At 41.2% G+C, this 57,360-nt stretch overlaps 1 protein-coding gene across 3 annotated transcripts; it reads right to left on the reverse strand.

Moving 5' to 3' along the window:
• Nucleotides 1-8,450: 8,450 nt before the first annotated feature.
• Nucleotides 8,451-46,794, reverse strand: poc1bl (POC1 centriolar protein homolog B (Chlamydomonas), like). Of its 3 annotated transcripts, none has more exons than XM_078422995.1 (11): nt 46,509-46,794; nt 32,244-32,677; nt 29,010-29,179; nt 27,148-27,337; nt 26,742-26,927; nt 25,721-25,838; nt 21,292-21,468; nt 20,724-20,855; nt 16,886-16,996; nt 11,196-11,348; nt 8,451-9,315 (listed from the first exon to the last, which is right to left on the reverse strand). In XM_078422995.1, exons 2-11 carry the CDS (start codon nt 32,618-32,620, stop codon nt 9,187-9,189), a joined length of 1,743 nt encoding a protein of 580 aa, XP_078279121.1. In that variant the 5' UTR covers nt 32,621-32,677; nt 46,509-46,794; the 3' UTR covers nt 8,451-9,186. The 3 variants fall into 3 exon arrangements, with proteins under 3 accessions (XP_078279121.1, XP_078279113.1, XP_078279129.1); XM_078422987.1 differs by having other exon boundaries at nt 46,349-46,794; XM_078423003.1 differs by lacking the exon at nt 8,451-9,315 and having other exon boundaries at nt 11,209-11,385; nt 46,349-46,794.
• Between the last annotated feature and the right edge of the window lie 10,566 nt (nt 46,795-57,360).

Below are 57,360 nucleotides of genomic sequence, written 5' to 3' on the forward strand. Positions count from 1 at the left end.
GAGTAGGCCATTCAGCCCTTCGAGCCAGCACCGCCATTCAATGCGATCATGGCTGATCACTCTCAATCAGTACCCCGTTCCTGCCTTCTCCCCATACCCCCTCACTCCGCTATCCTTAAGAGCTCTATCCAGCTCTCTCTTGAAAGCATCCAACGAACTGGCCTCCACTGCCTTCTGAGGCAGAGAATTCCACACCTTCACCACTCTCTGACTGAAAAAGTTCTTCCTCATCTCCGTTCTAAATGGCCTACCCCTTATTCTTAAACTGTGGCACCTTGTTCTGGACTCCCCCAACATTGGGAACATGTTTCCTGCCTCTAATGTGTCCAATCCCCTAATTATCTTATATGTTTCAATAAGATCCCCCCTCATCCTTCTAAATTCCAGTGTATACAAGCCTACTTGCTCCAGCCTTTCAACATATGACAGTCCCGCCATTCCGGGAATTAACCTCTAGGCACAGGTGAGATCCCAGAGGACTAGAGATTAGCCAATGATGTTCCTTAGTTTAAGAAGGGTAGTATTGAGAATCCAAGAAATAAGCCAGTAAGCCTCACGTCAGTGGTAGGGAAGCGATTGTAGAGGATTCCTCAGGATAGGATTTCCTTCCATTTGGAAGAGAATGGGCTAAATAGGGACAATCACTGTGGCTTTCTACATGGCAGGTCATGTTTTACCAACATGAACCAGTATTTTGAGGTGATGAAGGTGATCTGGGGCTATGGCGGTGGATGTTGTTTTCATGGATTTTAGCAAGGCATTTAATAAAGTCCCCCATGGTAGGCTGATCCAAAAGATTAAGATGCATGGGTTTAACGGTGACTTTGTTCTCTGGATCAGAATTGGTTTACAGATAAAGTCAGAAGGTTGTGGTGGAAATGTATTATTTAGGTTGGAGATTTGTAACCAACTGACTTCTGCAAACAGTGGAGTTCTGCAGGGATCTGTGCTGGGCCACTGTTTGTGATACATATAAATAACGGACTTAAACGGAGATAGGTTGGTTTGTAAATTTGCAGATGACACCAGGATTGCTGGAGATGTGGACTGTGAGGTAGGATGTCAAAGTATTCAGTGGGATATAGATCATCCACAGAAATAGGCAGGGAAATGGCAGATGGAGTTTATTCCAAGGAAGTGTAAGATGTTGCACTTCGGGAAATCAAATGTAAAGAGAAAGTATACAGTTAATGGAAAACTCTGAACAGCATTATTATACAGGGGTATCTTGGGGTCCAAATACATAGCTCCCTGAGAGTGGTAAAGAAGGTCTATGATATGTAACGCCTTCCTGGGTCAGATAAGAGCTATGAAGTTATGTTGTAACTTTATAGGACTTTGCCGAGGCCACATTTAGAGTATTGTATGCAGTACAGGTCACCCCATTACAAGATGTGTAGGCTTTGGAGAGGGTGCAGAAGAGCTTTACCAGAATGCTGAAAAAGGGTCCTGACCCAAAACAGATCCTATCTATATTCTCTTCTATCCTTAGCCTTTTGTCTTTTCATCTCTCACCTTTGTCCAACATTTGCCAATCGAAACCACCTCAGCTGTGTCTATCACTTGACAACTTTGTCCTGACCCTCTTCTCTTCCAGCTTTCTCCCCACATCCCCACCACAATCAGTCTGAAGAAGAGTCCCGACCAGAAAGGTCACCTATCCATGTTCTCCAAAGATGCTGCCTGACCCGCTGAGTAAAGTCAGCACTTTGTGACTAATTATGGGTGTCTAGATTCTCTGAACCTTTCAGACCATCCATGTGAATTACTTTGACCCAGCAAAGAAGTTTGAATATTCAGAGATGACTTGTTGCAGAGTGCTCCCACTGTAAATATGGAATTCAATGTAGCCATATGTCAGACCGAGAATATTAAAGTAAGTAATAATGAGACTGTAGAACCTGATATTACCTTTGTTCTTCAGAGTATAAAAACTATATGTAGTTTGAATTTGGGGGGGATTTTACTCATGGCATTCTCTGCTTTTGGAAGAGAATGCCTGCTTCATATGAAGAATAAAGACCAGCTTCAGTCCCCATGTAGCTAAACCACAGTCGCAACAGATCCCATGTACATTAATGTGCTGGATCAGGTTATTTTGTAAATTATCCTATTTGTATCTTTTGGATATTGATTTTCCGGCAAGTGATTTTTTTAAAAACTATCAACTCTGCTAAAAGCCTTCATAACTCTCATGACTGCAAAACTAAATATTTTTAAGATTAGAAGTTGTGTATTTTTTTTTGATATAGGGAGTAATAACATCACTTTTGAAAGGCTGGTGTAAGGTGGGAGGGAGGGGTTGGGCAAGAGTTTCTGATGAATTGATTAGTAGGACCGGCTGCACAATCCCTGAAGTTTTGCACTACAATTGACTCGCATCGTGTTGTTCTTGGGGATGACCACTAGGTGATGTTGCTACCATTCAGACACATCTTCAGTTGTGTACCTCAACGTCACTGGGTGTTTTGGCCTTTTATCACAAGACACCCTCAGTCGAGGCAGGTAGGGTGATCAGACATGGGTGTGTGTGTCTTATGGTTAGCCTCTAGATGGTCACGTGGCAGCCCAGACAGCATCTGTTCTTTTCAGCCACAGCCAGTAACTGCTCCGTTCGGTGGCATTGGCAAGTTCTTTGGTTACTTTCCTTTGGGCCTGCCCTCTGACTCCTACTTCCCTCAGGAGCCTTGCGGTGGAACTGGCTGCAAAGCCCCTGCAACCTATCTCCACTGGGCACACCCTTACACTCCAACCTCGCTCCTCTGCCTCTGCTGCGAGGTTGGAATATCTCAGCTTTTTCCTTTCATATGCCTCGTCCACAGCCTCCTCCCAGGGGACCGTCAGCTCAGTGATGAAAACATGCCAACAGGAGTTGGACCAGAGGACGAGAAACCATTTACAGTACCTGTTGTCATGAAGAGAAGTATGATCTTTTTCACTTCTCCATCAAATGTATCACAAGAATTTGCAATCAGTTATGGACATAACTCATAGCCTTAGATATGAGATTATGGGTTAGGGATTTCTATGTTCGTGATGACCTTCAAACTATATATTGGACAGAAGTAAGTAAATGGAATGGCCAGCAAATTCTTCAGTTCCTTTGGTAGAAATAAGGTGCAGTCAGATCAATGTTTATACGCTAAATGCACGGTGAGATTACAGGTAAGCTTTATACAAGCATTAAGACCACACAAGATACAAAAATAGTAAGTACGAAACACAAATGAAAACAGATAGAGAAAACAAGCAGTTGGTGATTCTCTTTAAAATATGTTCAGAGTTTGATGAAGAAATTGAATGAAATAAACAAGTTCTTCATTAGGCCATTCAATGTAAAAGCTGTCATGAATTCTAACTCATCCAGAGTCCAGATCCCCTGCCAGAACGAAATAATTTTGAAGTTTGTAATTGTTAAACCATTTTAAGTGGTTCCATAGGCCAATGCTATCAATCATCCATGATTAAAGTCTCAGTAAGTAGGGAACATTGCACAAAATGTTGAAAGTGATTTATCATCGGATATCAAAATCCTAAGCACCTGGTGGGATTTTGACAAGGCACAATTCAATTTCCACCCAGAACTAGCTCCCTGGTGCCTAGCTCATTTTTATGAACAACCCATCTCCTATCCTCTATTTTGAAATCTTATGAGAGAAGGTATCTGTCATTTCAATGTACTATTTTAAACCAAGATAGGAATCTTGCTATGTCATTCCTTTCATTGCCCTTTAAACAAACTACAGTCTGTATGTCAAAAGACCTGCAAGATATATGAAATATGCTGCACAATCTGATTTCTATTGCTCACAAGATACCTAGATAACATAAGCCATGCACTTTAGTTAAGGATATATCTAAACCACATCCATCTCCATTTAGCATTCAATTGTTTTGTACATGTTTCTATGAGTTTTACTTCCTCCACACCTATTAATCCCACATATTTGCCATTGTGTGTGAAGGGGAGTTATACAGCAAATAAACTGGCCCTTCAACCCATCATATGCATGTCTGCCATTAAGTATAATCGCATATACTTGGTCCACATTATGCCTTGACGATTCAAATGCTCATCCAAGTACTTCATTAATATTTTGAGAGTACTTGCCTCCACCACCTTCTCAGGTGGTACATTTCAGATTGAAACCATTCGATGCTAGAATTCTTCACATCCCTTCTAAACTTTTTATGCATTACCTTAAACCCATGCCTTCTGGTCTCAGACATCTATGTCATAAGGAATAATCTTTTACTTTCTACCCCAACTTTGCCTCTCATAACTTTGTACCCTTCTATCAGATTCCCCACTCAGTCTCTTACGCCCTAAGCAAAACAAATCCAGTAGTATTTCCAGTTATATACTATAATGTTACCCTCAAGATTGAGAAATGCTCAGCAGCAGGAATAGACCATCTGCCCATTTGAACATGCCTCACCATTCAAAATGAGCATGGATGAGCCTCCATCTGAATACCAGTCCTGCCTTCTCCTTAAAACCCTTGATGCATATTTTAACTAGAAATCAATCCTCTCCTTTCTTAAGTATTGCTAGCAACTTGGCCTCTGTGATTTCCTGATGCAGAATTCCAGATACACCAACCTCTGAGTGAAGAAATATAACTTAATCTCAGTCTAAAAGCTTTACCCCATATCCTGTGATGTTGCTACAGTTCTCAATCTCCTAGTCAGAAAAATACATCCTCCTGTCAGAATTTTGAAAGTTTCAATGGGATTTCTATTCATCTAAACTTTAAATAGGTCTTGCCAACCAAGGGACCAGAGTAAATCTTCATGCATTCTTTTGATTACAAACACTTTCATAAGGCTGAACTACACACGATACTGCAGTTATAGTCTCACAGAGTCCCTGTATAATCCTTTTGCTATTAAGGCCAGCATTTTTGATTTCTTGCACCTTGGCAGCAATGCCACAGCAGGTAGAACTGTTGAACTGTTTCTTTAATTTCTCGAAGTATATTTCATTGTAAACTGAACTCGAGGAGCAAAATCTGGACAAGATTGTAGAAGATTTATCCCGCACGACATTTCTGTAATATTTATTCACCATTCTGCTTCTTCAGTTCTAAACTGGATTGGGTTGATTTTTTCCACAAACTTCTGCATCAAATATGTGACTGAATGAATCCCAAATAAAGACAGTCCTGCCACGAGAAGCCAGTTTTGTCAGAGCCACCTTCATTCTTCATTCCTCAATCGGGATTTTGCAATGTAGCAGCTGCAATCTGATTTAACTCTGCCTCACAAAGCCAGTCACTGCTTCAGATCAGGCTGGCTCTCCTGCTGCATGATGTGCGTCACAATTCCAGGCCCGGCAACATAGTCTTGGTTTCTGGTCTTGAAAATTTCACTAATCTTGATGTTATACTCCCCCCCAATGAATCAATGCAAGACTTGTTCCCATAACAATTACAAATCTGTAATTCTTACAGTTTTAAGACTCGTGTTGAATTTAAACAATCACCTTCACTCTCCTCTCCTCACACCTCCAGCAACTCGGTATCAATTCTGACTCTGCATATTCCCCATGTGACCACACAGAAAAGGGGGGGGGGGAGGAGAGGGTGCTGCACGAATGCAGGAGAGGTTTGGGCCCAACGGGTCCACTTGGCCTAGAAACATTTAAAAGACAATTGGACAGGTATGTAGATAAGAAAGATTGAGTGATACGGGGCAGGTGCAGGAAAGTGGGCCTCGCTTGGTCAGCATGGATGTGTTGGACTGAATGGCCTTTTTAAATGCTGTTCATGGTTGATCTATCACAGGCCTCACTGGTCTGTACCAGGTCACCCGATGTTTTCAAAATTTATCACATTGGTGCACGATGGAACAATCAGGATGGAGCTGATCAGCATGTAACTGGCATAGAATAAATCACCTCGCCCCTCAGATAATTTCCTTAAAGTGGTTTTGTCTTCTCCTCACAATCCAACCCAGTGTCATGTTGTCCAACTTAAAAATATTACATAAGGCTCCCTCATCCAAATCTTTGATAGGGAATGGCCAGGGGTATGTGGGTCCTTGATAATACAATTATCTAACCTCCTTTCGATCCTGATGACCAACCAGCAAAAATAATTTATCCCAAGCTATCTGTCAGTGATTTTGACACCTTAAAATTAAAATCCCACTGGTTCTTTGAAATTCCAAGGAATATAAGTGTTTCTGGCATCTCCTCTTGGGGTTTAACACTTGAAATTCAGGAGCCATTCTGGTATACACTGATGTACCAAAACATTATGACCCCCTGCCTAATATGCTGTTGGTCCTCCGTGTGCCGCCAAAACAGCACCAGCCTGCTGAGGCATGGACTCTACAAGACCCGTTTCAGAGATGCTCTGACCCAGTTGTCTGCCATACCAATTTGATCCTTGTCAAAGTCGCTCATGTCTTTACTCCTGCCCATTTCTCCTGCATCCAACACATCAACCTCAAGAACTGACTGTTCACTTGCTGCCTAATATATCCCACCCCTTGACCGGTGTTGTTGTAACAAGATAATCAATGTTATTCACTTCACCTGTCAGTGGTCATAATGTTTTGGCTCATCGGTGTATCTGTGCTACTCTTCTTTCATGGCCAATGTATCTTTCCCAAGATATGATGACCAGAACTGTCCACAATACCGTGAGTGCTATCTAACAGGATGTTCACATATCTGAACTAAAACTTCTATTCGTTTGCAGCCCAGTCATTTTGATATAAAATAATATTAAAATGCTCCAAGTATATAAATCACCAAGTCTCTGAACTTTCACTGCCTCATGTTGATTACAGCTCAATAATCATCCAATTCAATCATATTTAAGTTGAAAGTGGCTCACCTCACATTCACCCATGAATATGTTGATCAGTTATCAGGTCATCGGCACATGTACTTACAAATTATTTTTTGTTATCCAGGCAACTTTTTTCCCTCAAAACAAAAACAAGTAAATGAAAAGCTGTCCAACTGTGTTGGCATATAAGCAATTTTTTGCAAATAGCCAGATACAAAATAGATCAAGCAGAAATTTGATAATATGCCCTATGACTTGCATACTTCAGGCACAATATACTCAGAGTGCTCTTTGCACATGGCTGAAAATTCTACCCTACCAATTTTTTATTCCAAACAAAATTCATGAATGAGTTTGCTTTTACAAGAGTCCAATAACTTCATGGTCACTATTAAACATTAAAAAAATAATAAGGTGAGAAGCCAGAGCAAAGTAGGAGCACTTAAAAGATAAGCGGTGTCAGTCTTTTTCCCCTTCAGTGTGAAAAGAGTGGGAGGGATTAAAAGGAGTCTGATTAGCACAGTCATCTGAATGCAGTAAATAGGTGCAAGGTGAGGGGGAGAAAGAGTTAATAGGAACCTTGGGGATGACTTTTTCACACAGAAGGTAGTGGGTGTATATAACGAGCTGCCGGAGGAGGTTGTTGAGGCAGGTACTATCGCAATGTTTAAGAAATATTTGGACAGGTACATGGTTAGGACAGGTTTAGAGGGATATGGGCCCAATGCAGGACATGCTGGTTGGTGTAGGCATGTTGGACCTTAGGACCTGCTTCCACACTGTATGACTATGACTTTAGAACTCTAATTCAAATTCACAAATTGTGATGTTCCTAGTATGTGAAAACTTGAACTTATGTCTCCTTACCATTAACCCAGGTCTCTGGGCTGCTAATGCAATAAAAGTACTATAAAGCTAACATATGCAATGTGTTGGACCATTGGCATGCCCGATTTTGAGACATTCTGGATCGAATTCTGGATCGAATTCTGGATTCAGGTTCGATCCTGACTACGGGTGCTGCACTGTAAGGAGTTTGTACGTTCTCCCCGTGACCTGCGTGGGTTTTCTCCGAGATCTTCGGTTTCCTCCCACACTCCAAAGACGTACAGGTATGTAGGTTAATTGGCTGGGTAAATGTAAAAATTGTCCCTAGTGGGTGTAGGATAGTGTTAATGTACGGGGATCACTGGGCGGCACGGACATGGAGGGCCGAAAAGGCCTGTTTCCGGCTGTATATATATGATATGATATATGAAACACTCTCCAGTCAATGGATAAAAAATAAAAAGCAGGAACATAAACTTTCCTCTTTCTTTTGCATGATCTTAACGGCAGCTGTTGTTCTTCAACAACCATCTAAAAATGATAAAGTTTCCATTGTGTTGAGAGAGAGAGAGAGAAGGGGAGATGGATGGGGAGGGGGATGCAGGACAGTCTAAGAAGGTGGCAGAGTGATGATGTTTGAAATGACTGCAAGCATGAATCCGACACACTAGTCACCATATGACAACAATTTAATTATTATCTATGTCCAACTGACATTAACCAACAGATAAAAATAACAGATTTGTCTTGATTCACATCCATATCATGAAGGTTAGTGGATCAAAAAATGTATATCTTGATAATATTTAGAAAATGTACAGTTTTATGCAAGATCATTTAGTGAAAGTATTTTGGATTTCTTTATAAAAACATCAGTAGCTCTTTGATTATTTGAATTGATAGCAACACAGCAAGGATTAGTTTTCTTTTAAAACAATGATAATTTATTCTTAGAATTTCAATACAGTAGTTCATTTCATGGGTTTTTAGTTTGCATTGGACATTGTCTCCCTTTGCTCCTGCATTGTAAGTGGCTATCAAATCATAACCATTTTTAACCTTATCATAGTTTGTATGCTAAACCACATTTTTAAATTCAGTAGAAATTCAACCTAAAATTTCTCTTCACATTCTGAAACAGTGAATTATTTCATTAGTTCTTGATTGTAGCCTGCAATCTTTTTCCCTTTTCAAAGTAAGGCAAATCATGCCAGATTTCACAAATTACATAGCAATATAAACTCATTCAAGTCAACAAAACAGTTTGATTAGTGGTGAGAGAAGAGGAAAAAAAATCAAAACTCATACATTGAAGCCAAGACTCAGGCATAAAAAACAAATAGCACGCAGAATGACTAGCATTCATAATTAAACAATGTCTTCATCCACCCAAACCTGCCCCACCATCATCTCTTTCACACACATCATAAGGCACAATGGTGATACAATTTGCATTTAACTTGTGTGCATTAAATATTAACTGTAGCACTAATCTCACTTCGACAGAAAAAGCCAAAGTATCGTGAGAGTTTTCTGTGTAAAATTGCTTTTAACTCTTCTATTCAAAATGCCAGATTTGATTATTGTCTTGTGAATTGCAAAGTCTCATTTCAACATCCATCCGTCCTTCGGCCGTATGGTAAATACTTATACACTTGTTAGACTTGGGTTGGTAGATTGTTCCATCCTGTGAATAAATAAGACAACTTTATTGTCACATACAAGCAGTAACAATGCAATCACAGATTCAGCACGATCGATCAAAGAATTAAGAGGCGGTTCAAATATTTATTTCTCCTCACCTTGTGACATATTGGAACATGAAATGCTTTATTACAAAAAAATTATAAAAGTATTAGCTAATTCCATTTCATGGGATACTATGTGAAAATGTAAAAGCGGGGAGTGATAAAATGGAAAGTTTATAAGTACAAATAGATTCCTTTGGCACCACAATTTCTGATTCGAATGCTCAAAATTATTCATAAAGTCTTCAGAAACTTTTTAAATTATTTTTTCATTAAATGGGTCAAAATATCAAACACCATTGCACTGCAAAAGCCTCCAATGTAAAATTTGCCTTTCACCATGCTTGCATGGTTGTATAAACCATTTTTATAAATCACCATTTTATAAATATATTACACATTACGGGTAGAATGTTTAGTATTGGTTATATTTGCTGATATAAATACTGAGCAGCCATGCATTCTTCTGACTTCCAAATTCCCCAAGTTCAAACATAGCACAAAGTAAAGCTGATTTACTGTGCCTTGATAATGACAGATGGACAGTTTGTAAATGAATAATAGAAAAGGTTTGGGGATCCAAATACAGGCCATCTCCAGTTTATTAACTTCTGACTTATGGACACTCCGACATATCCCACACAATATTTTTAAATTTATAAGTCAGACTTTCATATATAGGTTCACTTTAATATTAGTTTACTCTTTCTCTTCATTCTTCGTAATTATTATTTATCAGTCTTTGTGTGCTTTTGATGCCATTCATTACAATACTATGGTTCCCATAGTGAGTGATTTGTGTATTTTCCAACTTACAGAAAAATTTGATTTATGGACATCTGTCAGAAAGGAACCCATTTATTACTGGAGAGAACCTGTATCAAGAAGCTTTATATTTTCCACTTTTGGTTTAAAACCAGAATCATTTTCCCACTTCAGGAACAACACAAATTAAAACTCCTTTCCTGTATCACATTCACGTTAGTAACTTTGGACAAGGGCAAGATTTCTCCATACACTTAACTTATTTTCCTGGTTTCCAAAGCAATATTCCTCCATCCACGTTTATTAATAACAACCATACATTTTCTTTATTGATACTTTTAATGTGCATGCAGGTGTATGTAATGATTAAGTGCATATGTCTCCTCGATCACCACAAAACCAAATTAAAATATTTTCACCCAACCTTGAAGTTCAAAGAATTTTACTTTGCAACACGCTAAAACCTTATCCATTCTCCTACATCTTTCATGAATCGTCATTTTGTTCCAATAATCCAATACGCCAGCAGTTCCCCCACTAAGTTAGTTTTAAAGATAAGAATCTTGAAGTTTAGAAGGCTGAATGTAATCAAGATCTCCATTAATCTTCAAGTTTGCTGACTGATGGGCCACTCCTCGTCTGACTCACAAAACAGAGTTATTTCACTATTTGCATTGTAAGGCAAAGTAATGTAAGTCACGGGTGTGCTCATGCATGAAATTGGCTAAAGCCAAATTCCTAGGTCTACAGCAACATTTTAAGACGTGCGAGATCCAACTTTCTTTTCAAATTCACAAAGGCAATGACAGAACAGATCACAAATAAACACCTGTCTCCCTGTCACATCGACCTGTTTGAGGTAGGAAAATGGAAAGAGTATTCTGTGCATGTGTGTGCTTCGCCATCTAACAAATTGGAATACAAAAATGCAAACAGTGAATGAGGTGAACAGAGGTACAGTGAAGAGAAAAATAGTCACCCTGATTGCTGGATTCATATTTAAATATTAATTTACTTTCGTCTATTTTCCTTACTGTTAATCTTAATTACTTACAGGTTTAAATTCCCATATAATGGACTCTGGAACAGGGGTATCATCTGATGGACAATACTTCATTCCAATGGTACTTTGTCCTTCAATTACTTCCGCACATAGTTCAGTCACAGAATTAAATCGAATTTCCTTTTTGGATGTGTATTCAAAATACTGATTTTGTTAAAGAAAAATGTGTATGAAACATGACCTGAAAGTATTAAAATCAATGACTCTTCTATTTTAAAAAAAAATTAATCTATAATTTACATACACAGAATTAAAATAAGCTTACTATTATTCTATTATAGCTGCTCACAGTTAATGATTATGTTCAATCATAGTTATTATTAACCAACACAATGTAAAAGCCACAATGCGCATTCACCATGTGCTGATGATGTCCAAATAAGAAACATTGTCCATTGGGAGGTGACCTACTGGAAGTGAGATCCAAGAATCATCCGATGAGGTGACACCATTGTGCCATTTACCTCCATGACACGTTATATGTAATATGGTTATATATAATACAATTAATATGGCAGATTCACCGACTGCAACGTGAGCATCTTGGATTCACAACAAATTAACCCATTACTCTGCGTATTTGTTCACATTTCTCTTTTGACTAAAGAATATTAATAGTTTTGTTAATTAGTAACACTAAATCCATATCGAAATGAACCCGACATCCAAGATTCAGTCCATATAAATGGGAAATGTGCTGCTCAGTCTTTCACTAAACCCAGGACTAAATATATATCTTGTAAAAGGACTGTATCAAGAATATTTCTGCAGAATGCTACCCTTCATGAAAATTGCTCAAAAAACATCAACAACGTCACAGTAAATTGCTGAACACTTGACTGAAAATGATTCTTCGGCTTATGGCTTTTTGGCAATTTTTCATGATAATATTTTATAGAATTTGTGTTATGTTGCTTTAAAATAAATGGAACTAAAATGTTATCCAAAAGTGTATATATCCAATGAGGCACCTTCACTGTCTTCATTGTCCAATGGATTTTATTTTCCCCACTCAAGTCAATCCAAAATGTTCCTACTCCTTTAATTTTGCTTCAGTTCACACCTATATTACAGCACATCCCAGAATGATGTTGTGGCATTCATGAGCTGTATCTCAGGAGTAAAGATAGGGAGAAGGCATGGGAATTCATGATGGAAACAACTGAAGGGAAAATAAATGGAATTCAGTGGACAATGTGGGAACAGCTAGATGACCTTGACTTTGCAGACGACATAGCTCTCCTTTCACACCCACAGATACAAATGCAGGAGAAGACGGACAGACTCTTACAAGCTGCAACAAAACTTGGTCTTACACCCAATACAGCAAAGACACAGGTGATGAAGATCCACTCCAAAACCAGCAACCCTATCCTCATGCACAGCACTGCCCTGGAGGAGGTAGAAACATTCACATACCTAGGCGGTGTTGTGGACACCACCAGAGGGGCAGATGCAGACATAAAAAGCAGAATCAATAAGGCTAGGGTGGTGTTTAACATGCTCAGGAAGATCTGGAGCTCAAAATACATCTCAATCAACACCAAAATATGCATCTTTAATTCAAATGTGAAGCAGGTAATGCTGTATGGATCAGAGACATGGAAAACAACAAAACACACAACAAACAAGCTGCAAACATTCATTAACACCTGTCTCAAGAGAATACTAAACATCTGGAGGAGAGACAAAGTAAGCAATGTGGACCTGTGGAAAAGAACAAGCCAGGATCCCATTGACTTACAAATGCGAAAGAGAAAATGGAGTTAGATTGGACACAGCCTCAGAAAACCTGCCACAAACATCACCCGGCAAGCCCTGAAATGGAACCCCAAGGAAAAAGGAAAAGAGGTCGCCCCAGGAACAGCTGGAGAAGAGGTGTCCAGGCAGAAATGTCTGGGAGTGGGCTCAACTGGGGAGATCTCAAAAGAACCGCCAACAACCGAGTGAGGTGGAGGACATTTGTCAATGGCCTATGGTCCCTAGAGGAGCCAAGGGCTTAAGAAGAAGAAGAGTGGAATTCATAGGCCGTGGTCTTGTTCTTTTCAAATGTTAGCAAGATTCTCAAAACTTATGTTCAATCTTGCAATACAATCTAACATTTAATTATCTGTGAAATGCTTGTTGATAATCTACATTCCTTTACCCTTCCATTCAACTTTTCTTTCTCTTATGTAAAGTATTTTACGACTTCCTTTGGAGATTTTAAATGTTATTGAAAGATTTTAGTTGATATTTCAACAATGCATCCACAACCAAGAAATGATGTACCTTTATTGTAATTCATGCTGATGGGCCTGTTATGCATTTAGATGAACAACTCTTTTTTTTCAGTCTGAGCTTAAACATATATTTATGAGAACCAATCTTTCCAATTTCATAGATGACAACTGATTACAGTAAGAATGGATCTTGTTGGCAAGATCCCCTTATACTTCATAACTGATTTATCAACTGCAAACCCACACTTCCCAATGAACCTACTTGCAGATTAATTTAGCATCCCATGATTTTAACAGTGCATAATACTTTGATTACAAAATTCAATTAATTTTATGGATGAATCTTTAGAAGAAACTCTCAATCAGCAGATAGAACACAAACAAATCTTAGCAGTAGAAACCTTGCCTGCTCAAACCTGAGCCACCATCAAAGAAAAAGTCTCCGATTAAATTTCAAATCACACATAAATAGTAATATATAACTAATTAAAAATCATCAAATGTAAATTTGCATATTATGATGATGCATCTCCGATGAAACTAATTGATATGAAACTGCGGTTTTAATTCATTTATTTTCATGTCTCCTTCATTACTGTTTTATTGTGTCAGCTGTTGGTTGTACTCTCACTCAATTTACAAGCTTTTGGGTTGCCCCACTCAGTTTCTCAAGTATAAACATCATGGGAAACAAGTCAGAGAAGGCATTTTGAGTTAGGATGCAAAACAAAGATGACATTTGCACCTTGGATAAAAGAATCCACATCACTGCTTGAAGAAGAGAGAGAGTTGGGTTGGATGTGGTTAACCATTCGTGCCATGGCCAATATTCTGCATTCAATCAACATTACTAAGATTATTTTCTCAAGATCGGAATGTGAAAATGCTTGTTATGTGAAAATTGTTTGGTGTATTTTCTATGTCACAAAAGCAGTTGGATGATGTACAACACACAAAACAAATTTGAGGGATGTGAAAGTTATTATTTTAAAAAATGCATCTCTTTTGTCCTCTTGACAAGGTATAATCCTTCTATCGCTGCTCCATCGAGAGTGTGCTGGCATACTGTATAACCACATGGTATGCCAGCTGCTCAGAAAAGGACAGGAAGGCCCTTCAGAGGGTCATCACGACGGCCCAGAAGATCATCGGCTGCTCACTGCCCTCCCTGGAGCACCTGTTCAGCCTACGCTGCCTCAGTAGAGCAGGCAAAATAATAAAAGATCCATCCCACCCCGGCCACCGTCTGTTTGTTCATCTGCTCTCTGGTCGACGTTTCAGGTCGATCAAATCCCGAACAAACAGACTTAAGAACAGTTTTTACCCCAGGGCCATACGAGAACTGAACACTACCTTCTGCACTAGGCAACACTGTTAAAAAATCTTTTGTACTTAATATAATTGTATTTATTTGTTTTTTCATTTATTGCATATGTTTTGACACACCGTCAGGATTGGCTATTTTTTAATTTTGTTGTACTCGTTGCAATGACAATAAATGAATATTATTATTATTATTATTATAACCTTACAAAAGTAAAGAAAGAGTATGTGCTGTAGTTTTCCAACTATAATGTACCCATTATGCTCAAAGCCTTATTCAGTAAAAACAGTAACATTCATAAGTGATCCCAAGGAAATGTATGCAGTCATAACTGCAAGGGAAGTCTCAGCACAAGTTATCACTATCTATTCATAATACAAAATCACAGTCAATGTTATTGATGATGACTTCTGAAAGGTGAGCAGAATACAACCAACAGTTCTTCAACAATTATTTTCTCACTTCCCTGTACTTTGAAACCCCAAGAGATATATTAAAAGTTCCATAATCTTCAATAAATAGCAATAAAAGCCATGTTTTTTTGCATTGCTTGTCGTGATATTCACTGGTATTACTAATCATTATCTTGAAAATCCACAAAAGCACTGCATTTAAAATAAGCAAAACTATTTTTTAATATACATCAATAGGTTGTATATCAAAACTCTTTAGATTCTGGAGTAGTTCCTGAGGATTGGAGGGTAGCTAATGTAACCCCACTTTTCAAAAAGGGAGGGAGAGAGAAAACGGGGAATTACAGACCAGTTAGTCTAACATCGGTAGTGGGGAAAATGCTAGAGTCAGTTATTAAAGATGGGATAGCAGCACATTTGGAAAGTGGTGAAATCATTGGACAAAGTAAGCATGGATTTATGAAAGGTAAATCATGTCTGACGAATCTTATAGAATTTTTCGAGGATTTTAACTAGTAGAGTGGATAAGGGAGAACCAGTGGATGTGTTATATCTGGACTTCCAGAAGGCTTTCGACAAGGTCCCACATAAGAGATTAGTATGCAAACTTAAAGCACACGGTATTGTGGGTTCAGTATTGATGTGGATAGAGAACTGGCTGGCAGACAGGAAGCAAAGAGTAGGAATAAACGGGTCCTTTTCAGAATGGCAGGCAGTGACCAGTGGGGTACCGCAAGGCTCAGTGCTGGGACCCCAGCTATTTACAATATATATTAATGATTTGGACGAGGGAATTGAATGCAACATCTCCAAGTTTGCGGATGACACGAAGCTGGGGGGCAGTGTTAGCTGTGAGGAGGATGCTAGGAAGCTGCAACGTGACTTGGATAGGTTAGGTGAGTGGGCAAATGCATGGCAGTTGCAGTATAATGTGGATAAATGTGAGGTTATCCACTTTGGTGGCAAGAACAGGAAAGCAGACTATTACCTGAATGGTGGCCGATTAGGAGAAGGGGAGATGCAACGAGATCTGGATGTCGTGGTACACCAGTCATTGAAAGTAGGCATGCAGGTGCAGCAGGCAGTGAAGAAAGCGAATGGTATGTTGGCATTCATAGCGAGGGGATTTGAGTATAGGAGCAGGGAGGTTCTGCTGCAGTTGTTCAGGGCATTGGTGAGACCACACCTGGAGTATTGCATACAGTTTTGGTCTCCTAATCTGAGGAAAGACATTCTTGCCATAGAGGGAGTACAGAGAAGGTTCACCAGATTGATTCCTGGGATGGCAGGACTTTCATATGAAGAAAGACAGGATAGACTCGGCTTGTACTCGCTGGAATTTAGAAGATTGAGGGGGGATCTTATAGAACAAGGGGTCACAGTTTAAGGATAAGGGGGAAGTCTTTTAGGACCGAGATGAGAAAGTTTTTTTTCACACAGAGAGTGGTGAATCTGTGGAATTCTCTGCCACAGAAGATAGCTGAGGCCAGTTCATTGGCTATATTTAAGAGGGAGTTAGATGTGGCCCTTGTGGCTAAAGGGATCAGGGGGTATGGAGAGAAGGCAGGTACGGGATACTGAGTTGGATGATCAGCCATGATCATATTGAATGGCGGTGCAGGCTCGAAGGGCCGAATGGCCTACTCCTGCACCTATTTTCTATGTTTCTATGTAATGAGAAACACACTAGGTATGAATGATTACAAAAGCCATGGCATCTACCTGATTACCTCCTTGACCATGGCATCCAAACAAGGACAGATGTGCTCCTGTAGGGCTGTGATCCGGTGCATTGTAATCCAGGCATTCAGAATGAACCCCTTCTGAGCGAATCTGGAAGCAATGTCCCATTGATTAAAATTACCAGGTAAAGAAATACATATTCTGCATTGGATCAAGTAAAATATTGAAATGGTCAAATCAAATAGTCTTTCCACACTCTAGAAATACAGCATTATCATTCTACTTCCACTTAACCTCTGATTATCAGCTCAAAATCTATTCATTTAGAGGAGATGTCACACCAATGGTTTTCCCCTGAAAATTGAGATTCTGAAAATAGATACATGACCTGTTTATTCTTGGAAAATGAGAACCCAGAAGAATGTTCATTTTCATATTTTATTATGGGTAGAGCTCAAAAATAAGAATGGTGCAATCACTCAAATTGGATTATATCATAGACCTCTCAATAGCCAGCAGGATACAAAAATATATATGTAGACCGATTACAGAAAGATGCAAAAACAACATGAATTGCCATACTGGGTGATTTTAACTTCCCCAATAATGACTGGGAATTCCTCAAATGCAAAAAGCTTGGATGGTACAAAATTTGTTGGGTGTATCTAAGAGGGTTTCTGGACCAAGTATGTGGATAATCCAACTCAAGGAGACATCATACTGGACCTTGTACTGGGAAATGAGCCTGGCCTGGTCACTGGTGTTTCAATGAAAGGGAATTTTGGGAACAGTATCACAACTTACATTTTAAGATGGTTATGAATAAGGATAAGTCTGGATCTTGAGGAAAATTAATTCAATTGTGTCAAGGAAGACCACCACATTGTTAGGCAGGAGCGAGGGAACGTAAATTGGAAGCCACTGTTATTGGGCAAGTCATATCAGAGGGAGTTGTTTAAAAACTAATTGATCAGAGTTCATGACCAGCATGTTCCAGTAAGGGATAACGATGGCAAGATACAGGAACCTTGGATGAGGTTTGTACATTTAGTCAAAAATATGTAAGGTTAAAGAAGATGAAATCAGTCAGGACCTTTGAGGAATATAAAGCATTCAGGCAATTAGAAGGCAATTAAGAAAGCTAATGGAATGTTGGCCTTCACAACAAGAGGATTTCAGTATAGGAGTAAAGAGGTTCTTCTGCAGTTGTATAGGGCCCTGGTAAGACCACATCTGGAGTATTGTGTACAGTTTTGGTCTCCTAATTTGAGGAAGGACATCCTTGTAATTGAGGCAGTAGGTTCACGAGATTCATCCCTGGAGTGGCGGGACTGACATATGAGGAAAGATTGAAAAGACTGGGCTTGAGTCTTTTCACTGGAGTTTAGAAGGATGAGAGGGGATCTTATAGAAACATATAAAATTATAAAAGGACTGGACAAGCTAGATGCAGGAAAAATGTTCCCAATGTTGTGCGAGTCCAGAACCAGGGGCCACAGTCTTAGAATAAAGGGGATGCCATTTAAAACTGAGGTGAGAAAAAACTTTTTCACCCAGAGAGTTGTGAGTTTGTGGAATTCTGTGCCACAGAGGGCAGTGGAAGCCAAATCACTGGATGGATTTAAGAGAGAGTTAGATAGAGCTCTAGGGGCTAATGGAATCAAGGGATATGGGGAGAAGACAGGCGCGGGTTATTGATTGGGACGTTCAGCCATGATCACAATGAATGGCGGTGCTGGCTCAAAGGGCCGAATGGCCTCCTCATGCACCTATTTTCTATGTTTCTATGGGGAAAAAGGAGCCATGAAAAGTAATTGGCGACTTGCATTAAAGAAAATCCCAATACTTTTTTTACGTTCATTAAAAAGCAAGAGAATAACCAGTGAGAAAGTAGGACCTCACTAGTATAAGGAGGGAATTTGTGCATGGTCACAGGATATAGGCATAGTTCTAAACAAGTACTTTGCACCTGTATTCACCAAGGAGAATATGGAGGATAGTAAAATACTAAAATGCTAGACATGAGGAACTGCAGATTGTGGAATCTTGCATAGAACACAAAGTGCTGGAGTAGATTAGCGGGTCTGGCAACATTCGCCGTCTGAAGTAAGGACCCAACCCAAAAGGTCACCAGTCCATGTCCTCCAAAGATGCTGCTTGACCCACTGTGCTACTCCAGCACTTTGCGTTCAACCAATATCCGAGGGCAGTTTGAAATCAAGAAAATTATGTTGTCGAGTCTCTTGAAAAACACCAAGGTGGATAATATCCCAGAGCCAGCTCTATCCCAGGTTACAGAGAGAGGCACAAGATTGCAGGCATTGACAAAAATCTTTGTATCATTTCCAGACACAGGTGAGGTTCTAGGGGTTTGGAGAATAGCAAATGTTCCTCTGTTTATGAAGGGAAGTTGAGATAATGGGCCAGTGAATTCCATATCAGCAGTTGGGGAGCCATTGGAGAGGATTTGATAAAGTCCCCTTTTGTAGGATGAGGCAGAAAATTAAGATGTCTTTACTTGATTGTTTCGATTTGAACTGGCTTACCCATAGAAGACAGAGGCCTGCAGTGGCAGGGAGTGGTGAAACAGAGGTGGAGGCCACCAACAGCATCACCAGGCCAGGCCAACTTTTGCAACTCCAAGACAACTCTACATTTTCAACAACCTTGAACCTTGAAGGATATAAGATAGCACTGGAAACATAGCAACACTTGTGCACTGCCTCGGTGTAATCTACAATTCTTACACTCTTGTACTTAAATATGATTGTGCTAATATATGGCAAGATGTTATTGAACTATTTGCAAAAAAAGGAACTTCACTGTACCTAGTGGATTTCACTACTTATGTAACAATGAAGTACAATTGAACCATTGTATACAGTTAGTGGCAGGACCCTCCATAGTACTGATGTGCAGAGGGATCTTGGGGTACAGGTCCATGCCTTATTAAAAGTGCAACACGTAGATAGAGTGGTAAAGAAGGTGTATGGTTTGTTTGGCAAGAGTATATGGCAAGAGTCAGGAAGTCAGGTTGCAACTTCAGAGGACTTTAGTTTGGTTGCATTTGACATAGTGTGTAGTTCAGGTCGATCCATTACAGGAAGGACGTGGAGGCTTTGGAGAGGTGCAGAGGTGATTTACCAGAATATTGCCTATATTGGAGGGTACCATCTAAAAGGACAAACCTGGATAAAACCAGGTTGGACAAACCTGGATTGTTTTCTCTGGATCATCAGAGGTTGCAGGAAGATCTGCGAGAAGTATATAAAATTAAGAGAGGCATAGATGGGGAAGACAGTCAGAACATGTCAGGCTGTCAGTCTCAGAACAATTCCTGCAGCAGATGAGTCAAGATATGGAGTGAAATGGGCAACATTACGATGATAGAAAGGAATATTTTGTAATGGAGACCATTTGGGTCAGTACATCAGGCTGGGCTCAAATAGCTAGTTTGTGGGCTGGTGGAACTTGGCAAAATAGAGAGGGGATATTAAAAAGGAGTGTGGGAACTGCTTGGGAAAGTGAGATTAGACGGTGACTCAATGAAAAAGAGCAGTACAGAATATGTTCCATTTCTGCAGCTGTAAATTCCATGATGTTTTGTTACAACTTAGAAATAAAATAATTTAAGGCAAAATATTCTCCAAATCCCAATTATTTCACAAGTCTGTGCTGCATTCACCTTTTACAGCACAAGGCTTTTCGGTCCATCAGTTCTCCCAGTAAGATACCCATATATTTCTATTTCCTTGCCTTTCCCAATAGCTTTTAAAAATACTTTCCCCTAAAAGGCGGGAGGGAGCTAGGCTGCAGACTATCAAACAGTGTTATAAATGAATTTGGGAGAAATAATAATAATAATGCTCCTGTTTACCGCCCCATGCCAGTTGGGACGATCCTCTGGTACATGCAACTCTGGGTATATGGTCTTCAGATACCAGTGAAAACTGTTACACTGCAAACCATCTCGGAGTAGTTTCCTTTCAGAAATATCCCCATATTTTTCCTGCAATGAAACAAAAATCTTCTGTAGCAAACAATTCTCAACCTCACAAATCAATTGCTGTTGTTTCATTCTTTAAAAGCATTCAGTGCCAATGTTGGTGGAGTCTGGGACATTGATCGACCGACAAAAAACTAAATATAATTTAAATAGACCTCCATTTTCCATGCAGATTATCTGGTTTAAAAAAATATATATAGAACAGTCTCTTTTGAACAGCACAGTGCTTGTGTTACTTGATTTTCATTTTCTTGATGAATTAAATTACGGCCTTGTTACAAATATTGCATCGGTCTCTGGTCCCCTGATGGTTGTGCTAGTTACCACCTCGCAGGCTCCATGACACACTGAGGGAAATTATTCCACTGTAGTAGATCATAGAATTCCACTGTAAACTAGGTAGGATGTCCACAGTGATTGGTGTCTTATCGTTCATTACCTTTGTTGCAGGAGGATTTCGATAGTAAAAATGTACTTTGTATTCATCCATCCACACCTCAGCTGCTCGCACAGTGTTCGTCAGGAAGTTTGGTCGAGCATACGGAGCTCGCTTTGGAAAAACATGGCCAACATGTGAACATGGATGGATTTCCAAGGAGCCTTGGCATTGCCACACCTTTGAAGAAATTGCAAAACAATTTAATACAAGAATGAACATTTCCAAAGTACTCACAATCATACCATTGAAGGGAATGATCAAACAGTACTATGCAAGCAGGAGATAATTCAGCCCATCATGCCCATTTGCTCTTTAAGATAGATTTATAGACCTTTAAAAATGGTAATACCATCATAAGACCATTGTAGAACCCATCACCAAAATATTATTTAAAGAGGATTAAGGACAAAGGAATAGGGCGGTTAAGTTTCCTCAAACGAAGTAGTCTAAGGTACCATCAAGTAAGTGGATATGTTCAGAAGACCAGAGTTTGAAAAGATGAAGTTGAGTTGTGTTGTGTTGTCAACTCTGGTGTGACATTAATATTCTGCTTACATAGAAACATAGAAAATAGGTGCAGGAGGAGGCCATTTGGCCCTTTGAGCCAGCACCGCCATTCATTGTGATCATGGCTGATCGTCCCCAATCAATAACCCGTGCCTGCCTTCTCCCAATATCCCTTGATTCTACTAGCCCCTAGAGCTCCATCTAACTCTCATCCAGTGATTTGGCTTCCACTGTCCTCTGTGGCAGAGAATTCCACAAATTCTCTGGGTGAAAAGGTTCCTTCTCACCTCAGTTTTAAATGGCCTCCGCTTTATTCTAAGACTGTGGCCCCTGGTTCTGGACGCCCCCAACATTGGGAACATTTTTCCTGCATCTAGCTTGTCCAGTCCTTTTATAATTTTATATGTTTCTATAAGATGCCCTCTCATCCTTCTAAACTCCAGTGAATACAAGCCTAGTCTTTTCAATCTTTCCTCATATGACAGTCCCACTATCCCAGGGATCAATCTCGTGAACCTACGCTGCACTGCCTCAATTACAAGGATGTCCTTCCTCAAATTAGGAGACCAAAACTGTACACAATACTCCAGATGTGGTCTTACCAGGGCCCTATACAACTGCAGAAGAACCTCTTTACTCCTATACTGAAATCCTCCCGTTATGAAGGCCAACATGCCATTAGCTTTCTTCACTGCCTGCTGTACCTGCACGCCAACTTTCAGTGACTGGTGTACAAGGACACCCAGGTCTCACTGCACCTCCCCCTTACCTAACCTAACAGCATTGAATTAATAATCTGCCTCCTTGTTTTTGCCACGAAAGTGGATAACCTCAAATTTATCTATATTATACTGCATCTGCCACGCATCTGCCCACTCACTCAACCTGTCCAGGTCACCCTGCAACCTCCTAACATCCTCTTCACAATTCACACTGCCACCCAGCTTTGTGTCATCCGTAAACATGCTAGTGATGCTGCTAATTCCCTCTTCCAAATCATTAATATATATGGTAAACAGTTGCGGCCCCAACACCGAGCCTTGCGGCACTCCACTCGCCACTGCCTGCCATTCTGAAAAGGACCCGTTTACTCCTACTCTTTGCTTCCTGTCTGCCAACCAATTTTCTATCCATGTCAACACCCTACCCCCAATACCATGTGCTCTAATTTTACTCACCAATCTCCCGTGTGGAACCTTATCAAAGGTTTTCTGAAAGTCTAGATACACTACATCCACTGGCTCCCCTTCATCCATTTTACTTGTCACATCCTCAAAAAACTCCAGAAGATTAGTCAAGCACGATTTCCCTTTCATAAATCCATGCTGACTTGGAGTTATCCTTTTACTGCTATCCAAATGCACCTCTTTAATAATTGACGCCGGCATCTTTCCCACCACCGAAGTCAGGCTAACTGGTCTTATGCTCAGGCTTATGCTCAAGCCCTGGCTAGTTGACTGCGGCATAAAATCTAAGCAAATGGACGGCACACAATTTGTTTGGTTTCCCTGAACATTGAGATGCGAAAACACAGTTGCAAGATCCAATTCCCCCAATGCCTAGAATGTTCTTGTGACTGTCATAGAATCACACATTTAGCATAGAAACAGGCCAACTTTGATTGTTTACCCTGGTAAGTCAGAGGCCAGGTATATAAAATTATGAAAGACAAAGTACTTTACCCTGGATGGAAATGTCTAATACTAAAGTGCATGAATTTAGGATGAGAAAGGGGAAAGTTACGTTTTTTGATTGGGAATGGAATGTGCTGCTAGAGATAGTGGTGGAAGCAGATATGAGAGCAACATTTAAGTCAATAGAAAGGCACATGAATAGTCTGGAATGGAGAGATATAGATCATGTGCAGCAAGATGGGATTAGTTTGAATTGGTATCATGGACGTACCGACACCATGGGCCAAAGGCCTTGTCGCTATGCTGTACTGTTTTATGTTGGAAGTCCATGATGACCAACATGTCCCGGACTCACCAACCCTAAACTGATTCAATTTTTAATTTTTCTTTATAAAAGCAGTTGAAGAATGTTGTGTGTTTTAGAGGTGTCTGTGCCACACAAAGGAATCCCATAGCTTTCTGAAACATTCCAATCCCTATATATTATCTTTTTTTTTTTTAATTTAAGAGATACAGCGCGGAAACAGGCCCTTCGGCCCACCGAGTCCGCGCCGCCCAATGATCCCCGCACATTAACACTATCCTACACACACTAGGGACAATTTTTTAAAACATTTACCCAGTCAATTAACCTACAAATCTGTACCTCTTTGGAGTGTGGGAGGAAACCGAAGATCTCGGAGAAAACCCACGCAGGTCACGGGGAGAACGTACAAACTCCGTACAGACGGCGCCCGTAGTCAGGATTGAACCTGAGTCTCTGGCGCTGCATTCACTGTAAGGCAGCAACTCTACCACTGCGCCACCGTGCTGCCTATCTATGTGTAAACACTTTTACAGCTTCCTTGGGCAGCTCATTCCAAATACAGACTACCAACTGAGAAAGTTGCCTTGGCGGCCCTTCTTAAATCTCTCCTTTCGTCCCGTAAGCCTATGCCCTCTAGTTTTAGAATTCTCTACCATGGGAAAAAGACTGAACGTTCACTCTTATCAATGCCTCTCATGATCTTGTACACCTCAATAAGATCAACCCTCAGCCTCCTACACGCCCGCCAAAGAAAGACACTCCAAAGTCCCAGCCTACCCAACCTTTTCCTTGGGCTGTAAGTCCAGGTAACATCATAGTAAATCTCTTCTACACGCATTCTAACTTAATGACATCCTTATGAAAGCTGGATGACCAGAACCATCATGATATCATAATTTTGTATTCAATACCTTCCCAGTGAAGGCAAGCATGCCAAAGACCTTCCACACCAAACTGTTCACTTGACTCACTACGTTTAGGGAACCATGAACCTGCACTCTCAGATCTCCATTCTGTAACACACTCCAGGGCTCTACTACTTACTGTGCAAGCCCTGGTTTGACATACCAAAGTGCAACACCTCACACTTGTCAGAGTCCTTATTCCACAGTCCTGCAAATTCTTCCCTTTCAAGTGCCTATCAAACTCCCATTTGAAATTAGTGATTGATCCCATTTCAACTATCCTTACAGGCAATTAATTTAAGATTATATCAAGATAAAAAATGTTTATATGAAAGAATAACACGGGGGAAGTGTAGGGAATTTAGATGATAGAGCTTAAGGAAGCAGGTAATCACCAAAGACCTGCTCAGAAAATATATGGACCATATTCTCTTGTGCCGCTGGATGAAATCTGGACAATGGAACAAAAAGTACTTACAATGGTAGAAAGTAGCAGCACTATAACAAGACGCTGTCACAGTGAAAATACTGCAGAAGCTGTATTTTCTAAAATAAATACTAAATATTTTGGAAATATCCAGCAAGTCAGGCTGCTTCTCTAGAATGAGAAATAGGCTTAACATTTCAGGTATGTTACACTGTCACGTGATGATTTGCATTATGCCAATAGTGGAAAGTACATTCAAGGAGGAAAGCTTCAATCACAAACAATTCAACAGCAAAGCATTTCAGTCCTCATTGTTATTCATACACAATAAAGTTGCGGATCACAAACAAACATGTTCCGAAGCGTAATACAAATGTATTGTTGATCAGTTTATAGCAGTCAATGGGGTAGTAGTGGGAGTGAGCAAGACACTGAAGGTGAACGAAATTACCTATTTCTGTGCTGTACTATTCTATAATATAATAAAAAAGTCAATAAGAACAACTCTGTCAGTTATTTTTTTGCTTATTGGGAACCAATAATATGCCTACAGATACACACTGTACTTAAGATAAAAGTAGGCATGGAGTGCATGTGTTGGGTCAAAATCGTGCAACTTTAAATAAATTGCATGGCTTAATATACTTACCCTAAAAGACAGTTCTAAATTCTCACCTCCCCATACTTCCATCCCTGTATCATAGGTGCCCAGGTATTCAAAGTACTTTTTACTGACTGCAAACAGCCCTCCGGCCATAGTTGGTGACCTGAGAGGAGATTAATTTTTAGGCTGTACATGCTTATTTGTTTATATAAAATGAAACAATTGGGAAAAAAAGGAAATAAATTGATTATAATTGTTTTGAAGTTATAAGATCTAGGATCTCCCAACAACACATGAGATCAAAGAGCCTTGATAGAATTGCTTGGCATGCGTTGAGTTAGCTGATCTAAACTTGAGCAGCAACTGCAGCACCACAATTAGTTTCAACTTCAATGGGCTAGGATGAGAGAAATATATCATTCAGCACCTTATCTAGCGATTTTGCAGGTGGTGGAGACAGAACTTGGCTCGGTGACATTACTCATGGCCAAAAACCTTGTCAACAGTCACCATCCAACTCTCATCCCACTGTAGCAACAGTCACTAAGACAATTTATTGGAGTATGAATAATGACTATGGAACCATATATCAGTGTTTCAAAGACAACATGCAGCAGGATATGCATTTTTACAAGGATTTATGCCATAGATCTTACAACAAAATAAAATACGAAATGATTTTTTTTCTTCAAGAATGTCTTTCAAATTCCAATTATTTGCTCCCAGTGGCTTACTCTGTACCATTGATAGCAGCTTCCAGATGCAGCTGCTGCTGGAGTGGAATGCAATTAGGCTCTTTAATTTCACCTCATGTGCAATATCTACAGTTTAAATTATACATTGCTAACTACTTCTACTTCACTTTTTTTTTTAATTTCAAAGATTTTGCAGATTTTTTCTAGTTAAGATTGACTTTTGTATTATAAAACTTGAAGCTGCCGCTTTCTAAATTCAAAGAGTTATTGTATTTCATTTATTGAATATATTTAATTTGCGTCAATCTACCTTTTATTTAAAATATATTTTAAGAATTTGTTCTAGTACAGTTTTAACCAATAGTATTTACCTGATTGGGTCAATTCTTGATTTCCTCCGTTTTCTTTCACGCTCAGGAACACTATGCCACTGGAAAGTCAGGCGCCAGTCAAAGCCGCCAATCATGGGTTCTCCGGACTGCATGTAATATGCAAAAGTGTTCCAATCGATGGTATCAATAACTGGGCATAAAATTGCAGTCTCATTCTCTCGAATCCTAAAAATAAAAAAAGATTTCCAAAAATATAAACACAGCCACAGGCTTAAATCAAACAACACTATGTGCATGTGCATGCTTGCCGCGTATACTTTTGCATGCTTGTGTACGTGCATGGGCTTGTGTGTATTTGCAAAAAAATTAGTTGGCAAGATGGGCCCTGGTCAAAAAAGCGATAATTTCAGATATACAATGTACAACATAAATGCGTAAAACATACCTCTCCAGCAGTGGCTCCAGCCAGCCAGTGACACATTCGCAGTGGCAATCCAGAAATGCGAGCACTTCTCCAGTTGAGAACGTAGCACCGATCAACCGAGCACGTACCAGTCCCTCCCTTTTATTGGTTCGAATGAGCCGTACTCGCTGAAGGTTACTGATGTATTGCTCCAGTTGGGACTTCAGATAAACTAAAATATTTAACAATGAATTACTTTAAAATAATTACATTTTATTCTGGTCAGCATTGCTCCACATGGAAGTACAGCAATCCACCAATTTTTCTACATACATAAGCATCAGGGGCTTGATTTAATGTCTTCCTATGACATTTATACATAATGAGGGCAACTTCAATTCAGTTTGCCATTAAAATGAAAAACAAACATTAAATCAATTAACAAAATTTTGATAATCCAGAATCATTGCCACTTTGGTGCTGGACTGGCAGGTGTTTCCTGATAATTTGATGTTATTTCTATTAATAATCCCGCATATTTTTTCTTTTTTTCCCTGTTTAATATATGTTCCAATGAAACTAAAAGTGTCCCAGTGAGTTCAAAAGGGAGCTTGGGGGGACGGTGGGGGGAGGAGGGGGGAGAAAGGATAGGGGTCCAGATGCTCAACCATCAGGATTTCCAAATAATGAGGCAGCAGATTACTGGAGCTTCATTGTTGACGGTTGCCATCTAAAATTAATTCAGAGAATTTAAATGGAACTTGCATATCCAGAGAGTGGCAAAAATGTTGAATATGATTAATAGCTGAGAAACATGCAAAATGTGGAAATTATGAAGAAAGATAGTTGATTCTATGTACTTCATATAAAAATGCAAGTGCATTGGTGCAAACTACACTTACATCCCAGAGGCTCAAGCACACCTGTATAGCCACACTGATACCCAACGCTGGAAATTCTATTTCAACAACAGCTCAGACCTGAATTAAACTAAACTATCAGCACCATTATATTAACATCACAGTTCAAACTTGCATATGAACAGACAACCTGAAAATATGGAATTTTCTTGGCTTTGGACGAGTTATTTTTGGAAAAACTCATCAAAACAAAGGGTTATAACTGGAAAATTCAGGGGAATGTAAAGACAAAAGTCGTTCCCAATTCTTTAATTATGTTCCCTATCAATTTAGTTAATTTTATAAATAAGTAAATAATGTTTCTTACATTTATAAATATTTATCTCTGGTCCCATCCTTCCACCTTCACCAAGTATTGCAACCCCCACCCTCATTTTTCTCTTTGTAAAGTAGGTGACCATCACTTAACCTTTTAATCTTCTAACTTTGAAGGGCATGACACTGGATGGTTTTCTCCAACAACTAAATGTACAAACAAATCTGAAAACTTTAACACAGCTTATCAATCCTGATCAATTTAACCTCTTCAAGGCAGTGGGTAAAAAATGTTCTATGCATTTTCACAATCATCATTCACAGACCCCAAAATAGTGAATGAACCTTGAGCTTTGGGTGTGGAGATGTCATGTTATCCTTATCAAAGCAGATATTTTGTTTCAAATTACAAGTCTATTGAGGCGATCAGACAACATTGAAAACATGGTCTGTTTTAACCTCATCAAGGCCAGTCTTGGCTATTGCTACTCTAGCTGCAGATGTTCACATTAGCACAGACCTTCCCAGCTAAAAATCTCTACTACTAATACATTGAGTAGAATCTCATTTATTAAGAAAGTGTCTTCTGAAATCAATAGAAATTAGTTCCTCAAAATGCAGAAGAGCCAATAACTTAGAATTTGAGATTCAATAATTTGTCCTTTCCAATTTTGGGTTTGAAAATATAATGTAAACCATAAATATAGAAAAATTGATCATGTTCCTTACTTCGATCACTGTAGTCATCTACCAGTATGAGTTCTTTCAGGAGAACAGCAGGAGAGGTTTCCAGTACACTATGAATTGTGCGGAGAAGTGTGGACCAAGCTTCATTATAAAATGCAATAATTACAGAAGTTGTCGGAAGCTTCCTATAGTTGTATTTCTTTGTTTTGCATCTGAAATGAAGCAAATTAAAAACAAGATCAAGGACACTGTGTATTATAAAGGACTTAATCCGAGGTTCCTACACAGTTTTGGTTTTAATTTATGGACCATCCAACTAAAGAACACAATTTGTGAACTGCATAAAACTGCAAGAAGCCAGAAAATTCCTAGTTTGTGAATGTCAGTTAACCACAGTGTAATGAAACTGCAACAAATTGACTTTTGAACTGTCAATCTTAGTACAGCATTTTGGAACGATCTCATGTTCATCGATATATAACACATCACTTTTCATGTTTATGTTAATAGGAGGACCAAAGATTCCATTACAGTAGACATTTTATTCCACTTAATCACAGGGAAATGACTACTTATTGAAAAAATGTGCATTTTTTCCCCAAAATTCCCTTGAATTATTTCACATACTACAACATTGAAGACAATGGAGAACTGAAATAGTCTGAAGCATGGTTTGGGCCCGAAAAGTTAACCATTTGTATCCATTAACACAACTGGGTCAGCCCATTGAGTTCCTCCAGCAGGTTGGTCGTTGCTCCAGATTCCAGCATCTGCAGTCTCTAGTGTCACTGAAAATTTTTTCCCTGTTCACTCTATTGGCTCCATTTATACTTCACGCTGCCTCAGCAAGGCCAGCAGCATGATCAAGGATGAGTCACACCCTGGCCACTCCCTCTTCTTCACTCTTCCCATCAGGCAAAAGATATAAAAGTGTGAAAACACACACCACCAGATTCAGAGACAGTTTCTTCCCAGCTGTTATCAGGCAACTGAATCATCCTACCAAAAACCAGAGGGCAGTGCTGAACTACCATCTACCTCATTGGTGACCCCAGGACAATCCTTGATCGGACATTGCTGGTTTTACCTTGCACTAAATATTATTCCCTTATCCTGTATATATACACTGTAAATGGATTGATTGTAATCATGTATTGTCTTTCTGCTGACTGGTCAGCACCCAACAAAAAGTTTTTCACTGTACCTCAGTACACTAAACTGAACTGTGAAAGGTGAGTGTGGAAATGGATTGAAATGTTTTCGTTCACGAGTGAGTCGTGGAATAGAGTACACATCCAAACTTTCAAAGCATTTTACTTTAGCTGCTAGCTGTGCATGTTGGGGGGTTTTTAAGATGTCATGCATTTGCAGTCACGATGTGAAGTTTTAGAGATTTGTCTTTTCATTGGATATGATGAATTTACAAAAGCACTTTCATAAATCCACTTCAGAATTTTCTAGTACATTCAACAGAGATAACTCTGTTCCTGCTAATTCTCACAGCTTGATGTAAATAAACAAATTAGATTGTAGCAACAATGTTATGAATAGGCACCAAGTGGTCAGGTACATAATGAAAGAAAAGAACTTGTACATCAGATAAACAGAGTCAGGTAAAATCAGACGCCATTGGTTTCAGTATCAATGAAGAGCAACAGTCAACAACATCAGTGTCTTTTTACTATTAAATCCTTATTTGCAGACACTAATTCCATTGACAGTTGTGGAGAAGAGAAAAACTAAACTTTAACTAGCAATACGATGTCCAATAAATATTTAAGAAAGGAGGGAGAGAGAATACGGGTAATTATAGACCAGTTAGTCTGACATCAGTGGTGGGGAAGATGCTGGAGTCAATTATAAAAGACGAAATTGCTGAGCATTTGGATAGCAGTAACAGGATCATTCCGAGTCAGCATGGATTTACGAAGGGGAAATCATGCTTGACAAATCTACTGGAATTTTTTGAGGATGTAACTAGGAAAATTGACAGGGAAGAGTCAGTGGATGTGGTGTACCTCGACTTTCAGAAAGCCTTCGACAAGGTCCCACATAGGAGATTAGTGGGCAAAATTAGAGCACATGGTATTGGGGGTAGGGTACTGACATGGATAGAAAATTGGTTGACAGATAGAAAGCAAAGAGTGGGGATAAATGGGTCCCTTTCGGAATGGCAGGCAGTGACCAGTGGGGTACCGCAAGGTTCGGTGCTGGGACCCCAGCTATTTACGATATACATTAATGACTTAGATGAAGGGATTAAAAGTACCATTAGCAAATTTGCAGATGATACTAAGCTGGGGGGTAGTGTGAATTGTGTGGAAGATGCAATAAGGCTGCAGGGTGACTTGGACAGGTTGTGTGAGTGGGCGGATACATGGCAAATGCAGTTTAATGTAGATAAGTGTGAGGTTATTCACTTTGGAAGTAAGAATAGAAAGGCAGATTATTATCTAAATGGTGTCGTTAGGAAGAGGGGATGTTCAACGAGATCTGGGTGTCCTAGTGCATCAGTCACTGAAAGGAAGCATGCAGGTACAGCAGGCAGTGAAGAAAGCCAATGGAATGTTGGCCTTCATAACAAGAGGAGTTGAGTATAGGAGCAAAGAGGTCCTTCTACAGTTGTACCGGGCCCTGGTGAGACCGCACCTGGAGTACTGTGTGCAGTTTTGGTCTCCAAATTTGAGGAAGGATATTCTTGCTATTGAGGGCGTGCAGCGTAGGTTCACTAGGTTAATTCCCGGAATGGCGGGACTGTCGTATGTTGAAAGGCTGGAGCAATTAGGCTTGTATACACTGGAATTTAGAAGGATGAGGGGGGATCTTATTGAAACATATAAGATAATTAGGGGATTGAACACATTAGAGGCAGGAAACATGTTCCCAATGTTGGGGGAGTCCAGAACAAGGGGCCACAGTTTAAGAATAAGGGATAGGCCATTTAGAACGGAGATGAGGAAGAACTTTTTCAGTCAGAGAGTGGTGAAGGTGTGGAATTCTCTGCCTCAGAAGGCAGTGGAGGCCAGTTCGTTGGATGCTTTCAAGAGAGAGCTGGATAGAGCTCTTAAGGATAGCGGAGTGAGGGGGTATGGGGAGAAGGCAGGAACGGGGTACTGATTGAGAGTGATCAGCCATGATCGCATTGAATGGCGGTGCTGGCTCGAAGGGCTGAATGGCCTACTCCTGCACCTATTGTCTATTGTCTATAAACCCTAATCTCAACATTTCCTTTGGCAAATTAATCATGCACCACCACAAGTTTAAAGACACACTTACTCATACATTCGGTCATCCTGGATATGGCGGTGGAGTGATACTTTGTCACTCATGTAAACATTAATAGCATATCTTTCAATACTATCCTCCTCTTGTTTTTTCTCCTCGGCATTTAACGTCAGATGCACAGCTTTACCCATCTCCCCGGGATTGTACATATTGACAGCAGATTTCTCATAAACAGGGCGTGACAGGTCCTCACTTTCCTCATCGTTTGAATAAGCTTTGTTCTTCCTGCCCTCACCATTACTCTGTCCAGCAGAGTTTGGGAGTGTAGAGACTGACAGTTCAACAATAACATAAGTAATCCATAGTAAACTGATTAGAATGCAGCTCTTCCCTATCCAGGTCCATTTTAGATTCATGGAGATCTTCATGATGCTTCAATAAAGTTGTTCTTGTGGACACCTGGGCACAGAATAGAGCTGGATTTTCTGAAAAGGAGACATTCACAGAAATCAGATTAGTTGGCTCCTGAAATGTAATTTTGAAAAACATAGAATTTTACAAGTGAACACGATACTACACAATGTTAGAATATCCAAACACAAAATAAACCCATTGAGCTTAATTGTTCATCACTAAATAATTTCAGCTTTACTACGTATCATTTTTACCGTTGCACCTCACAAATATATAATTATTTATATTTAATGGTCATTCTTCCAGAACCGAAGCAACCAATTCATCTCAAAACCATTGCCATGCCAATCTTCATCGAGTTATAGAATCACAGTCATAGAGTGTAGAAACAGGCCCATCAGCCCAACTTGCCCACACCGACCAACATATCCCATCTACACTAGTCCCACTTGCTTGCGTTTGATCCATATCCCTGTACCTGTCTAATTGCTTCGTAAACATTGTGATGGTTCCTGCCTCAACTACCTCCCCCGGCAGCTTGTTCCATACACCCACCACCCTTTGTGTGAAAAAGCTACCCCTCAGATTCCTATAAAATCTTTCCCCCTTCACCTTAAACCGATGCCGTATGGTTCTCGATTCCCCTACTCTGGGCAAGAGACTGTACATCTCGCCGATGTAATCCTTTCATAATTTTATACACCTCTATCAGATCACCCCTCACCCTGCTGCACTCCAGAGAATAGAGTCCAGTCTGTTCAACCTCTCCCTATAACTCAGACCCTTAAGTCCTGGCAACATCTTTGTAAATCTTCTCCGCACCCATTCCAACTTAACAACATATTTCCTGTAACATAGTGCCCAGAACTGAACACAATACTCTAAATGCAGCCTCACCAACATCTTATATAACTACAACGTGATCTCCCAACTTCTATACTCAATGCTCTGACTGATGAAGGCCAATCCAAATCTGTTCCTTTATTCCTGTCCATTTCAAATATGTTGTCAGGTTAAACTAATCTCTTCTGCCTGCACATGATCTATGTTGCTCCTTTCTCTGCATATCCATTTGCCTATTCAAAAGCATCTTAAACATCACAATCATAACTGCATCCACGACTACCCCGTCAGCAGTTTCCAGACACCTGCCTTTTGTAAAAAAATGTTGTCCCTCGGTTCTCCTTTAAAATTTGCCTCTCTCACCTTAAATCTCTGCCCTCTAATCTTTGATATCTCCACCCTGGAGAAAAGACCCCAACTATGTCTCTCATCATGTTATACACTATCAGGTCTCCCCTCAGCCTGTGACACTTTAGTGAAACCAACCCAAGTTTGTTCAATCTCTCCTTGTAGCTAATACCCTCTAATCCACAAATCATTCCCGTAAACCTCGTATGCACCCTTTCCAAAGCCTCCGCATCCCTCCTGTAGTGAGATGATCAGAACTGCACGCAGTATTCCAAATGCAGCCTAACCCATCCAATCAAGCCGCAACATGACTTCTTGACACTTACACTCCTTGTCCTGACTGATGAAGGGAGGCATACCATATGCCTTCTGTGAAATAATTAATGACAATTTGCTTTCAGAAAAACACCATGGGACCATAAATGCCATTGCTATGTTTCATAAGTCACGGAAATTAAAGTGATGCAGTCCAAACTTCAAAAATGCAACCAATTCCTTGAATGGCATGCAGAATAGGGCTATTACAAACAAAAATACCTAACTAGGCACATCTTCTCCTTGCTCATATCTCAAGTTACTCAGCTCAAAAAATAATTGGTGGCAATAGAGTCAAGTTAATGTCAACTGGTATTCCATTCAGTTGAATGGTTCCCCAAGCCTTCAGTTATGCAAGGCTGTGTGTGTGTGTGTGTGTGTGTGTGTGTGTGTGTGTGTGTGTGTGTGTGTGTGTGTGTGTGTGTGTGTGTGTGTGTGTGTGTGTGTCAGCGTGTGTGTGTGTCAGCGTGTGTGTGTCAGCGTGTGTGTGTGTGTGTGTGTGTCAGCGTGTGTGTGTCAGCGTGTGTGTGTCAGAGTGTGTGTGTGTCAGCGTGTGTGTGTGTCAGCGTGTGTGTGTGTCAGCGTGTGTGTGTGTCAGCATGTGTGTGTCAGCGTGTGTGTGTGTGTGTCAGCGTGTGTGTGTCAGCGTGTGTGTGTCAGCGTGTGTGTGTGTGTCAGCATGTGTGTGTGTCAGCATGTGTGTGTCAGCGTGTGTGTGTCAGCGTGTGTGTGTGTGTGTCAGCGTGTGTGTGTCAGCGTGTGTGTATCTGTGTGTGTGTGTGTCTGTGCCTGTGTGTGTGCCTATGTGTGTGTGCCTGCGTGTGCGTGTGTGTGTCAGCGTGTGTGTGTGTGTCAGCGTGTGTGTGTGTCAGCGTGTGTGTGTGTGTGTCAGCGTGTGTGTGTGTGTGTCAGTGTGTGTGTGTCAGCATGTGTGTGTGTGTCGGAGTGTGTGTGTGTGTGTGTCAGCGTGTGTGTGTGTGTCAGCGTGTGTGTGTGTGTGTGTGTGTCAGTGTGTGTGTGTGTGTGTGTGTCTCGGCGTATGTGTGTGTCTGTGTGTGTGTGTGTGTGTGTGTGTGTGTCTGTGCCTGTGTGGGTGCCTGTGTGTGTGTGCCTGCGTGTGTGTGTGTGTAAATCTGCATAACCATAAACACCACCATTTGCAGTATTGTGCAAGGTAAATTTATATGAAATTATCTTTAACATAATTGTATAACAGGAGGCTTGCAATTCTCACACTATTGTAAATTAAAGCAGGATCAAAGTGCAGTGCAGTCAATTCAATGCAAGTCGTACGAGATCTGGAAAGGTGTGGTTTATTAATTAAATAAACAAGAGATTTGTTAATCTTGTTTGACTATGATCAAGTGCTTTACGAAGTTTCAAACAATAGATGAGTCTAACCCAGTGGACAGATTTCTGAGAAAGTAACAAAAATTAACTGTTCAGCAAAATTAAAGGCGATGGGTAACAAAGTGCAGGGGCGATGGGAACAGAAGACAAGTGTGCAACAGCAGATGGCTGTTTGTCAGATTGGAGGGAAATGCTCCCTAAATCTCAGTTTTATGACTACTGCAGGGGTCAAAGCCTGAAAATTAAAATTCAAAGCCTGAAAATCAAAAATCTTGGAAATGTTTGTGAGCAATGAAGATGACTATATCAGATTTCAGGAGTCAGTACAAGCTACAGGCATTGAAATTCCACTAGACCAGAGAGGGAAAGGTGCCTGAAAGACAGACACCAAGACAACAATGCACTGCAACTTGGCAGGGAGAGCTTGCAGTTGATCCAAATCACATAAACATGATAAAATATAAACTTCTCAAAGTTCTTCAAAATTTGACCGGGAAAGATGGTCTCTCAAAGCCACATTAGAGTAGACAAGGCACAGATTCGGCAGCTCCATTAATTGCAATTGGGAAGAACATATGAAAGGGTGTTTTAATGTGTCAATTCTTTAAATAATTTCACGTAATTAACTTTTTATCTTTTTAACTAGCTGTCAGAAAGCATTTTGGGGATGAGCAGATCTGGTTCTTGGTTCTTGGCCCTCCAAAATATTCCAAATGGAATTTAAACTGGAGGTGGGATGGAAAAAAGGTGGAAAGCTTGTTTCACATTGACAGGAAGCAAGCCCAATGCAGCACAGGGCACTGCTGATCAGGAAGCAACTTTGAAACCAAACCATCAGTGCAGTGTGTCAAGAGATATTTCAAGTGCAGCAACTTGCCACCCGTTGTAGAGGTCCAGAGGAAGCGTCCTGCAGGCTTGGCGAAGCACACCATTGCATCCATTAAGTTAATCACTGCCTGTGTGCAGGATGGCATGATTCCATTTTGATTTTTTTTTTGCAATATTTATTTTAGCAATGGCTGTGTATTTTTGTACTGTGCCTAGGGGAATCAGCGAGAGGATATTATAGTGGTAGGAAAAGTAAACTGTGAGGGGGGAAATTGGTGTTGTAGACTTTAATTGTGCTCTCCTATGTGTTGTTCACAAAGAATTAAACAGAAGGAAGTGCTGAAGAGTCTCCTCACTTCGTACAGCTTCCTGCATCACCTCTTCCTGCTCGTCTCACTGCCGTACAGCAAGAGGTGCCCCTCACATGACATGCCCAAACTGCATGCAGTAGATCACTAAAAATCTCAACACTGATCTGCCAGATACTGCATTACTCTTCTACAGCAGTCCATGCAAAATGTGCTTTGTTTTGACAAATCAAAGAACTGTTCCCTCATATTTTGTTGTAGAAACGTACTATATGTAACATAGGTGGCACAGAAAAGTACTTTTCTGAATAGAGCTATTACAACCAATTTTGCTACATTAGGCACTGATCCGCCAAATTCACCATTTTTAGTCACGCACCTGCTAGACGCTGGAGGAGTGCCAGGTCACTCCATCCATATATGCCAGAAATTATATTGCAAACATTCCCAGCTCGGAAGGATGCACCCACACAAAAGCTAATTGCCATGATTACCAACACACCCAGTGAAGCGGTCTTGTCTTTGCTCTGATCTGTTGTTTTAATTGTGACAAATTTCAGTAAAATCACCTTTTCTCAGTGCTGTTATTTAACATTTTCTTACTTAGCTTCAGGTGCAAGTGCTGCTTGCAGGCCTGACATCGCCTCTTGCCTAGAGTTTTGTTTCTCCACCCTCTCCCCTCCCTCATGCACACTGTTCATTCCCAGTCATTGAAAGAGAATGCACATGAATACACCCTTGTCTGGCAGCAAATGGTTTGTGCAGAATCCTGGAAGTCACCAAAACACCCCTTCATGACTTGCCAGGCTCTTGCACATTTTAGCCAAATGAAAAAATAGACAAAGATGTAGAGCTGTGGCAAAACCCAATCCCATCTTCTCCTCCTATTGGGTAGCCCCTTGCATTGAGGATAACTCCAGTTCTGTGGGCTCGGAGATGGCTAATGGCATTTGCAGACTCTGCCACAGATGGGGCAGAGATGTCGGCAGTTTGAGTTAGTGTGTTCCTTCTGCCAGTTATGCGGTCTTCTGTGTTCTTCAAGCAAATGAATTTGAGATTCTCAATACCACTAGAAATCTCCCTTCGTGGCTATTGGCCATGAGTCAATGAGGATGTTACATTTCTTCCAAGCAGAACAGAACATCCTTGCATCTTTTTCTCTCCCCGTCTGGTAATTTCTTCCCACGACAGTGCTCACCATTGAGTGGGAGTCTGGTGTCAGGTATATAATCAACCCTGCTCGCCCGCCCAACCGAGCTCACCGAGTATAATTAGAACCTCATTGCTGGGGACATTGGCCTGTCAGAGGATGCTGACATTGGTTTATCCAGCTAGTGGATTTGGAAGAGAGCGTTGGCCACACTTCCATGGTGCCTTCACTGTCGGCAAGCCCATGTCTCAAAACGACAAGAATCATTACCTCCTTGCATACTAGCAGTAAACCTTTGGCTTTGTACCAGTTTGGTTTCTCGGACAGTCAAAGTTCTGTAGTGCTCTGCAGGAACCAGGAAATTTCACGATTGACATCAGCCAGCATTGAAAGTTGACTCCCCAATACGGCAAGTGGTCCATATTTTTCATGGACTTTTATTGTCAGGGTTCGGCAGTGTACAGCAGCCAGTTGGTGTTGGACCTTTGCTAAAGAGATATCGAGAGTAATGCAAGAGCTTGGCATCTGAATAACACTTCAGTGACTGAAATTGAGGTGACCTTGAGCCAAACACCATGTGTTCGAGGAACTCGACGTGTCAGGTAGACCTGTGAAGGGAAGCTGACAGATGTCATTTTGGGTCCGGATCCATCTTCTGGCTAGAATCAAGGTGACACAGATAAAATAGTTTTACATTTGTCCTGTAAATTAGTTCCTACTATTGAAGGCAGGAATTGAGAAGAGTCGGAGTAATGACCCCCAACTTGCTTGGTGCTAGACTACATTGAAATCATAGCTTGCAAATCCTCACATGCATTAGATACACAATAGAGATTGATCCCTGGGTTTGATCCTGACCTCAGGTCCTGTCTGTGCGGAGTTTGTACATTCTCTCTGCGATCGCTTCGGTTTTCTCCGTGTGCTCTGGTTTCCTCCCACATTCCAAAGACGTGCAGGGTTGTTGGTTCATTGACATCTCTAAATTGACCCCCGTGTGTAGGCTGCGAAAGTGGGATAAACTAGTGTGAATGAGTGATCGATGGTCTACATGGACTCAGTGGGCTGAAGGGCCTGTTTCCACACTGTATCTTTAAACTAAACTAATTTCTCCAAGCACCCATCTTTCAGGCAGATGTTCCAGAGCACCAGTTTCAAGTGAACACTGCAGACATTGTAGTTTGACTTGGTCGATCGACAGTATGGCTCCTTACATAATTAGCAATAAAAATACGCACATGTGGTCCACATGTTTTGGTCTTCTGGTAGAAACAAAGAACTGCAGATGCTGGTTGATATACAAATGGACACAAAGTGCTGGAGTAATTCAGCAGATCAAGCATCTCTGGAGAACATTGGATACGCAATATTACAGGTTTGAAAAAGGGTCTCGAGACAAAACATCACTTCTGTAGGTTCTCCAGAGATGCTGCCTGACCTGCTAACTTACTGCTCGTCACTTTATTTTCATGTTTCATGTATTTTGTGTTTTTTATGACTGTTGGCAAATTAATTTCCCTCCTGGGATAAATAAAGTTCTATCATATCGTATAGCTAAGCATTAATGATGACAACTCTTTACAGCTATTTTTGTGTGGACGAAAATTTTAAAACAGCAGATTCGGAAAATCCAAAGTAAAAGCAGAAAATGCTGTAAATACTCGGTAAATCAAGCAGCATCTATGGAAAGAGAAATAGTTAACATTCAGGTTGAAGACCTTTCACCAGAAAGGCTGATGGAGTGTCTTCGACTGAGACATCAACTCTATTTCCCTCTCGAGTGATGCTACCCAGTTGCTGGATTTTCCACTTTTATTTAGCTGGCTATTAAATTAACATTATCACTTTATAACGTAAATGACTGCCGAATACCAGAGATATTACAGTAATGTGCACTTCAATGTTTACACAGTTCTTACTATTCAATCATTAGAATTATAAGTGTTAAATTGGAGAATGTTATATGAAGAGTATTAGCTTTGACTTTTACGATTTATCAATGTCATCTTTCGCAGCCTGAAATTACCAACATCTCTGCCTAGTTCAACGGTAGAACACCTTGTACCAATAATGGAAAACACAGATCTTAGGAATTCAAAATTCTGCATGCAGCTTGCAATGGAATCACTTCAAAACAAGTAATGCCATGTCATATTTTCCAAATAAAAATCAATGTGAGGTCTCACCAAAAGAATTGAAAGATTACAGCTAGCTCAAAGAATAAAGATGCACAATTTGTGTGTATACACCCTGCTTGAAGATATGCCATGGATTTTCATTGAAACTGGGGTAATGAAAAAGCAGTTAGTGATCTTTTGAGGAAGAAAGCACCTCATTAAAAATATGGGTTATGATATCTCAAATATCACAAAGCAATTCTGAAATGGTATCAATCTCATAATGTATGCACAGACAGTACGTGTAGGAAAGAACTGCAGATGCTGGTAGCACCGAGGATAGACACAAAACACTGGAGCATCTCAGCAAAACAGGCAGCATCCCTGGAGAGAAGGAATGGGTGATGTTTCAGGTTCGAGACCTTCAGACTGAGAGTCAGGGGAGGGGGAGACTAGAGATATGGAAGAGTAAGGGGTGAAAATTACAGATCAAAGCAGACAATGCTTAAGGGAATGTAGAATGGTTCATTGTTAGCTGAGGGGAAGGTGCAACGAGGCATACCATCAGAAAAATTAATCAGGAGGAGAGTGAAACTAGTCGGAGAACCAGGATGGGGGGAGGGATGGAGAGAGACCAAAAGCAATGAGACCAAGTGCAGGCTCGGCGATCGTTTCGCTGAACACCACCACTCAGTCCACCTAGGCTTAAGCGATCTCTTGGTTGCTAAACACTTCAACTCCTGCTCTCATTCCCATACTGACCTTTCTGTCTTGGGCCTCCTCCACTGCCAGAGTGAGGCCCAATGCAAATTGGAGGAACAGCACTTCATATTTCACTTGGTCAACTTACAACCCAGCGGTATGAATATGGTTTCTCCAACTTCAAGTAACCCTTGCTTTCCCTTTCTCTCAGTCCCTCCCTCACCCTAGTTCTCCGACTAGTTTCACTGTCCTCTGATTAATTTTCCTGATTGTACGCCTCGTTGACACCTTCCGCTCAGCTAACAATGAACCATTCTAGATTTCCTTGATCAATGTCTGCTTTGATTTGTCATTTCCACACCTTACCCTTCCATATCTTTTGTCTCCCTCTCCATTGACTCTGCCTGAAGGGTCTCGACCAGAAATGGCACCCATTTCTCTCCAGAGATGGTGCCTATCCTGCCGAGTTACTCCAGAATTTTGTGTCCATGCACTAACAGTAAGTGCTGTGTGTGCAAGATTAATTAATAGCAATAAGATAAAACAATCAATTAATATATTCATTGGGGGGCATCTGAAAAGAGAATTCTTGGCCAAAACAGCAAGGGAATTCCCTGTCATTTTAGTAGTGTGTTTGGATCTCTTATAAGTTCTGAAAGATGCACATACAGCCTTCAGCAGTGAAACACCTCCCAGCACTGGCACAAAAGTAATGTGCTCAAATCCTGGAGTGCAAAATAAATACACAACTACCAATTTCAGGGGCCTTTGAAACAACAACAACATAGACAACTGAATGTTATTCCAACCTGTGCAAAATCATTTAGCCTCAAGGCCCTAATTCAGATATTTATTTCATCTCTTTCCATCTTTATTGTCAACTGGGCACTTTTGTGTGTCACGATTTTCTGTTTCCTATGGTAATGAAAACAGATACAGTTCCTATATCCTCTCTTCACAAGCTAACTATCCTGACTGCCTTGGAAATCTTTTCAAACACTACCAAGACATCCAGTTGCTCTGGAATTTGAATTGACCTGCCCCAATAATTCCATGACAAGTCCATGGCCCTACACTCATCACTGGGACACCTGGATAAGAAAGACACCTACGTCAGACCACAGCTCTGCTTTTAAAACCATTATTCCATCCAAGCTCATATCCAAACTCATGGAACTTGGAGGCAGCACTCATCTCAACAACTGGTTCCTCAACTTCCTGACCAACAGATCACGATCAGCGAGGATAGGGGACAAATCATCCTCTATGATAATCCTCAACACTCGTGCTCCGCAAGGATGCATTCTTAGGCCCCTTCTTTACTCCTTATACATCCACAACTGTGCAACTAAGTAGAAATCCAACTCAATTTACAATTTTGCGGCACCACTGTAGTGGGCCAGATATCAAATAAGGATGAGATGGAGTACAGGATGGTTATTGAGAACCTTGTCATCTGGTGTCAAGACGATCTTTCTCTCAATATCCACAAGACAAAGGAGATAGTGATCAACTTCAGGAAGCAAAGCGGTACACAAACCTCAGTATACATTGACGGTGCTGAAAGTTTCCAGGAGTAAATATCACCAGCAACCTGTCCTGGACCAGCAATATCGAACCAATAGCCGAGAAAGCACACCAACCCTCTACTTCCTTAGAAGGCTGAGGAAGTTCAACATGTCCCTAACAGCTCTCGCCAACTTCCTCAGATGTACCACAGAAAGCATTTTATCGGGATGCATCACAGTATGGTTTGGGAGCAGCTCCATCCATGACCACAAGAAATTGCAGAGTATTGTGGACGCAGCCCAGACCATCACACAAACCAACTTCCTTTCCATTGACTCCATCGACTCCATCTATACTTCACGTCTCCCTCCAGATTCAGGGACAGTTTCTTCCGAGCTGTTATCAGGTAACTGAACTGTCCTATCATCAACTAGAGAGTGATTCTGAGCTGCCGCAGTGGAGACCCTCAGACTATCTTTAATCGGACTTTACTAGTCTTTATCTTGCACTCAACATGCTTCCCTTTATCCTACATCTATACACTGTAAAAGGCTCGACTGTAATCATGTTTAATCTTTCTGCTGACTTGATAGCACACAACAAAAAGGTTTTCACTGTACCTTGGTACACACGACAATAAATAATTAGCCAGCTCTTCTATAGTGGGGAAACAAATTACAATGAAATACTTGATTTGCAAGTTATAAAGTGTCAAGACTTAACTGCCATGCAAAACCAAAAGATGACAACAGCAAGGAAATTTACCCCATATTTCAATATTGCCTTCAATGTCTATGTCCAATGAAGGAACAGAGTGTTGAGGATCATGATCTCAAACCTCACCACCATCACTGGCCTGGTGCAGAAGGTGGATGCAACATCCAGCTTATTAGCTACTCTTTTGCCACATCTGTGGTTGCAGTTTCCACAATGGACTTATCAGAATCTTGACAGTCAGAGTGAGACAAGGTCCCTCAAGCTCAAAGGAGTGCCTAAGAGAAGAAGATAGGATGTCTTAGTAAGTGCCCCAGCTGTTAGATGAAAGACTGTATCCTTCTAGCAGTGAACATACTTGAATCATTCCAGCAGTATATGTACAGTGCAAAGTTGAAGGAAGTATTCAATATCTATGAATAAATCTTCTTGGCTCAGTGGTTGGACTATTACCCCAGAGTTAGACACGGTTGGCTCAAACTTTATTTCAAATGAACATTAACATTGTCAGAGGCATCATCCTTTGGATGAAACATTGCAAGTGGCACCATCAGCTTATCAGATCAGCATGAATAATCTTGCAGCAGTATTTATTCATTCTTCAATTGCCAAAAATAAAAATCATGCATTGCTGAGTATAAAATCCAATGGCACACAAATTGGCTGTTACAGTTCCTTATAATTCATTAACTGAAAAATTATTGACTGGTTATAATAGACTCCAGAACATCCTGGGGACATCTTAGAGTGATTGCTGTGTTTTTTCCGCTAGTGCTAATCAAGATTAATTCAAAGACCCAGAACTTTCTCACAAAATTCTGCAGCATATACAAACTAATCTTTTGCAGATTTACCAACGTCAACTTCCTGACCAAGGACATCCTGAATCTTCTCTGCATATTATAGCACTGGAGTGCTGTCACCACAGTACATGCATTGTACTCTGGATGGTGCTAACTGGGCAGTACGATTCAAGTATATTCGCTCAAAACTTAAGTTTCTAAATATAAGAGGTGTTCAGCAAAATTCATTGGAAAACATTCAAAATCTATAAAAATAAAACAATGAAGAGTTATGAATATAAAAGGTGAAAACACTGGAAGACATTTGATAATATTTAAGTGAATTCAATATTGAACGTAAATAACCTCATATTTGCTTTGGTCCCATACTTGTCAATTGAACAATTATGTATTCAAAGGACTGTCACAATGTTCTCTCTGCCACCAGGCTCCAAGAGGAGACCAGCATTAGGAAAAAAACCGAAGAAACAAAAGCAGAAAATGCAGGAAACAAAATTGTGCAACCTAAAACTAACATATTTTTTCTCTTTCCCAGTTCCGACATAGAATCCATGACCTGGAACATTAACCTTGGTTCTCTTTCCTGCCAAAGTTTCCAGCATTTCCTGTTTTTGTTCCATATATCCATTTTGCAGTTTTATTGATTTTTAGAAGTAGAGAATATTAACTAGCAAGTCCATGCTTCCATTTTCACATCCATGCATTGATCCATATATTGATGGAATTGGTGGGATTTTGATTGAGACATTTCAATCGAGTTGTTTTGTGGTCATTGTTAGTGAGATTAGATTTGTTTACACTTATTTAATTACATGAATATAATTTCCACAGCTGGTATCTGAACCTATGTCTCCCGATCACATATCCGAATGTTAATCCAGCATTTTAACCATGATGTTGATGTAAACCATTTAATTAGCGGGAATATATATACCACACCAATTCAAAAATTCCATGATTTACTAAATTATAATTTCTGAATCCACAAAATCAAAACTTTTAAAAGTTCCAAAAAAAAGTTAGAAAAGGAAAAAAAATTATCATGAACTTATTTAAAACTAACATATTTTCCGGCTTTCTCCTCCCTACTTTAATCAGTACTAGACCAAGTGGACCCGTTGGGCCCAAACCTCTCCTGCATTGGTGCAGCACCCGCTCCTACCCCCCTCCCCTCCCCCCCCATCTCCCCCTCACCCCCAACCCCCCTTATCCACCCTCCTCCCCCTCCCCCCCTCCCTCGGAGATAGATTTAAACTTTAAAATATGAATAACTTTAAAACTATAAGCTATCGCGTACTGTTTTGGCTGTAGTTCGATCACAAATAAACAAACAAACGAGAGTTTTAGTATATAGATGAGGAGGGACCCAACCCAGAATGCCCCTCCACAGGTGCTGCCTGATCTTTTGAGTTCCTCCAGCACTTTGTGTTCGGTGCAATGCATTTTTACCTGTAGCCACACAACCGTGTTCATTTGAATAAACAAAATACAACTTTCTCATGCCATAGTGTTCCTACCATTACGAATTCCTCTGTTATTACTATCGAGCAAAGTTTACAAATAAAACTTTGCATATTACACAAATGTAATTTTTTGCATTAGGCCTTTGAGCCACAAAATAAACCTGCTGCTCACATGCCATCCTCCTTGCAACTGCTTCCTCCAAACTATTTTTAATGTTACATATCCAATCTCAGACATTTGCATATGCAATAAACTTGTCACAGCTAATCCCAAGCCTTCCACTCCCAAAGCAGAACTATTGCTCCAGGATGAATTCAACACTTGCTCCAACCTGAATCGCTGCAAATGGCAGGCAGATCATAAACACTCAAGCCATTACTGATCTTAACAAACCTTTGCTTAGCATTCAAGTTACTTTTTAACTTCCTTGCTAAACTTCTAATTTCTTTATTGATTGAAAAATGCACGTCAATTCTATCCACAAAACAAAAGCTGCATAATGTGACATTGCAATGTTTCTTAAAGAAGACAAATTTGAATCCCTTTGGTTTGCCATCCAAATTAAGAACTACTGCCAAAGGAAGGAACTGCAGATGTTGGTTTATCCTGAAGATTGACACAAAATGCTGGAATAACGCAGGTCAGGCAGCATCTCTGGAGAAAAGGAATAGGAATAGGAGTCTGCAGAAGGGTTCTACTATTCCTTTTCTCCAGAGATGCTGCCTGACCTGCTGAATTACTCCAACATTTTTGTGTCAATCTTCAGTATAAACCAACATCTGCAGTTCCTCCTTACACTCCTATACATACTCAGAAGAGAAGGTGTTGTTTTCCATTTTTACAGAGCTTAGAATGACAATATTTCAAAAATAAATATGAAAAATGAGCATGCATTAAGGAAGTTGGGGAACGTAGGATAAAGGTTGACTTAAAACTGTTTCAGCAAATAAGAGAAAATGGGTTCAGAGTTGAATGTACAAGCTGGTTATTTCACACGAGTAAGGGAGAGGGTGGGAGAAGGCAGTAGGCTTGAGCAGACCACATGGTTGGATTGAAAAGTTATTATTTAAAAATGCAGAATTTTGTACCACAGTGGTACTGAGTCTGAGAAGAGAAGGGTGACAAGGTGGTTACTGAGTTTATAAACTTCCATTAGCTGTTGTGTCTGGAACAAGATGTAAAATTATTTTTTATCAACTCAATTCTTAACCCATCTGCTGTGCATTTCTGGTTCATGACAAGCAAGAAACGTGCCAATCCCACATCAAAGAACAAAATACATTTTTGGTCTTACTTCAACAACATGCAGAAGAAACTTTCTAACGAGTTGGTGGAACTGCATATCCGTGTGCGTACTTCATTCTGACTAGCAGGAAGTAATGCAAATTTTGGTGACAAATCCTCAGTTGCGAATCCAAATCCTCAGTCCCTCCAAGATAATTGTTGCAACAGACCTTGAAGAAAGATAGGCTATCCCCCAGTACAGCGAGACCAAGAACGACATCGAATTGCTGCTGGCAGCAGATTTATACTCTCTGGCTGGGCTGTATCCAGTGTCACCCCTGCAGACACTTTGCTGATGGCGACATTCTGCCAGGACTCGGGCCGGGTCGGGTCCCCAGGCCAGGGCGGAGCAGCTTTCCCCCGGGGCAGCAGTGCAGCCACGGACAGTGGCCGGCCGCTGGAGTGGAGTTGGCCGAGCAATGCCACTCTGGTAGCGACTGCTCCGCGGAACCTGCCACGCCTTCCACCCTGGGACTGTGTGAAGTGGGAAGCGGCTGTAAAAGGGCAGCGCCGCTGGTGGGGGAGGGAGGGTTGGTCCTGTCCACAGGCAGCGCGCGGGGAGTCGGACTTGGACCTGGGGCAGCGCCGCCCGGGGAGGGAGGGAGGGTTGGTCCTGTCCACAGGCAGCGCGCGGGGAGTCGGACCTGGACCCGGGCCCGGGGCAGCGCCGCAGGTGGGGGAGGGAGGGAGGTCCTGTCCACAGGCAGCGCGCGGGGAGCTGGACCTGGGGCAGCGTCGCTGGTGGGGGAGGGTTGGTCCTGTCCACAGGCAGCGCGCGGGGAGTCGGACCTGGACCTGGGGCAGCGCCGCTGGTGGGGGAGAGGAGAGGTCCTGACCACAGGCAGCGCGCGGGGAGTTGGACCTGGACCTGGGGCAGCGCCGCTGGTGGGGGAGGGAGGGGGGGAGGAGAGGTCCTGTCCACAGACAGCGCGCGGGGAGTCGGACCCGGGCCCGGACCAGCGCCGCCTGGGCTGCACAAAGTCGCAAACTTGGCTGGGCCGCCAGGGGTAGAGTTACGGGGAGGGCAGGAGCGATGAGAGGAGAGGAGAGGGATCATGGCAGCAACTCACACACGCTGCCGCGGCGCTTCCCTCCCCGTCTCTCCCTCCCCGTCTCTCCCTGTCCCTGTCCCTGTCTCTCTCTCCCTCCCTCTCCCTGTCTCTCCCTCTCCCTGTCTCTCCCTGTCTCTGTCCCTGTCTCTGTCCCTGTCTCTCTGTCCTCTTTAAAAAAAAACTGCTGGAGGAACTAAGCTGCATTTGTGAAGGCAGAGGGATAGTCGAATCCTTTTAACATCAGATTCAAAATAAAGAAATATAGTATATTGAAACAATGAAATCGAATATATTTACACACTACAATAGATACGTAAAGAGAACCATATTAAATGTAATATTTGCTCTTTTCAGTGTGTATGTGTTTATTGGCAACTTCAGTTCAATTTAAGCCATTTTAAACCCTTAATTATATTATTCATGGAATATTGAAGTTAGACTTTGTTTCGTTTATGAGGAGTGTTGTAAAACCCGATTGCGTGGAAAGAAAATGCAAACACCATGATTGCCAACACAATACTTTGAACTGGGCAAGTCCAGCAGCTTGTCTTTAACATGAGTAAATATAAAATTTACATATTAAATATTTGCATCTCTCAGCTCTCCAACATTCGGGGCAGAGCTGGTTTCATATATATATATATATATATATATATATATATATATACATATAAATACGCACTTGCTTGACACTACATTCTTGCTGGTGTGTTTAAATGGCATTAAGCACTTGCATCTCAGTCGAGTTGGCTTTTAAACTGCCTTGCCGCTTGTTAATGGCAATCCTTTAGGATTTCAAAGATATCCATACCACACGTATATTTTCAATAATGATTTAGATCGCCTAAAAAAACTACATTCACCATATTTAATACATTGTCAAACAAGGAAAGGGAACCTGGGTTTAAAATCTATTTAAGGTGTTTCTGTCTGGCCAATAACGACATACTGTAAATAAAAGCCCCAGCAGGGCAATCAAACCCTTGTACGTTCTACAAGTTATTAACATCATAGATGATGTTTTACATCAGCATCAATTTCCTGTAATAATATTACATTGCATGTTTCCTTTAATATTAAAAAATCTATTAAGCTAAGTAGTGAACATATTAATTGGCAGTCTCAATGGCCTCTTAGGTGATGAAGTTAGACAATAGACAATAGGTGCAGGAGGAGGCCATTCGGCCCTTCGAGCCAACACCACCACCAATCATGGCTGATCATTCTCAATGGTTCTCAAGTTCAATGGTTTACTCCTCTCATGGCAAACAGATTCCTTCTCATATCTGGCCTAAATGGACAAACACATCTTGTAACCATTACCTCTAGTTCTAGACACCACAGGCATGGGAAATATTATCTGTTCCTCTACCCTGTCAAGCTGTGCAATATTTCAGAGAGATCACCTTTCATCCTAAACACGAAAGAGTATAGGCATAGGCACTGTCAATGCAAAGCTTCTTTGAAATGTGTAATACCACTGTCATCATACATCGGCACTTTGTATTTTCATCAAATGGAAAGGAGAATTGGGTATCCAAAATGGATGAGGCAAAAGGGTGCACTTGTGGACTAATGCCAAAGTCTTTCCATGCCACAGGAATTTCTCTTTCATTCATAATAAAATGTCTGAAGAAGGGTCTCGACCCGAAACGTCACCCATTCCTTCTCTCCCGAGATGCTGCCTGACCTGTTGAGTTACTCCAGCATTTTGTGAATAAAAACCTTCAATTTGTACCAACATTTGCAGTTATTTTCTTATAATAAAATGTCTCTCTTTAGAGTGTTTCACATTGTGTTTGTTTCACTTACAACAATGTGATCCATTTTGGAAGTTTTTACATTGTTATTATTTTGATCACAAAGTACTCTAATACTTTTTTTGATACCTTAAAATAAATGTTACATACAAATACATAGTATGCATTGCTTTCTTTCCATTCAATCTGCTACTGTGTGACTAAAATAGTTCAAAGCTGACGACCAGAACGGTTGGCACGGTGGTGGGTAGAGCTACGGCCTTACAGCGCTAGAGACCCAGGTTCGATCCTGACTAGAGGTGCTTGTCTGTACGGAGTTTGTACTTTCTCCCCGTGACCTGCGTGGGTTTTCTCCGAGATTTTCGGTTTCCTTCCATCCTCCAGGTTTGTAGGTTAATTGGCTTGGTATAAATGTAAAATTGTCCCTAGTGTGTGTAGGTGTGTACGGGAATCGCTCATTGGTGTGGAATTGGTGGGCCGGAAGGCTGTTTCTGCGCTGCATCTCTAAACGAAACGAAACAAACTGGAATTTATGGCCTGTGCAGGCGTGTGTCATCCATCCCTGCATCAAAGGCAAGAAACAAGTAGATGGCAATAAAAAGCATACGGCATACCTGCCCTCATTAGTTGGAGCACTGAGTATAAAAGAGTACTAGACCAAGTGGACCAGTTGGGCCCAAACCTCTCCTGCATTGGTGCAGCACCCTCTCCTACCCGCCTCCCGCTCCCCTCTTCCTTCTCCCCCCTCCTCTCCCCTTCCTCTCCCCCTCCCTCCCTAGGAGATAGATTTAAGCTTTAAAATGTGAATAACTTTAAAAATAAAACATTGATTTCAATGAAACTTCTTCCATTAGCACCAAAGGGACGACGGTGAGTAGGGTGGGCTTAAAATTGTAGCGCTATCGTGTACCATTTTGGCTGTAGTTCAGGAACAAACAAACAAGCAAATTAGAGTTTTAGTATATAGATAAATGTGAGGAAGCCATGTCGCAGTCATGGCTAATATACCTTTGGTTACGCCGCATTTGGAATATTGGGTGCATTTCTTATCACCACCTTACAATCTGAAAAAGGGTCTCGACCCGAAACGTCACCCATTCCTTCTCTCCTGAGATACTGCCTGACCTGCTGAGTTACTCCAGCATTTTGTGAATAAATAACCACCTTACAGGAGGGATGTAAAAGCTTTGGAGAGGGTGCAAAAGAAGTTCACCAGGTTTTTGCCGGCTATTAGAGAATATTAGCCATAAAGAAAGCATGGACAAAAATTTGGATTGTTTTTTCTGCTGTTCAGAGGCTGAGTATATAAACATAAACATAGCACAAAAAGTAAGGAAATTTGTGTTTGGTAGATTATTTCTTTGTTGTAACAATGCTTCTTGGCAATAAATCTTATACCGTTAGAAAGCCTGTTTATTTCCCTTTTAAATGGTGCCACATTTGTAAGGAACATGCATTTGTGGGATGAGCAGCAGAGCTGAGTATATGGGTTGCGCCCATGAAAAATTTGCCAAATCTTCTCTGCCAATGCCAAACAGCTTATTCTGCTGTTGCTATTGACTCTTGTTTTGAGCTTCTGGTACCCCCAGGTGCTGACAATCAGGTGCCTGATAGAGTAACATCTTTTGGTGGAGGCAGTGTGATGGTGTGGGGCGGCATCTCCCTCACTGGAAAAACGAGGCTTGTCATCATTGGAGGCAATCTCAATGCAGAGAGATATCGAGATGAGATTCTGCAACCAGTGGCAATCCCATATCTCCACAGTCTGGGATCGAACTCTATCCTCCAAGATGACAATGCTCGCCCCCACAGAGCAGGGTTTCTCAGAGACTACCTCCAGAATTTGGGAGTGGAGAGGATGGAATGGCCTGCCAGCAGTCCTGACCTCAACCCCATTGAACACTTGTGGGATCAGCTTGGGCGTGCTGTTCATGCCAGAGTGACCAACACAACCACGTTGGCTGACTTGCGACAAATGCTGGTTGAAGAATGGGATGCCATCCCACAACAGTGTGTGACCAAGCTGGTGACCAGCATAAGGAGGAGGTGCCAGGCTGTTGTGGCTGTGTATGGTTCTTCCACATGCTAATGAGGCTCCTGTTTATTAAATGAATAAATTGTTAAATTGCCAATATGTCTTGTTTCTTCAGACTTCAATCGTCCAATCCACCAAACAACACCGAACAAGAGTCAATGGCAGAATAAGCTGTTTGGCATTGGCAGAGAAGATTTGGCAGATTTTTCATGGGCGCAACCCACATACTCAGCTCTGCTGCTCATCCCACAAATGCATGTTCCTTACAAATGTGGCACCATTTAAAAGGGAAATAAACAGGCTTTCCAACGGTATAAGATTTATTGCCAAGAAGCATTGATACAACAAAGAAATAATCTACCAAACACAAATTTCCTTACTTTTTGTGCTATGTTTATATAAATGTCATGTACTCCCATGACATTCCTGCTGATTAGTAAAGCAACACCTCCTGTCACCTTCTCGTTTACCCACCTCTCTATCTCATCTGAAATATCAACCCAGGTGCCAGTTGTGTCCCTCTCACAACTAAGTTTTCATAATGGCCACAACATCATAATTCCAAGCTCTGATCCAGGCTCTTAGTTCATCAGCTTTACCCATAATACTCCATGCATTGAAGTAAGCACACTTCAGCCCTTCATTATTCCCATATTCATGAACCATTCACTGCCTGTCCTTCTTTTGAGCTGACCTGCTGCACTGGTTTCCAACTCCCTGCCATTTTAGTTTAAATCTTCCAGAGTAGCATTAGCAAACCTCCCTGCAATGATGTTGGTGCGCAACTAGTTTGGGTGCAATCCTTCCCTCTTGTATCTGCCCCTGAAGAGATCCCAATGGTCCAAATATCTGAATCCCTGCCCCTTGCACCAACTCCTAAACCACGCATTCATCTGTCCTAATTCCCCGATTGCTACCCTTACTAGCATGTGGCATCTCGTCCATTCCTAATACAGCTAAAGTAATACAAAGTATTAAACATATAGCATTAAACTGAAAACAGCGGGACTAAATAAAAATTGCTTCCAACTATGATTTGTTTACCCTATGAACTAACTGACTCCAAGCCAAACAAGGAACTGTTGGCTCCAAGTTTAATTTTAGAGGACACTTCATATCATTTATTAGAACATTTACTTCAATCAAACAATGTCCTCCAGTGATGTGAAAGTGAATAGAACTGAGATGAGGAAAAACTTTTTCAGTTTAGAACTGAGATGAGGAAAAACTTTTTCAGTCAGAGAGTTGTGAATCTGTGGAATTCTCTGCCTCAGAAGGCAGTGGAGGCCAATTCTCTGAATGCATTCAAGAGAGAGCTGGATAGAGCTCTTAAGGATAGCGGAGTCAGGGGGTATGGGGAGAAGGCAGGAACGGGGTACTGATTGAGAATGATCAACCATGATCACATTGAATGGTGGTGCTGGCTCCAAGGGCCGAATGGCCTCCTCCTGCACCTATTGTCTATTGTTTATTGTCTATAATATGAGAATAGGGGGTCCAGTGAGCTGAAAGGAAGCATAGGAAATTGGGCTCCAATGAGTTGAGAAGGAGTGTGGAAACTGGAACTCCAGTTGCAAGAGTTTAAAATGACCACGTCACCAAATCAGCCAGGTACCAACACATTTGGGATTTGTGAGCAGTCAGATAGCAGATTATCAGAGTTATATTGTACTGTGAAGAAAGCCCCACACACACACAAAGAGCCATTGCCTGCAACTGTGGAGGTAGATTCCATTATGTTATCCACCATAACCTAATTATATGATAAGAATAAATTTGCAACCCAAAGAAGGAAGGAAGTGGTCGAACCAATGATTTTTTAAACCCCTGCAGATGCTGGAAATCTAAAAATCAAACCAGGAAATGTTGGAAAAAAACTCTGTAGGTCTGATAGCATCTGTGGTAGAAGAAACAGTGAAAGTTTTGGATCTGTGACCATTTATCAGAACTAGTGAGCTGTTTCGATAGGGAGCTGATATACACACACACACACAAAGGGCCAAATGACTTCTTTCCGTGGTGTGACAATTCGAGTGTTGGCTGCTGATCCCTCAGCTCCACATATCATGACTGTGCCTTCACCTTGGTTCCTTGCTCAGGAAACCCACATCATTGTTAATCTCCTATCCCTCTGCAGCATCACCTTTGTTGAAAAATTACTGCAATTAAATTGCCATCTCACTCCTTCAAGGACTTTCCCACATGCAGGATAAGTTTAACATAGAATTTAATATGTTGGTGCAGTCATATTAGGTCCATCTCCCAATACAACTCTCACCCAGCTCAGGGCTGAAAGATATCCACCCTTTAATTTCAAGCTTAGATGATCTCCATTTTCTTCATATCTCCCAAAGGATTTCATTGTCTTCAAGTCTCTCCTCAATCCACTCTACCTTTGCAATCAAGCCCCAGCCACTCGTGCTGAACTCTTCTAGCACTGCATTCCATTCCTCCTTTATCTATGTTTCCATAAGCACATTTTGTACAACAAAAACATGTGAAATAGACGCAAATGCATGATATTGTAGTTGTTGTATTATTTACATAAGGAGTATATAATCTCTCTCAATATTATAGACAATAGACAATAGGTGCAGGAGTAGGCCATTCGGCCATTCGAGCCAGCACCGCCATTCAATGCGATCATGGCTGATCATTCACAATCAGTACCCCGTTTCTGCCTTCTCCCCATGCCCCCTGACTCCGCTATCTTTAAGAGCTCTATCTAGCTCTCTCTTGAAAGCATCCATAGAATTGGTCTCCACTGCCTTCTGAGGCAGAGAATTCCACAGATTTAAAACTCTCTGAGTGAAAAAAGTTCTAAATGGCCTTTCTAAATATTCTTTCTTGCTGGCAATTTGTTTGACGAACTGAACATATTTACCTCTGAGTCAGAAATTACACATTGAGGCATTGCTCCAGGATGTGATTACATAATTCAGGTTGGCAAAACACTCCTGCGTAACACTATCTTTGGACACAGTCGCTTAGATGGTGTGCCAAAATATGAGACCACTTACCCGAAGTGTTTGAATTAGCTTTAAAGATCCAGGTTCAGTTTGAAAGGTTTTAATGGTAGATGTGTTTTGCAAAGAAAAGCTTGATAACACATTCCTATCACTGATAACATATATCTCTGGTAGCACCATTCGGCCTTATAACTATTTTAAATAGCTTTTCCAGTTGTTAAATGACTTGGGAGTGTTTACTGCCTATGGTTTGCAAATGCTGTTTTCATCCTGTAAGGAGAACAGGTTTGTCTTTTCATTGTGACCCTTATCTTTGCAGTGAAGCAGGAATTCCTTTCTCTAAAAAAACACTCCAGCTTTACTGACAGAGTCACTTAAACTGGTTGCTGGTGTAACTAGAGAAACAACCACTCTGCACCCCACTTCCATGCAATTTGAGTGAATCAGAACACCATTGTCATTGCAACAACTGTGGGAAGCTGTAGAAACAAGAAACTGCAGATGCTGGTTAACAAAAAAAAGAGATAAAGTGCTGGAGTAACTCAGCGGGTCAGACAGCATCTCTGGAGAACATGGATAGGTGACATTTCGGGTCGGGACCCTTTTTCAGAGTGATTGTAGGGAGGGAGAGGATGAGCTAGCTGGAAGAGAGGAGGGGCAAGGCATAGCCTGGCAGATAATAGGTTGATACAGGTGAGAGGGGGGTTTGATAGTTAGATGGTTGGACAAAGGCCAGAGATGAAAAGACAGAAGGTGTGAGACAAAAGGATTGAACAGTTGCAAATTGTGAAGCTAGAGGAAGGAATGTAGGTGGAAGGGGAGGGGGAGTGAAGGAAAACTGAGTCCAGGTGGAGCACAGTGGAGGGGGAGGAGAAGAGTGGGGTGTGAGGGAAGAAGGGAGGGGGTGGTTGATACCTAAATTTTGAGAATTCAATGTTCAGACCATTCTGATATAAGCTACCCAAGCGGAATATAAGGTGCTGCTCCTCTGGTTTGCGTGTGGCCACACTGGCAATGGAGGATGCCCAGGACAGAAAGATCAGTATGGGAATTTGAAAAAGAGTTAAAATAGTTAGCAATTAGACCTCCGCAGACCAATTACCGAGACTATGCTTGGTTTTGCCAATGTACAGAGACCACATCGGGAACAGCGAATGCATTAGATGAGGTTAGGGGAGGTGCACGTGAATCTCCCTCTCACCTGGAAGGACTGCTGGGGTCTCTGGATGGAGGTGAGTGTGGAGATTTAAGGACAGGTGTTGCATCTCCTACGACTGCAAGGGAAAGTACTTGGGCAAGGGGTGGTTTGGGTGGGAAGGGATAAGTGATCCAAGGAGTCGCGGAGGGAGCAGTCTCTGGGAAGATGTGACTTATGGGGAGATCAAGTTGGTGACAGAAATATCAGAGGATGATGTATTGGATGCGGAGGCAGTTCGGGTGAAAGGAGAAGACCAGGGGAAACCTATCCTTGTTCCTTCTGGGGGGAGGGAGACCAAGAGCCCAACTATGAGACTCAGAGTAGTCAAGGGTGAGAGATCCATCAATGATAGCAGGGATGATCCACGTTTATTAAAGAACGAGGACATTTCAAATGTCCGAGGAAGGAAAACTTCATCTTGAGAGCAAATGCAGCGAAGACAGAGAAATTGAGCGTCTTTGCAGGGTATGAGGAAGTGTGGTCTAGATAACTGTGGGAGTCAATAGGCTTGTAGTAGATATCAGTCTATAGTCTGCTTTAAGACTTTCCGGGTGTGGGATGGTGGAAAGGGACTGGACGTCTATGGTAAAGATGAGTCAATTGTCGCCAAGAAATTAAAAGTTATTGAAGAGTAGAAGGGCATGTGAGGTATCGTGAGTGTAGGCCAGAAGGGACTGGACAAGGGGGATAGGATGGAATCAAGGTATTAGGAGATGAGTTGTGTGAGGCAGGAGCAGGCAGAAACAATGGGGCAGTCCTGTTTGTGGATTTGATAACGGAGATAGAAGCAGGTGGTGTGGGGCTGGGGAACGATAAGGTTGTGGAGGATTGGCCAGAGGTAATGAGATTGGAAACAGTCTGGGAGATGATGGCCTGGTGTTCGACTGTGGGGTCACGGTCAAGGGGTAGGTATGAGGAAGTGTCCTAGATGTGGTGCCAGGAAGCTGTTAATTTCAAGAAAATACAAAGTGGTTTCTAAATCAGATTTAGACAATTTGAAAGTACTGGCAGCTGGATGGATTTTAAATCAAAGTATAAATAATGAAGTTTTAAGTAAAGAATATTGCAATTGACTTTGTATGTCGGTATCAGATGAAAGCAACTATTGGAAAATATTAATTACAACATTCACCTTTGCTGTTTTTAAAACATGGCATCACCCTGCCAGACGGTAAAGTCATCTGCCGTGTGCCGGGGTAAGGAAAGATGGAAACATCGCAGAAAAATGGCCAGAGCCTGGTTTGCACACCTCGGCTCCAGCAGCACAATTCAATAACAACGGGAAGGAGTTGGTGCTGTTGTTCCTCACTTGTTCTTGAGTAAAATCATGACAGCTAGTCTATTGTGTTGCAATCTACACAGAGATTGCTGATCCGAACAATCTGGACTTGAAATTCCTTCCATTCAGGTGATAGTGTAGGGACGCTGTGGCAACTTTGGTTCTTGAATTTCAAGACTCTGTTTTCCTCTTTATTTCCTGCACTTTGGCTTCCTCACATGAGCGAGCATTGCATTTTATGCATGAACACCAAAGAGGACGACTCAATGCTTGAAGTTCCCAGTAGCATGCGCCAATGTTGAAACTCTTCAGGGATGATCTAAGAGAGCCTATGAATCTCTTATTTAATTTAGTCTAGTTTAGAGATGCAGCGCGGAAACAGGCCCTTTGGCCCACCGAGTCCACGTCGACCAGCGACCCCTGCACATTAACACTATCCTACACATTCTAGGGACAATATACAATTTTACCAAGCCAATTAACTGACAAACCTGTACATCTTTGGAGTGTGGGGGGAAACCAGAGCTCCGGGAGAAAACCCACTTCGGTCACAGGGAGAACATACAAACTCCATACAGGCAGCATCCATAGTCAGAATCGAACCCGGGTTTCTGGCACTGTAAGGCAGCAACTCTACTGCTGCGCTACCATGCCGCCCCATCACATGATTCTGACCATCACATGATTGTTTGCCTTCAGCCTGCTCTCCATAAAGTAGCATCTTTGTTA

The sequence above is a fragment of the Rhinoraja longicauda genome, chromosome 2, assembly GCF_053455715.1.
Source record: "Rhinoraja longicauda isolate Sanriku21f chromosome 2, sRhiLon1.1, whole genome shotgun sequence".
Lineage (NCBI taxonomy): Eukaryota > Metazoa > Chordata > Chondrichthyes > Rajiformes > Arhynchobatidae > Rhinoraja > Rhinoraja longicauda.

What these genes read in the sequence shown, in the direction of transcription:
- poc1bl (XM_078422995.1), bottom strand. Translation starts at nt 32,620, where the DNA reads ATGAAGATCTCCATGAATCTAAAATGGACCTGGATAGGGAAGAGCTGC. An exon ending in GAAATCCTCCTGCAACAAAG is followed by an intron (nt 20,856 to 21,291) that starts GTAATGAACGAT and finishes GTTTCATTGCAG; the next exon opens with GAAAAATATGGGGATATTTC. An exon ending in TTATATGGGAATTTAAACCT is followed by an intron (nt 9,316 to 11,195) that starts GTAAGTAATTAA and finishes ATTTATTCACAG; the next exon opens with GATGGAACAATCTACCAACC.